The sequence below is a fragment of the Perna viridis genome, chromosome 15 (assembly GCF_037379345.1).
Source record: "Perna viridis isolate PV_CMFRI_1.1 ecotype Kerala chromosome 15, ASM3737934v1, whole genome shotgun sequence".
NCBI classification, from domain to species: Eukaryota; Metazoa; Mollusca; class Bivalvia; order Mytilida; family Mytilidae; genus Perna; species Perna viridis.
In genome coordinates this window covers 12950489-13021855 of record NC_142459.1, presented here as the reverse complement: position 1 = coordinate 13021855, position 71367 = coordinate 12950489, and the positions used below count along the sequence as shown (strand labels likewise).

The window sequence follows — 71367 nt, the reverse complement described above, 5'->3', positions numbered from 1 at the left end:
CAACTGTCTTTTCTTACTCTTGTACATATCCGGAAATTAACATGCAAACGAGATAACTTTGAAGCGGTTGGTCATTTCGCCCCATTTGAAAAAAAAAGATTTTCGTTGTCCTATTTTACTAGACTGGGTGTTAATCGGTGCAAAACGTGATCTATTTAAAATTTTCAAATGAAAGTGAAATATGAATACATGTATACTTATACTGGAAATCATGTTTGTAAAACTTCAATTTCTATTCTGATTTGCTTTATCTTTAAACGGACGACAGCAGTGAAGCTACCTGATTGGATATATACATTCCTGATATTTGAATTTGGTCCTAGCAATAGAATAAGATAAGTATTTTGCTTCTGTAAAGAATTTAAAGGATTGTAATCAGTCATGTTTGAGTTTAGTTTACCGACAGATACATGTAGCATACGAACATCGCCCATTACAAGTACATTAAACCCTTTAAACGCCATGATTAGTGATAATACAAAACAATAACTTGTACGGAATACCAACACAGGAAAATATGCTATCCCCCATTTTGGGATCATACATGTATACCTTATTTGAATTTTGATCCTACTGCCAGTACGGTAAATGGTTAGGCAAAAATTAATCGATTTTGCCATTTTTTAAATATTTTGCTAGGATGCCCGGCAATTATTTACCATTTTTTGGCAATTTTACACATGAAAATGAAAAACTTTCTGATAAAAAGGAGGAGTGCCAAAGTCCTGGCTCTGCACCCCCTAGATCTGCTGTGTGGGCAGTCAACTTCGTTAATAGCTCCATACAAGGTGTACATGTATGTTTAATTCATTTTCTGGTACTACAGCTCCAAAAAAGGAGCTTGAAATTTCATCAATTTTGTGTATATACAATAGAGTACTACATTTAAGTCTTTGAGGCTTTTCAGTTTTTATTAGAGCCCTTAGTATTCTTAAACTAAAATCTGGTAAAAACACTCCACAAATATTAACTTATATTTAAAAGCTGTATTTCTCCCTGATTCTTTGTGGATAAATGTTTCTCCTTAAAGAAATTTAATTAAACACAAATTTGGAAGAAACTTGGGTATTGATATTAAGAACCAGAAACAATCCAGAGGTGAGATGAGTTCACTCCAGGTTTTTCTTGTAAATTTATTTCCTGCTGTTTCTTAAAATGCTCATTAAACATTTTCAACAGAACATTATTTTTTTTTAGAATTTAATCTTCAGTACATTTGAAAACTAAAGGTACAAAATGTACAGGTAAATTTATACAAGCATTAAATAATCACTTACAACAAATTTGTGACATGTAACATTTTTTCTCTTCCATTTGTCTGGTAAAGTTTCACATTTAAAGTTATGTCACAAATGCTGAGAAAAATATTTTAAAACTTTTTTTTCTTTTTATATGCCCCTCTTTTAAGACCAGGTGTATTATGGTTTACAATGTACCAATGTCCATAATGCTGTCGTTCGCACTTCGATCACTAAGTAAACGATGCTTTCACCAATTTTTGTGGAGCAGCTGTTAATTCTTTTTTTTAGTTATGAGACTTTTTCATAAAAAGGGTGAGGGCAATTTACCATATCCCCCCCCAAAAAAAAATGAAAGGGCTTAAAGTTTGTTTTCTTGAAACATTGTTGAAAAGTTTACTTCTCAGGCTATTAGTGAAAGCTCAGTTTTGATTTTTACATGTTTTGGACTTTACATTTTGAATTATGGGACTGCAGTCACTGGATACATTCAAATATGGATCAGTTTCTTATTTAGGACTTTTTACTAAAAAAAAAAAAAAACATTCTTCATATGCCATGACATTGTGAATTGTTTGTTTCTTTTAATCTAGGTTTTCTTTTTATTTTACGTTCCCCATAGCCAAATGGAAGGGGTAATAAACCTGCTGGTGTACGCCGTGCATGCCTCTGTCCTAAACTGCTTATGACTTTTTTATTAAATTTATTGGGAGGTTGGTACATGTATTATATGTAGATGTACATGAAGGAGTATGAAATTTACTATTGCAGGACTCTAAAAGGGAGAAAATTCAACAAGTGCTTTACTTTTGTCATTTGATATGAAGGAAATTTGTTCACAGTATTTCTACTTTATAATGGTCTAATGTTCTTTAAATTCTAATTTTACAAAATTTGCTGACTATTTTAGTTGTACTAATAATAATGTTTGTGTCATATTTATAATGAACTGTATACCAGTAACCACTAAATATTTTTGTTTTTGCAGGCACTGAAACCGACATGTTTGTAATTGGCTGCAGTCGATTCTGGTAAATCATTTTGGGAAATTCATGGATTCTTTGCAAGCTATTTGCCTTTATGGTTATTACTAAGAAAGTCTGAAAGATTTCGCCGCTTTATCAAAATTTGGTAAAACAAAAGTGAATAAAACCAAGTTTAACTAAGTGTTTGAATCAACCAAGGAAGAACAGTCACAGATGAAGTCTCATCAAATTATTTTCCAAATAGATTCAACAGTGTAGTTTATATTCACCAGATATCTGTGATGTTAAGCTACAATACAAGAAGTTTACCATTTGTTTACAGCCTGTCTTGATTAGTACTTGTGAATCATAGAATATGAAGTTGGCTTTTGCCAGACAAGTATCAAATATTGTAAAATTAGAAATTACAAGTTCATTTCTATAAATGTAATACATGTATATATAGTGATTAACTGTTGTTCAATAGTGACAGACTGTCTGGGTACACATTATACATGTAAAGCAATCATGTTTGTTTGCTCAATTATTCTAAGAAGGATTTTATTTGTTAGGGATATAATGTCGGCTTTGTTTGAAAGAAAGTAATGTCTGTATGTCTGTTAATTGAAAAGTTTACCAATCAAGAAATTTTTGCACCATTTATCTTTGTTAATACTAGAACAGTTAACATAATGAATGTCTATTTTCATTTTTCTTTCATTCATAATATTTGAGACCTTGTTATATGTATCTTTTGATGTAGGCTTTTGATATTTTGCATGTTGGTAGATCACCTAAAGACGATGTGTCGCTTACCGTGGATATTGGCCTATGAACTTGAACTGGCAGAATGTGAGCGTGCTCACTGAGGTTCTTTGCCATGGCAGGTCTCATAGAGATGGAGTCCATTTCAATGATTCCTAGTTTCCATTAAAATTAGCATTAGAAAAGGGAGGTTACACTGTTTCTCTGTTTAATTGGCTTAAATAGCAATACAATTGGATACAAAACCATAACTGTGCCTTTACACATTTTGTATCTGATAGATAAAATGTGAGGAGAGTAGATTTTTAATGGTTTATGAAAGGATTATTTAAAAATAAGATTTTTCATATCTTCTGTCAAAGAACAACCTACATGTATAATTTAGTACCTTATTAGTGAACAATGTGTACTTATTAAACTAGCACCTTGCCCTTTTCAAATCGTAGCTAGAACAGTGTAACGGTAGTAAAGTTTCAATTTTGATGATAATACGATAAAATACTTTTAACAAATGATACATTGTAATTTGCATACAAATGAATATAAACATTACAGTGGTCAGGAAAGAATTTATTGAAATGGATCATTTTCAGCATTTATTACAAGTATTCAAATTGTAAATGGGCCATTTATAAGCATTCTAAGTACAATCCTTTGATGAGTCATTTTCAGCTTCAATGGGTATATGCCCATATCCCCCTGCCTTTCCCTACCATTAGATAAACAATAGCAATTCAAAAAAAGAATTCATTTACCCATATTATTTCACATGTTTTACATATCATGGACTCCATATTGTGTGAGATAGTCAATTAGACATAAATAGCTAAAAATAGCAATTGAGGGGGGAATCTTGACCAAAAAAAATATGGAGTTATCTCTCCTTTACAATGTATCTTAAAATGTATATTTTAAGTTTGCTTCAATTTAAAGTTTAGAACTTTTTTTCTGTGTTTATAAGGATCATTATGCTGTAGAATTGAATTCCAACATTTTTGGTTGTAATTTGTATAAGGTTACAATTTATTTTGACTGGACTTTATCATTGTTTATGTGAAAATGTATGGATATCCATATTACGTATTTTATGTGACTCCTTTGTATAAAAGATCCTGTTTTATACAATCCTACATTTTTGTTTGTATTGAGATTAAAGCTTTTTCGATTCTGTATGGGAAAGAAAACCTTTATTGTGCATAAATTTTAATTGAATGTTCATGTACATGCAATTTTGTATGTTAGGTAAGACAGGATTCATTATGATTGTTGGTAGTTAATGAGCTAATACATGTACATGTACCAATAATTTGTTATAAAATCTTGTTGCTATTCAAATATGTAAAATATTATTACACGATAGTGAAATTTAAAGAAGTTTCACTTTTATACTGAACGTACAAAGAATGTGTATGGTATCGTACTGGATGTGAATCTATTAATACATGTACATGTATATAGAATTGTATGTTTGTTTGTTGTTTGTTGGAGTTTATTTAGTTGTAAATTGAACAAAAATACTCAGATAGCAATTTACATTTTGGGCAATTAATAAAATTTGATTTTAATTCTAGTTTTGATATCGCATACAAATTCTTTTTTTTTTTTTTTTGGATGACACACATTTTTTTTTGTTCAGGAAAGATTTTGAAACCCAGGTAAGGACCCTTTCGTTTATCATTGGGTCTGCCATCAAGAACAGTATGTTTAAAAGGTTTTGATAGAAATCATCATCATATGTCTTGACCCTCAAAACTGCTTATTTCTCATTTGTAGAACGTGTGTTTATATACATGTATGGTTGATGTGCATCGTGATTTGACACATGTCAGTGGATAAGTTGCAGGCATTTGACATAAAACATATGTTCAAGGTTTGTTAAACTTACGTTAAACGCAAATCAAGTGCTATATGATTAAAGCGTCTTACGCAAAACATACGTTTACCATATGTCTGAGAGAGTAATCAAGGGAACCAAGGTTATAGCGGTCATCAAAAGAATATAATCTAGGGACAAAGACCAGACATGGAAAACAGACACATACAACAAAGAACATAAAGTAACCAAAATCATACATACATATTAACAAAAGTAAATGAGCAACTCGAACTACCAAAAACTGGGAGCATGGACCAGGTGCACCTGTAGGGTAAGCGGCCTCTGCTTTTCTAGAAACACCCGCCGAGTTGCTCATAAAAAGTCAAGTCCGGGGTAGACAAACGAGGAAAAGAAAACTATGACCCGTTGAATACATCAGTTTTCATGGTGCTGATGGATACACCATAACGATCCACGAGTTCATGATGACGACCATAAAACTTCTGTAGTGATGACTTCAATCTTGTAACAACATAACCCTGTTCCAGAAGCCTATTTGGTAGAGTTCTAGCGCGATACAAAAAGTCTGCATAGTTTCTGGCAAGCTCTGGCATAACGTATGAGTTGTGATGTGAACACTCTATACGCAGAAGCCGAAGGGATGTTGCCATAGATGAAAGGAAAATTAACAATTCTGAATGAAAAGTCATCACGTTCGTCGTAAAGTTCGGTTAATAGTTTTCCTTTACCATCGATTTCTAAATGTAGGTCAAGATATGAGGCTGACTTCACAGTGTCTGTAGTATCCTTTATCAAGTTCTTTTGGGTAGATGCAATGTATCACATCCCCGAAATTAGGATTGTTTAAAGATAATACGTCGTCTATATAGCGGAAACTGAGAATGAAGGATCTAGTCAAACGATATTCTTTCTTTCTGATCAGATCAGCTATAAAGTCAGCCTCATAAGAGTGAAGGAATAGGTCAGCAAGTAAAGGAGCACAATTTGTTCCCATTGGAATGCCGACCGTTTGTTGAAAAACATGTCCACCACACTGGACAAATATGTTGTCGATTAAAAATTCCAGCATTTTGTAAACATCTTCCTCTGTATATTTGGAAGATGATTTGGAATTATTTCTTTCAAAGTATGAGGAATCTCTACCAAGAACTATATATTTGTATCTAGGTGTACCATCTTTTTGGAAAAACAACGATGTATAATGTTTTTAAGTCCGGATTTTAACTGAGTATGGGGAATAGAAGTATAAAGTGTTGAAAAATCATAGGTTTTAATGCTATTATATTCAGATAATAGTCTTGAACTGATTGCCTCCAAAAGATCTTTCGAATTTGCCAGGATCCACATTGAATTAGTACCACTACGGGAGTAACAAGTGTTGTGGTAGGACTGCAGACGCTCTTTGACAGTTGTGAGTATAGACATACGTTTTACACGTGTCTGTAACTATATGGTATAGGCGTACAATGCAAGACATATGTTATTTGTATGTCTGACACATGTTAACCTTATGTTTTCTGACGCATGTCTGACATACGCGGTTAGAAACGGGAGTCAGACGTATGGCATTTTGGCTGTGTATGCCTTAAATATTGTAATTATTTTTTAGCAGGACAATCTTTATCAGTTTTGCTTTCATCGTATTAAAGAACTTTTTATAAATTCTTTTCCCAAGGTACATATACATGTATGCTATATAACCAGAGGTTTGATAGTACGCTTTATTCGCAGGAAAGTGGTTTATGAATAAGCGTAAAGTATCCTAAAGGTAGACAATATTTTGTGAATGATTTAAGGCGGTAGACCTAGAGAAATGGAAATAACTCCTGAAATCAGTGATATGTTTGTATTATATTAAATTTACCTAAACCTATCAAGCTTTCATGTAATGAACATTTACTTCAGTTTCCTATTCAGAAGGCTTTTTACAAATTGATATTAACCATAATTGATTTCAGGCTTAAACTAAGGCGTTGTATGTTATCATTCCCTCCCCTCAAACAACAACAACAAAAACATTGCCTTATGCTTCCAATCACAAAATATCGAAAACAAAGTATTCACCTTTTCGTTTCTTCTTGTAGATACTCATTCAATGAAATTGACGTTGCTTACGGCGGCAACGAACAATGTGACAGATTGTCAATTTTAATACTTGAAATAAACAAGGGTTATAGTTAACCATAAACGTTGGTTTAATTGTTCTGTAAATACGATGTCGAAAATGAATGGAATGAACCAAAATAGCCATTCCAAACTTTTGATTGTCTCTATATCTTATCAAAACGATAGCAGCCATTTCACTATAGTACAACATATACTTGTAATAGTACAACTGTAAATCTAACCGCAAAGGTTGTAGAAGGTTGGCAACCAATCTTAATACAGAAGAAAAAGACATATGCTAATTAGATAGAAATTATTACAGATTACAACTCAATTGAAGCTTTTTCACTAATTTATGTTTTATGTTTCGTTGGATTATGTTAACCAAATGAAACATGCTTTTAATTATGATAAATTGGTAAAAGAAATATCCAAATTTAATAGCCTAAAATTCTCATTTAGACAATTAAGATTATTAAAACTTAAAATCATTTGCCTAAACAAATTTAAAAATCGAGGATGTAATTGCAGTTTTATTTTTTCCACATTACTTTAACATTTTCGAATCAAGTGTCTTGATCGACTGACAAATTAACAAGACGTGGTAATTCCTATTTATCATATATTCAATATAAAAAATGTAAAATTGTATTCCTTGATTAGTCATAAAATGGAAATTGTATCCTATTGAATAGCCACAGTTGAAGAACTTAATAAAATCCTAGTAAGATCGTACGTATATGTGAAAAAGATGACGGTTCGCCCTACGAAACTACATCCGTTACGCCTTTCCAAAGCAGTGTTGGTAAACACTTATGTGAGAAGAGGGGCATTATTATCATGCTATTTTCGGAATTTCACCACTCATTTCCAATTTGAAGGAATTGAAGTCATTCGGATGGGAACAAAAACAAGGGAAATCAGACTCATTCACAGTACTTAAAATATTATTTCATATATGAAAAAGGACATCAACTTGTAGGTAAGAAAATATTGAATTAGCATTACATGTAGTACCTTCATAAAATAACGTTAATATGAAATATGAATACCACAACATTTTCACAGGATAGCCCAACACATTAACCAAATCAAACCAAACTGTATACCACAAAGCATTCATGTACATGTTTTTTTTTTTTGTTTTTTTGTTTTTTCGAATATATTTTTTTCTTTCATCATGACCAATAGTCATGTTTACTGTAACTTATTTATTTTCGCAGTTGCAAATTTTCGCGGCACCTGTCAAGCAAACATATTCGCGGTTATCAAATTTTGCGGTTCCAAAAATTGGACTTACGTTATTCAGGAATTAATGTCTGTATACTTATGACAAAGACCAGACATGGAAAACCGACATACACAACAAAAACATGAAGTAACTAAAATCATGCATACAAAGTAACAAAAGCAAATGAGCAACTCGGACTCCACTATTTATGATGTGTTATTGTATCGACGAAGTTTCAAAATTTCAAATAAAGCCTAAATAGAGAAAACATTAATGATCGCAAAGATTTCTACTTTTCTGGTTTCCCAAAACAGATATTACTTCATGTTTATTTCAGAACTGTGATCAATTAATATTTTTGCAAGACGGATAGACACATGTACACATTTTATTATTTAATGTTACTTGCATTGCAACAATATGCTATAAAAGCATACTGAAAAGTATCAGCTAGTATTCCACAATGAGGCAATTGTGGTGGTTAAACGTATTGGTTTTCACTTCATTTAGCAAGGCTATTGCTGAGGAGTATGAAATACCAGCCTTTTTAGATGAATGCTACTCAAAAGCTATGACAACTAATAATTTTACTGTGGAAACCAAAAGCAATTGCCTGCAAAAATACTTGGTAAATACTTTTGGTAAAATATTAAAAAAAAACTTGGAAGTTTTGGATGAAAAAGCATTGCATTGGATAGAATCACTTGGGAAATCGGCACATTCAAAACTGTCAAGAGGAAAACGAGACATTCCATTTATGCCCTCGCCACTCTCAGTGTGGCATAGAACTCATATGTTTTATAGACCGATACCTGGTAGAAGAATACGAAAAGAAATCAGGACTTTAAGTAGGAAGGAGAGAAAAGATTTTTTTGATGCAATCAACGCCTTAAAGAATGATAGGGTAAGAGTAACCCCATACATATATCTTTATAATAGCTTCTTAACTTAAATCATTACTATTAGCGAACATAAGATGTCATACTGTCTGTTATCAGCATCTTTTAATGGAAACTATATTTCACCAATCAAATATGTCATAATTTTTGCTAGGGGTATTTTTTTTTTATTAAATACCATTCGGAAGTTCTTTATTCTAAACTGCCTCCACATTGTGGGTACCCGGCAAATTGCGCCCGGCAAAAAACAGATTCACCTGTTCGCTTGTTTGCCGTTTGTTGTTTTTTTTTAAATATTATTTGTTATCCGTAACTGAATTGACCACACGCGTTTGCAAAATATTTCCGAATGAGTTAGAAAAATGCATTTAATTTACATTTTTGTAAGGACTCGTCATTCAAATGAAACAAATTAGTCTCAATAAAACTAAAAAATGCGACAGTGTTATATCTTGATTTATTTATTTATTCTTATTCTTATTATTATTTTTGTAATGTTTCTAAGTTTTAAAGTTTTATTACTCTGGACAAGACTATGAATAAGGCCGGCATAGAATTACCAGTTCATATAAATATCAGACACTAGCTATGGTAAGGTGATTCATGGTGTAGAAAAACCCATGGATCAAAGGTCTTCGTATGCTATATTTTCATGTGACAATAGTCCTTTCTGTATTAAGATCTGCACTTTTGAGAAAATTACACTTTAATCTCCCACTAAAATCAACTAAATCAAACCAAATCAAGAAGGATAACTCCAGCAAAGTGCTAATTTCATGTATAATCTATATAAACTTCATCTCAAAAGCGCAACACCCAAATGAAAGACTGGTTATATGATCTAAAATTATTTCTGAACAAGAAATAAAACTGAATTAGGTGGGCTTTTGACATGCATGAATCACCTTCTGCCTAATTTTAGGTGGGTTTTTGTCATGCATGAATCACCTTCTGTCTGAATTTAGGTGGGCTTTTGACATGCATGAATCACCTTCTGTCCGATTTTAGTTGGGTTTTTTGACGTGCATGAATCACCTTCTGTCTGATTTTAGGTCGGTTTTTGACATGCATGAATCACCTTCTGTCTGATTTTTAGAAAGACTGCTACTTAAGATTCAGATGTTTTATTACCGTTTGCTATTTGACTTCAATATTAAAATAAAATTATTCTAAAGACATTTAATATTCATTTTTAATTAGTTTTTTTTTTCACTTTTTGGCAGGGGCTTTAAAAGTAAAAATTATCAACCACCCTGTTGAACAAAGACAAACTTTATTTATATGACCGCGAAGGTTGACGCAGAGCGTATCCCAAATGTTTAATTAAAGCAATGTTATGTGTTTGTGCTTTGTTCTCAATTTTCCTTTCATCTGTGACAACATCCCTTCAGCACCTGCGTATGGAGTGTTTATATCACGACTCATACGTTAGTCAGAGCTTACCGAAACTACACAGACTTTTTGTATCGCACTAGAACTCTATAACAAATAGGCTTCTGGAACAGGGCTATGTTGCTACATGATTGAAGTCATCACTACAATAGTTTTATGGTGGTCATCATGAACTCGTGGATCGTTATGGTGTATCCATCTCCACCATGAACACTGATTTATTCAACGGGTCATAGTTTTCCTTTCCTCGTTTGTCTACCCCGGACTTGACTTTTTATGAGCAACTCGGCGGGTGTTCTAGACAAGCAGTGGACGCTAACACTACCGGTGCACCTAGTCCATGCTCCCAGTTTTAATGGAGTCCGAGTTGCTTATTTGCTTTTGTTACTTTATATATATTATTTTACTTACTTGTTCTATGTTCTTTGTTGTGTGTATCTATTTTCCATGTCTAGTATTTGTCCCTGGTTTACATTTTTTTGATTACCGCTGTAGCCTTGTTCCCTTGATTACTCTTTGTTTATTATTTATTTGTTTATTTCATGTGATTTGATCTTAATTTTTTAAAGTCTGTGAGCCCAAATCGATACGACGCTATCGCTCTTCTTCATATAGATGAAACAACCAACTCGGCTCACTTCGGACCAAATTTTGTCGGCTGGCACAGATATTACCTTTTTATGTAAGTACGTATATGTAAGCATAACAAGTCGAGTTCCGTACTCTTCCGGGCAGACACCGGGGAAGCTTCCCGACTAAAGCCGCATAGGCTATCGTGCTTCTGCAAGGGAGGGCTTCCCGACTTGAGTCCCGTCCGCTACCGGGCTATCATCGGGGAAATGTTTTACATACATAGTTATTCTTGTTTAGAATCGAAGGTATCAAATGCTTTGCTGATTGAGTAGATAATGCTCTTTAAATGTTGTGTGAGTAGATTCGGTCTTTCACTACTGCACAAATTAATGATTATTGGTGGTTTAAATTTTAAATGTAAGGAATCGCAGAGAAAAATATGGTTGTGCAAGATTTATTCGGATATTCATGCCTACTTTTTTGAATAATATTTGTTTGTCAAAACTTAAACGAAAGTGTCGACAAATATTTTTTTTCAGTTGAATTAATATTTTAAAACAACAACAATAAACATTACCTTTTCTATATCGTAGATGTATCTTTGATATATAAATGTCGTCGTAGAATTTGTAGAAAATGTTTCCTAATCAATGAATAATACTGTGGAAGTACTATTAGTAGTTGGGTACCAATTGTCGTGGTTTTCGTGAATGTGACAAACCCACAAAATTTGTTTCCTGACGAAAAAGTTGATTTTTTATAGTCGTGTATAGTGAAAACATCAAAACCACGAATTCAAGAATCCACGAACTTGTGTTTCTTCCCAAATCCACGAAAATTTGTAACCACCAATTAAAGTATTTTCACAGTAGATTTTGTATCATTTTTAGATTTGAAGAGGCTTTAAGATCTAAAAATCCGAATTGTGCGCTGCCATATTGGGATTCGAGGTTGGATTTTCGGATGAATAATCCAGTCGAGTCAGTGTTATTTTCTGACATGTTCTTGGGAAACCCGTCCGGAGTTGTCGTTTCCGGTCCATTTGCAAACTGGATCACCCCAGGTTATCCTCCAAACGTAAACGTTCCTTTGCGCCGTGGAGCTCCTGGGCCAAACAGTTCACTTATAAACCCTGAGCTATTGTTAAATGTCTGGAGACAAATGTTTAACTATCAAATTTTACAACCTGAGCCTGTCTCCAGAAATTCTGATATAGAGCATCATCATAATGGCGTCCATAATTGGGTTGGAGGGATGGATGGACACATGGCAGGATTAAACACCAGCCCACAAGATCCAATTTTCTTTCTCCTCCACTGTTTCATAGATTATATATGGGAGGTCTTTAGACGAGGACAGAGATTACATGGAATCGATCCTGAAACAGATTATCCAAATACTACTATTCCTGAACATTTGCCATATCGATTAATGGATAAGCTTACTCCTCCTCAAACAAATATATTTGGTTACAGTAACTTCTTTACCAAGTTTATTTACACGTACGCACCGGCGCCAAGATGTTCAAACAGATGCGGTGCTGCTTCCGGTTTGTATCTTTTTTGTAACATAAACACCTATAGCTGTCAATCCAGATCAAGACAGGAGTTTGGAGGCCTCGGCGGTTTTGAACGTGACTGGGTTTCAGGTTTTTCAGCCATTGTAAACACAGCAATTACAGCTTCCAGTCCTAGACCGAATATATTTCCACGATTTCCAACAGGTGCCGTCGATATAAGAACAATTTATAGACGTTTTTAAATGACAAGCTGTTTATACAAATAACTTCAGTTTTAAAGTAATTAACAAAACTTAAAACTGTCATCAGAACTCTCTATTTTTCTTGTACATTTTTAATGTTCAAAAATAAGAAATGTCAAGTTAATTTATAATGTATCCAAATTAAAATTGAAATAATTGCTGTTTCGTTTATTTTCCCTTTCGTAAAGCGAAATATTCAGGACATATGTTGATTTGGTTTTTCGAATAACCAAACATTATTATTTTAATGTGAATACCAACGTCATTGCTTTTCATCTTGGCATTTGAACGAAGACATTGTTTACTAAGACACTTTATGATATATTTTGACTAAACCCTGTTGGACGTTTTTCATTGCTATATTTGTTAAGGAAGTAGACCTAGGGTAAGGGACATAACCCTTGAAATCGGTGATATGTTTGTATCATGTTCAATTTCATCAAATCATATCAAGCTTCCATTTGGAACAGAATGAATTCAATCCTAGTTACTTTCGTGCTCACATGAGATTGATGCAAAATGCTGAATACAAACATTTCAATGATTTTAAAGTTGTGTCCCTTACCCTTGGTCTACCTCCTAAAGTATACAAGGTGTGTTTATCAGTTGCTTTTTGTTCTGACGAGTGCTCTTTCGAGGTTGATACAGCTTGTTGTCTTTTGTCCTATCTGTTAGAACGTTTGTATAATGTGTCGATCACGGGATATAGATCAAAATTCAATGGATGTTTGATGTATTATTTTGCTGTTTTATTTTTCCACCGCTATCTCAGGTTAGGGAAGGGTTGAGTGCTCACAATCATGTTTAACACCGCTACATACTTTATGTGCTTGTCCACAGCAAAGAACCTGTTGTTCATCTTTATTCCCTTTTTTAACTGTTTTTTTTTTCTAAAGATTAGGTCTATTTTCGTCATTTATGAATAGTTTCACGTTATTAATTTTGGAGCCTTTTACACCTAGCTCGCTCTGTGTCATGTATAAAAGAAGTCATGTGATTTGGGAAACTACTTGCTAATATATCACTCTATAGGCATACAGCATGCACGACTAGGATCAACATGTAATAATGATCCAATGATGCATTTACAAGTCAAATTAATATACATCCAAATTCAGTAATCGATGCTAGGCTGCAAGTTGCGCTGCAAATTAAGTTGCTCCCACAGTTAGAGTTGAACTCCTTTTTCTGCTCTGACATCTATGACTCACCTTCCGTAGTACATGTAAGTTCAACGCTAAAGACCATTCGGCCAACTAGGCTATATAAAATATAGCATTCATTTAACGAGTAATACTGTCTCATTGTTAAATCTATAGAATTAACATTGGCATAATCTTTGATTGAATAGTGATTTCCGATATTACAGCTTCTGGTGACATCGGGTAAAACTTAATAGGAGTCTGCAGTATACAAATACAGCCGCATCAAGTAATATACATATAAGAAGTCCTCATAGAAAGTTTACCATCTTACTGTTAGTACATTACTATATAAATTAATTTGAGATAAATACTGTAATCTGATTGGTTAAAATAATTTTGTTATATCTCCATGGATAGAAAAATATTGGCACAGCCCTATTCAGTTAAATTCACAGCTCCTTTTCTCGTGTTTAAAGATAAGAATATGTTTTAAAATTATTTATTAGAATTGGCTATGAAAAAATGCCTATTGAAAAATAATATAAATTTTCAACAGACAAAAGTTTTATCGTACAATTCTTAAATAGATATATAACATACATAGCGCGGATTTAGAATATATGCATTATTGTATAACATTTCTAAGAAAGTGTCTTATATGGAAGAATTAAAACATCTTGCATGAGAGTGAAACCAAAGTATCATTAACAAACGCCCACATTCGAGCACTTACAGCAAGACTTAGATATTATAGAAGCTGTCAGTACAAAAAATTACACTCACCATTTGTCTCGTCAATAAATCAACATGCTATAGGAATCTTGCTTTGTAGTACACAAATAATAACAGATATTCAGTTAAGAATTGGCAATAATAAAAATTTTGTCTATTGAAAAATAACTTAAATTGTCCATGTGCATATTGTTTATTGCACGAAGTGCAATAAACAAAATATGCACATTGAAAATTAATATTATTTTTCAATAGGCAATTTTTCGTCATAGCCAAGTCTTATAAATTAATTTTAAAACATATTCTTATCTTTTAACATGAGAAAAGTAGCTTTGAATTTAACTGAATAGGGGCGTGTCTATATCTTTTTTAATCCATTGTGATATAACAAAATTATTTTAACCAATCAGATTACAGTATTAATCTCAAATTAATTTATTAAAAAATAAAGTTGAATGGCAATAAACTAGCAACAGTCGAATAGATCATAGTTTTTGTCTCGTCTTTATTGTTTTATAAAATGCTTTATCTCGCGTCTAAATGTGAAATGGATTGTTAAAAAATATCGACATATCAAAACAGAAAACATAATTATGTACAAATTTCCTGATGAATGATGGTGACAAATCTAATTTGAAGTACTATTTGAGGTTTTTAATTGTCTTGAAAAACATACCTTAAATTCGCCTATTTTACCGACTAACTTTTTTATATACTGGATTTTCTACATTTATATAGTACCTGTATGGAAATATATCCCACTGAATGGGGTATGAGGCAATGGAGAATGGTATATTGGGTAGGGGGTGAGATGGTTATACGGAGTGGGTGAGTGAAAAGTAAACCCTACATCAGCACCGTAGTAGACGTATTATTATAACTTTCGATTTGTACTGTACTTTGCTCAATTTGTAAAACTACAGATTTAATCATTTCTATTAACAAACATTTTTTTTTATAATAATTCATCATTTTTTGTAATATGCAAATATATTAGTCATGGTGATAAAGACTACACAAAAATTGAAGGACTAAACAAAATTCATTAAAACATAGAATAACAGTGCACAGTTCACCATAACAAACAAACCATCACATAAAATGCATCAATACTACATGTAATACAACAGTAGGAGAATACTTTGTTTAATTCCTTTTTTGTAACATGTATAAAATATAGCAAAAAGTGCACAACATTTGCGTTTCAAAGGACTAGTTTTAACATTCAACAGGTACAGAGTTGAAATAAATCTGTTTCATGTAGACTTTTTAAATGTATTCTTACAGTGTTCTATGGTCGAAAAGATCCGTCTCGAATCGGTTGGTTATATCTGGTGGAGGATGGCTTAAAAGGTCTGAAAATGACACTGGTGCTCCATCAAATCTACCATCTGCAACACCTCTTGTTCTCGATTGACATGTGTTTGCCGTTGAATTACAAAATAGATATTCGTCCTTCGCATCGCCGCAGTTGTTAGCACAACTCGGAGACGGTGAGTATTTGTATATATACTTAGTGAAGAAATTGCTGTATCCAAAAATATTGGGTTTTAACGGTGTTAAATTATCCATTAGTCTGTACGGATTGTGCAGATCCCTTTGGTTTGGCCCCCAAGGGTAGTCAAGCTCAGGGTTAATACCTCGTCTTTTCTGTCGGTGTCGGAAAACTTCCCATAAATAATCAATGAAACAATGATGGAGAAAAAAAATTGGGTCCATAGGGCTGGTATTTAGTCCAGACATGTGGCCGTTTCTACCACCAATCCAAACATGCACAGCCCCGTGATTTCTTTCTAAATTTGCATTTCGGCTTATAGATGAAGTATATAATATTTGCCAGTTGTAGTTCTGTTTAAAAACGTCTTTTATAACCTCAGGGTTGATCAATGAGCTCCTTTTACCTGGTCCGTCACGGCGAAGAGTCGAATTTTTCCCATCGGGTGTTTTCCAGTACGCAAATGGACCCGTAGTCACAGGACCGCGTAAGTTTCCAAGGAACACGTGACTAAATATAATCGATTCTTCTGGAAATTTCATTCTGAAATCCAGTCTTGAATCCCAGTACGGGATTGTAACGTTGGGCCGTTTAGATCTGCATGCTTCCTCGAAGCTGAACAAATATAAGTTTGTACATCTTTTTAAATAAAAGTATTAAAAGGGAAAGACATACAAACTCACGCTTATATTCTATGTTTGACTTTTTTTCTGTCTTTAACCGACTTTTGGAAAATGATAACAAGATTTAAAGAAAAAGAATCTGTTATTTTACGAATCGTGATGTGTTTATTTATTTATTTTTTTTTTTTTATTTTGTTTATTTTTTTTTCCATTGAATATCACGTCGACCAATAACATTGCCTGAAATTTAACATGTTGAAGATTTAGGGTAAAACTGAATTTAGAATTTCTACGAAGTCAAGCCTTGGTCTTATTTTTAAATAGTTTCGCACAGTCAATAACCTGGCCTGGGCAAAATAGAACTTATAAATAAAGTAGTCTGAACATATGTATTGAATGTGACGACTTCATGTTCGAAAGGTTGAATATGGATGTTACGAATAAACTCAGAATGAAGTAATTGTGACGCTGAAATAAACCTGAAATACAGTGAAACCTGTCTAATCCAAACCCAGAATTGACCAAAAACCTGCCTACACCAAACACAAGTTTTGAAGTCCCATCGTGTCAGTTTAAATGTATTTTGAACCTGGAAAAAACGTACATATGTCCAAACCGACCTAATTCAACAGTCCGAAAAGGGTTCGGTTTAGAGAGATTTTACTGTAATATTGTGAAGGAAAACATAATTTAATGGTTGAATAATCAAAAGTATGTTTAGCATTTGAATATGGTAATGAGTGATAAAACAGTGAACCCTGTCTAAATTAAACTCCTTACGGACTGTTTATCGACAGTCAGGTTTCACGGTATTTCGGTCATTTACGAAGGTTTTTCTATGGTAAGGGACATGTATATAACTCTTGAAATCATTGATATGTTTGCATTATATTCAATTCCACCAAAGCCTATCAAGCTTTCATTTGGAACAGAATGAAATAAGTCCAAGGTACCTTGACGCTTAGATGAGATAGATGTAAAATAGTTAATAAAAAACGTTTAAATGATTTGTTAGAGTTGTGTCCCTTACCCTTGGTCAACCTCGTTAATGTTTCTGTTATGACTGAACAAATGTTTTGACATTCATTTATTGTTATTTTACAACCATTTTTTCATTCGTACTAACTGTGTTTTAATTTCCGAAACGTACATTTTGTAAATGACGTCGAATACTTTATACGTCACAATAGAACGTTTTTAGAGGTAAAGAGGTAAACGTTCGATAAATAATAAATATTTTGATGATAGAACTAGACAACTGGATAGAACGTTTGTCAGAATAAAACTAAGTAAAAATGTGAATGTGAACGAAACCAAAATATACTAATCAGCATACGAAACGATTTAAGTACCATTCTTTGTAAAAATCAGGTAATGGGTGGCACTTCATTTTTCCCAATTAAGTCATTTTTGCCTTAAAAATATTCATTACATCTAGAAAACAACTGAAAAGCTATTTAAATTTATCCCGAAGCATCTGTGATTTAGATATTGTGTTACTGCTTATATAAACAAAAAGTACGGGAAAACTGTCCCGCCATTTTCCCATAGTGCATTTTAACTAAATTTGACATATCAATATCAAGACCAGTTTTACAAACACTTTGATGGTTATTTGTGGAGGTTAACAGGTATAAATACTTGATTAATACAATAAAATCTCTGCGTTTTTCTCTTCATGTGCCACACCTTACACCCATTGTGCCTGATTCTTAGACGAAGAAGTACTTAATGTTTTGATCAATAACAATATTTTACATGTACCGATTTGCATAAATCAATGCACCTATTCGATGACATATCCAATTTTTAACGTTCCACGTGACACAGTAACTCAAAACTATGTCTAAGACAAGTCATGGATCAAATACGGACAAAACAAAAAACTATCCGGAATTTCAGTTTGCAGAACTAAATTGGAAAATTATTTCATCTTTCAGTTAGCCGTAAGTTTTGTTGTTGATGATGAGTATTAATCTTTGGATCGTATTTTTCGCATTCAATATGCAGTTGCGCAAGCCTAAAAGTTGTATCTTGATCCTGACGTCACGACGACTGAGTCATTATTTGCTTAAGGATTTGTAAATTGCAAAATATATAAATATTGACTAATTTAATTTTGTATCGTTTCTTTTGATGACTAGTATTTTTGACATAACCAGCCTCTGAAAATCAATTAAAATTTTTAACTTTCGAAACCACAGAAAGGCGATGATCAACTTGAATAGATAAGACCTTCTTACATATATAGGTAGTATCTCTGCCATCCGACAAAGTTAGGGCCATCATGGGCAGACTCTACAGCTAAATTCTGATGAAACAGAGCTATGGCGTCATATCGATTTGGTTTAACCGACTGAAAAATAAATTGTTGTGTTATCCTTCAGTGAAATGGTTTTTAATCCTAAATGGTACATTTTCTGTAAAATGAATTGTATAATTGTATATGTCTGTCAAATAAATTTTATAATTTGGTTTTCATGGTGCAAAAATATATGATTGCTCTATAAGGAATTATATCCACCAATTTCGACTCTGACCGATTCAGTAATTAAGGAGGAAGACCTAGATAAAGGGAAACAACTCTTGAAATCAGTGATATGCTTGTATCATATTCAGTAATTAAGTAGCAGTCTTTATAAAAATCAGACAGGATGTGATTCATGCATGTCGAAAATCTACTGAACTTAGTTTTATTTTTCGTTTAGAAACCATTATAGATTACATAACTAGTCTTAGTTTTTCATTTGGGGGTTGCTCATTTAAGACAAAATTTACATTGTTTGTACATGAAAAAAGCACCCTGTAAGAGTTACCGTTCTTAATTTGGTTTCATTGAGTTAATTTTAGCGAGAGGTTAAAATGCAGTTTTCTTAAGTCCAGATCTATATATAGACAGGAATATCATCACATTAGAATATTGCATAATATAGCATATGTAGACTTTAAAAGCATCATCTGATCCATGGTTTGTTTTTACACCATGAATCACCTAACCATAGGCAGTGTCTGAATTTTATATGGACTGGTACTTGAATTCAAGGCTTGACTATTTAAAGTGATGTGGGGAATACATGTGCGTTTTTTACGTAATTTTACAGAAGTGCTTCATTAACTTAACTGGCCAAAGGGAATTGAAAGTATGTTGATGTTACTGCATGTATTTATGATACCATTCCACCAAAATGATGAAACCTACATATACCTCGGTGGAATCCAGGATAGCAGAACTTCCACCATTCAACTTACATTTACACTGACGTCCATAACCAAATGGTCCAGCAGCTATAACCACATAAAATAATAACTACAATCTGATTTGTTTCTCTGACGTCAACCGAAACAAAACTCGTGTCACTTGGGGAAAAAAGTATGTAAATTGTAGTTAACATTTACTTCATCCGAATATTCGAAGGCTACTGCCAAAATATTAAAGGATTGTTTTTATTCTTGACCAAGGTATGCGGTATTACCAATTTGGGGGCAAATTACGCTTCGTTGGCGTCTCAGTGGTTTGTGAACAAGCGTAAGTTGTCCCTAAAAAGGTAATAAAGGGGAACATTGTATTTTCTTTAAATCCTTATAATTCAATATTGAATCAATTCTAGTCCAAAATAAGAACTGCAGACCAGTCGCACTACCAAATTGGTTTATACGAAATAACTAATTTTTTCCCAACGACAACCAACCAACCAGCGGGCTCTTTACAAATCAAATTCAATTATTGTGACTTACCGTATCACTTTTTAAAGCGTTGACGGCATCAAAAAAGTCTTTCCTCTCCTCAGTACTCATGGTTCTGATTTCTTTTCGTATCCTCCTTGTAGGTGGAACCGGAAATGGTTTCCCAGAGAAACGTTTTGGCCTAAAATGTCTGTTATGTGCTCTATGTGCTAAGGTCTCTATCCAGCTTAAGGCATCTTTCCCTAAGAAAGATATGTGCCTCTCTGTTTTTTCGTGAAATGATGTCAAATAACTTTGTAAGCAATCGGCTTGACTACTTCGAGAAAGTTTGTTGGTAGCATGTAACTTTGCATAGCAGTCGTTCAGGACAATAAAAATATTTTCCTTTTTAACCAAAGAAATCGTTCTCCAGGGTAAAAGTAACACTAAAGCCAAGGTATTGAGCATGTACCATCTCATCATTCAAAATACCGTGATGGTGAAGTAAAGGAAAATTATAAAGACGTTGTTATGTTTCTCCTTTTTTTCGTAAACAGTTATTTGTTCAGTACCAATTTTGTGATGGATCCATTGACCTTATGTATTCTATCTAGTCCACAATATCAAGACTGGTGTTATTACATACAAATCATTCTTAATTTGACGATATTTCATCCATTTTATACCGAATTTCAGCTGGTTAATTTACGAAAAACTCAATCAAAGTATTCTTACAAACGATTCTTTACTGTCATTCGTCACCTTTTGAGATTGATATTCATATTATATTTATGTGAATGTCAATGTTCTTTTTCACCTGGGTGGCAAAATATGATTTATTTTCTGATATTATTACCTGCATATTAATTTTCAGGATCTCTTCAGATGCATGTTGTGAGGTTTGTAAGTAAATCTTTTTTTTAGTACGAGTCTTTTTAAAAATCAGACAAAATGTGAAAATTTTGAAACACAAATGTCAAAAACCCACTGACCTGTCAATTAATGTACACCGAGAGAAAGTTTTCTCTATTTGAAATTACCGCTATTTGATATCTGTACATCTATATCCGATTTTTTGTAGAGCTAACTGACCCCTATCCTGGTTCCCGGGACTACGTTCCAGGTATTAGCTACTAGCAATACACTCTCACTGTAACATACTGAATATTGCGATCGGGAACCAGTCTAACTGACCCCGAAATGATCATTGACTGCAGTCCAGTGCTAATATAGTAAGTTTTACAAAAATCTTATGATTTTAATTTTTGATAGTACGAACAATCGAAAGAAGTGGGATTTTATTCTACGTTTTACATGTACCATGTACCCATTACCAATTTAATTAAAATAAGATCTATCAATTGTTCCATTCATTCACTGCAAGTAGGATCTTACAACACTCCATTCTACATTTCAGAATCTTCTGGATTTTCACTTCGAAAAATGCTGTTAAAACTTTGACACTTTGAAGTCTGATTGGCTGATCTGAAAGGTCACCAGAACAGAAAGTGGAATTGTGTAGTTAGATCCTTCATGTAGTGACTGAATGGAACAATTGATAGATCTTAGACTAATAATAATTAGATTGTATTAATCACCCGATTCTTATAAAGACTGACTGTGTTAACCTCTTGAAAAAGAAAAAAAAAACATCTATTATTTTTCTCATTTTATTATTATTTATATCATTACAGGCACTTAAGCATAATTCATCATCTCCACACAATTTAGTTTGACCTTGTAACTTATAAAAAATATTGTTTTTATTGTTCCTTTATGTCATTAACGTAATTCGGGGGAGAATATTATTATTATCTATGGTATTTCCGAATAATTCATCATCTTTACACATTTTAGTTTGACCTTGTAACTTAAAAATAAATATTGTTTTCATCTTCATATCATTAGCGTAATTCGAGGAAACAATAAAAAGTTCATGAAGCTAATTTAGAATAATTTGTCACCCTAAAACAAAATATTGTTTATTAATTTTAATATTTGTTGACTGTAATTTTAAATAATTCTAACTGAATAAAATACTTTTTTAAAACGTTAAATAATCCTCTCAAAATGTCTCATGAAAATTGTGTTAATTAGAAATAAGATGTTGCTCATTACGTCGTGCTCATAATACCCCTCCTCAATTGTTTCGGTCAAGTGAAGTAATTCGCGTGGTAAACTGGAAGCGGAAGTGAGGAACTGTGAAAGGGAAGACGCGGTACAAGTCATCATGCAGAAGCAATATACCACATATCTAAGCAATTCCAAGAAGCTAATGGCAGAAAAGTGTAACGGACAGACTGACGGGCGCACAAGAAGATTGCAATGTAAATAGGTACAATATATGTTTGTTTATTGATGATGTTAAGAAGTGAGGTGGGACTCAGAAAAGAAACACACCTGAACTACATTGTATTTTATCAAATCAACCATTTACAGTCATTGCATGTAGGATCTGACAACACTCAGGTGTTCTTTTAGTTCACATTACAATTTTGATGAGCCAATCATACATGTGTTTCAGCTTTCGTGATTGTGAAAACAGTATCTTGAGGAAAAAGGAGAATTTTTGGAACGATTGGTATTTTTTTGTCATTTAGAAGCACTGTCTTCTACATAATTATTCAGATAAAACATTGTATGATTTTGTTTTTGTCTTGTCTTTTTTTTATGTTCACGTACATCCATCAATAGTTATAAATACGACCTCTTAATTGTAATTATTTAAAATTAGACATGCGCTCTTGCTTCGTTTTCTTTACAATATCGACGTAAAAAGACACAAACTTCGATATGACTGTTTTATTATTTTCCATGCATAGGTCCAGAATATTGAAAAGCTGAAAAGAAAACAAAATCTTATTTGGTTACAGTTCAGTGAAAAGAAAGTAGACGTGAAATTTGTCCTATCAAGGATTTACGGTAGTATTTATTGTAATTGTAACTACTGTATGGAGTTCTGGGTGTAATTTCATTTGTTTTTATTGGATGTCAGATGGTCATGTATATATTTCTCTGCCTGACGTTTTACTGCCCAAATCAAAACTTGTAAAGGAATTTATAAAGATACAGAAATGTTGTATTTATGGAAGAATATGGACGATGGGTTTTGGAAAAAAATATGTAATCATAGAAATTATTCTTCTTTAACTTGTTGATGATGTACAAGTACTTGTATTGGATAAGTCGTTTCTCAAAAACGAAGGCGTAGAAGATGAGGATTTAATAAAACTTGTCGAAAATGCAAGCCTTTAGAGACCAAAGTTGCCATAGAACGTTCACCGACCGGATAAAGTATTCATTATCCGAAAACAAAGGTGCATACACGTGATGGAACAAATTCATTGTCCAATCTAAAAAAAAAAGACGGAACCAAATAATTTGATAAAATATAGAGTGAAATCTATCTTAACCGGATCCCTTTTAGACTTAAATAGTACTCCAGCTAAGAATCATGCAAATTCTGTAATATGTGATACACCAAAAAAAAAATGCTACACATTTTTATTTTCGTTTTTAAGTTGTTTCATGGGTCTGTATAATAAAATGCTTAATCATTCATTCCAATTCGTCTGCTCTTATGAAAACAATCCATGAAAAATCCAACAGAATATTTTAGTGTCATTTACAGAGTTATCTCCCTTAGTTTGGAAATCTACAACACGTTCTATACATTTTTTATCTCATTAGAACAAGAATTATATGAAAAGCCATACGTAACTTTCTGCATTACTTTGATCATTTTAAACAAAATATCAAAAATATGTAGGCTTTCCAGCCATGATTCTTATGTGGAGTGCTACTTAAAACTTGATTTCTGTTTAGACAAGTATCTCGTTTACATGTACATAGATTCAAATTGATTTGTAATAGAGTTTAATCAGTATCTGTTTTATTCAAGCTTACGGATTATTGAGGGTTCATATTGGACAGGTGTCACGGTATTATCTTACCTTGCGAACATTCACATCGTCGACAGTGCGGTTCGTCATACTTGATACATGACGGGTGACAATCATGGGGCATCGGGGGACAGTTTTCTAAGAGAAAAGACAAAGAAACAAAATTTTAAATTTCATTTACTTCTATTGATCAGAATATTAATACCAGTTACTTTCAATTTAGTTACTTCATTCACAATGGAATTAGTGTTGTTCCTGAAGCGGGTTTTATTACGCTTCCGTTCCGAATTTGTACAATTCATGTACAATGTACCTATATTTATATGACATATTTAATTTGATTAGAACTGACGATTTTTATTAAGTACTGTGCGTCTTTGCTGGATTGTGTCAATCCTTTATCGTTTTTGTGATCATAGGGTATCTAATTAACTGCTTCTGTCACGATATGCTTATTTCGTCACATTAACTATTACAAGACCATGATAGGTACAGTCACCGACATTCCATCCAAGGTAGACTTGTTAATATCAACATGTTGTATTTTAATACATATCACGAGAAAACTAAGTTAAGTGTCAGTCTTTGTAGGAATCAGACAGGGGGTGAAACATGGTATAAAAAAACATCGTTTAAATAGAGTAATTTGACTGCATGTGTATTTGCACCATCAGAATCAAGGAAAAAAGACAATATTTTCCATATCATGTTGGTGCATTGAGTTATTATAATTTCATTGAAATGCACTAAAAATTAACATTTCAAGCGCAGATAACTCTGTCAAAAACTCATTTTCTAACATTCTATTGAAAAAATTCTGAGCAAAGCCAGTGATACACAGATCAAATAATGGTCTTTTCAAATAGGGAAAGAATCCTTGAGTGATATTACATTGTCAGATCGGTGGGGTTTTAACATGCGTGTTTTCCCATTTTACCTGATTCTTAAAAACACTTACACTTAATTAGTCAAATACCTTTTTGAAGGTATAAACTAATTTTGTTCACTTTTAAAAAGAAATTTCAAGAGTTTACGAAAAAAGAAATCATATAAATAATAAATACACCAGATAAAGTTGCTGTTGGCTTTGGTCAAGGATACGGAATCGAGTACTACGGATCATGCAGAAATTGGTGGATAGTTAAATAAAAAGTTGGTAAATCATCCAGTGAAGGTGTTTTTCGGTGAAATTTCAATTTTGTTACAAGCTTCGTTTGACAACGAAGAAGATTTGTATCATTTATCATAGATTAGTCTTCGGTGTGATAACCAGCCATGATATTATCATCAATCAGAGGACGCTAGAATACCTTATCGGCAAAAGGTCAAATGAATGTTCGTAAATTTTAACAATTTCATTATTACTATTAGTTTAGTTATTACTTTCGTATTCTGTTTGTTTTTGTTTTTGTTTGTTTATGTTTTTTTTTATAGATTTGTTTTGTCAAAATTTTGTCCTTTGTTTTTCGGACATCGGTTGCTGATTTAACAGCAAAATATTTACCCGATCCAATGCCCATCATACGCCCACCGCTTGAATAACCTGTTCCTCCAAGGTACCCTCCTCCTCCTGCTTGATTCCCGCTTGATCCTCCATTTGTTAATAATTGTCCTACTATAACTATAAAGTACTAGTCCATATAAAATTCGGACAATGCCTATCAAGTGATTCATGGTGTAGAAAAAGCAATGGATCAGACGATGAATTTTTGGTCTAGATATGCTATATTTTTAGGTGACAATAGTTCTTTCTATATTGAGACCTATACTTTTGCGGAAGCTACACTTTAACTTCCTGCTAAAATCAACCTTATCAAACCAAATCAAGAACGATAACTCTCGCAAAGCGCTAATTTCATGTACAATCTACATAAACTTGATCTCAAAATCGCAACCCCAAAATGAAAAACTAAGAGTGGTTAAGTGATCTAAAACAGTTTCTGAACAAGTGGTTTTTGACATGCATGATGATCTATAACAGTTTTTTAATAAAAAACAAAACTGAGTTTGGTGGGCTTTTGACATGCATAAATCACCTCCTGCTTGATGTTTCTAGAGACTGCTACTTAAATCTACATGTATGAAATCAAATTCATTACTACCGTCAATCGTCGGTATAAAGCTAAAACAAACCATCAAGAACATCAAATAACAGTACGAAAATTCAGAGAAGCCGACATGACAAAGATACATGTATATAGTTTGCAGCCCTACAGTTGAAAGACTAAAAGAGATGGTTTAACGTATTTTACCTTGTTTTTGTTTTCGTTCTAATTTATTGTACATGTAATTGGAGAGCTATTTGTGAACGAACAAAAAACAAAAAAACAAAAAAACAAAACCAACAAGTCAATCAGTTATTTAGAAAAAAAATGCAAAATGAATATTAATGCGGATTCATTCCCATTAGATTAGACCCAGCATCACAATACTAGAATTGAGTACATGTAAATCTGAGTAAATGTTGTTTCTGGTATCATGAATTTGAAGGTTGCGATTGGATATATATCATGGAAGCTAAGTATTTTTCCAAGCAAATCTCTACCTATAAGAAAGTTACTGTAATAATGGATACATGTATTTTAAATATTTCGATCGTTCATGTACCTGTGCATTATTTGGAGCATATAAAAGCTGTGTCCAGATAATTTTGATACTGTCACTTAATAGAATACTACCAGCTCTATAGCTGTATGTCTGTTACACATCAGACTTGAGTTGTGACTTTTTAGAAACATTCTAGACATTTTCTAACTTAGTTCATACATAAATTAAATTCTAAAGGTTTATTCACAAGTGGCAAAACTGAAAAATTCCTACCTTTTTGAGGCTTCGCCTCCTCACAGTTATGGCAGGTTTGGGTCTGGGTCACATACACCCTCTGTGGCTGTGGTTTTGGTTTTGTTAAATAAACAACCTCAGGTCTTGGCTTGGTATAAACTATCTGAGGTTTCTGATTTTCACATCCGTTACAGGTTTGCGTCTGTGTCTGGGTTTGTACATAAACTACTCTTTGTGGTTTTGGCCGGGGCTTTTGAATGTAGACCACCTGTGGCTTTGGTTTTTGGTAGATAATATTTGGATGTGTTTCACAGTTCGTACATTCTGTTTGCTTTTGGACATATACAACTTGAGGTCTGTTAATTACCTTAGTTGTAAGAAAAACGGAATTAATATTACATTAATTTGATAAGAGGACAAGAATAACCTAGGTAAATCAGAAAGTCGATTTTGACTTCTGTACAGTGTCCATAACTGGTTAAGATATTTTAAAAATCGCTTGTTGTTTTGAATACTTTCTTATCAAGAAAAAAAAACACTAACTTTGTCAAATAAGGCATTTTTCTAAGGTTGAATTCAGTCTAATATATTACTTAAGCATACCCAATATTTCATATTTAAATAATTACGAGCAAGCTAATATCATGTATGAAAAGTCTAAACCACAATAACTCTGAGCAGAACCAAAGTTAGCATGTTTCGTCTGACGTTCACTGAATAATAAGGATAACGGTTTCACAGTTTAGCTTAATCAGTTTTACCTGTGGTTTCATGGTTTCACACCCATGACAGGTTTCGGTCTGTGGTCGAACTACGACATATTGTTTTGGTGGCCTGATATACTGGGGCGGTCGTACATACTGCGGTCGTTTGACATACTGAGTTTTAAATCTGTCAATATCGTCACAATCTACACATTCTAGAGAAGATTTGATAGATCACAAGTAGGTGATTTATCGGTATTTTAGAATTTATTTTATTAATGGAAGAGAAGAATGTTCTATTTGCATGTATATTGGTATTTACTGCCCCGTAGTATTCATTCGTGTGTGTTAAGTTTTAAAAGGGTCATTACCATACAGTATAATTGCTCATTTTAGATTCTTCAATGAAAAAAAATCATACATATGTCGACGACAAAATCAAGTGACTGCCCTTGAGCGGATCCAAGGAAATCCGTGATATATATTGGGAAAAGCGCTTCCACCTAAAAAAAGGGGGGAGCCCCTCAATTCCATGGGAACAGGATATTTGTTGCATTATCTCATTATTTTGCACAGTTCTTCCTTCAAAAATGGTCTTGCCTATCTTCGCTTTACGCCCTATCCCAAACTGTAATTCTGGATCCGCCCATGCGTCAGCACTCTACAATGAGTTAAACCGTTACCTGTATTAACGACTTGTGTCTGTACGGCAATCAAACATTCGCACGTTGGACAGCCGTCGGGTCCACATTTATACCCTAGCTGACAGCTGTTGGGACAAGAGAATGTGTTTAAACATTGAACTGATTGTGGTGAGATAACCTCTTTCACTTGTAAACCTACAACTAAATTTAGAACAATGGTGTTGTTATTCATTGGTTAGCTTTAATATTCGATAGAATCGTCTATATAATTTTTTAACTGATTTTTTTTTTATTATTTTATTTTATTTTTTTTTATTTTTCTTATCAACTCATATATATCACAGATTACTAGTATTTGATAATAACTAAAACAGTCCATGTATCACAACTATTTGTGATAAAAACAAATTTAGAAATAGTGTATAGCGTTTTCTATATTGGACCAGTCACGTGTCTGAATTCATTGTATCTTATCGTTGCAATTGCCCGGATGTAACGCCAATGCAAAGAAAAACAAGGCTTGTCTTTTATTAGTAGTGCCTTAAGATATTTTTTTACATCAAATATAACAATATTTATACAATGTAACGGTTACTTTTCGGAGGGATGAAATATACACTCCATCAGGAAACGCATGGTAATGAGATCTGCGAAATAGGTTGTTCCCAACAATAGAATACCTAGTCCTACCATTTTCATTCTAATTTTATTTTTTGAAAACTTTACAGATAGGGCAAGAGGAATTAAAGATGTTCTTGTTGTTCGCTATGATAATAACCAAAGCCCTTCGATAGTTTTCTTTTTTGTCTCCAAGAATACATTTACCTTGTGGATGAATACATTCACAGATAGGACAACCATCTGCTCCACATTTGTAACCAACGTTACAACCGTAATCGCACCTGAATGACGTAGTACAGGTAAAACTGTTGACAACAGGTTTGTATGTTTGTACGTGTGTTGTATACACATAGTGTTTCTTTGGCGGCTGGACAACTTGTACCTGGGGTTGAACTGCAAAAGAAGCATGTCTTTATACTTTAGTATTTTATTTCTAAAGTGTTACCAATGCAGTAAAAGAACTGCGTTTGTATCAAGACGCTTTAATGTATAAAGTTGATTCAGTAAACAAGAGCATTGCATTCGACAATTGTGAAAAGTAGATCACCCGCCTCACTCCTACAACATCTAATACGCATTATCAATTCTGTTCAAAATCGTCATTGGCTCGAACCGCTCTTTAATCATGATTTTTATTGGCTTTTTTATAATACGGAATTTCTACTCATAAAATTAATAAAACATAGTCTTTCCGTCTATCTCCGTCATGCTAAACTTGTATCGGTAGACGAGGTGAAAAAAACATCTACAACTCTTTCATTTTCTTTTCCACAGTACTTCATCGTTAAAAACTGTTTCCATTTTCAATGAAGAAACTTTTGATTTGTTTTTTGTTTGAATGGCGACATTATGAAATAATTGATTCAATGTAGTTTTTCATATGAAGCCGAATAGAGGACTTTGGTTCAGTGGTGTTTTAATTCAGGAAACCACATGTACCATAAACATATTGTTTCTTCGGAGGACATGTACATTCCTGGCAGCCATCAGTTTGGACTGCCCCCAACTGGTACCCTGTTTCACATGTCTGCATACACAAAGTTGTAGCTGTACACTCCTTTTGCTTCTGTACAACATACGTGATTTGATTTGTAGCCACTTGATTGGTCACGTGGTGTGTAACAGAACCACCCGTTGTACTGCCGGTAAAACCCCCAGCGGAAGTTACACTGCCAGTTACCGCGCCGCCGCCGTATCCATATCCTGGGAAATATTTTCAGGAGTTTATCAAATCTACAGGTAACACATAAATTATACCACAACACAATTGCTAAATTTTCAAAAATGCTACTCCTGAATGTAAGCCATTTTTTCCATTAAGTGTACATGTATTTTGTCGATGTTTAGAGAAAAGAGAACAGATATTCAAAATGGCCAAGCATATCGAAATGTACGTGTATGTTAGGATCAATAGATGCAATGATTGATAGACCTGCTTTACATTATTCATTTCAAAGACTCGGAGAAAAAAAAAACGAACATTTTTTTAAACTTGGCTAGTACATAAAGAAAATATTAACCTGGTCCAGATTTGCATGTACAGGATCTGCACCCATCACTCCCTACTGATCCTAGCGTGTATGAGTTCTTACAGGACGCCATACACATGAGTTGACCTAAACACTGACTTCCGCCGGAAGTGTTCTTCGTACTTGTCTGGTAGTTTCCGGTTGTAGATGACATGATCCCAGACATGAGATTGTTTTGTGGCAATGCCATACCAGCAGCTGTGGACAACACATTTTTGATACTTAGGCTTAGGAATTCCATGTTATTCTGTAAGCATGGTGCTAAATTGGGTCTCGACTCGCGCAATTGTAATACACGAAGCAAATTAGTACATGTACATATAGGATACACACAAAAATTAATTGAATATAGTAGTTTCGGTGTTATGTAAATTGACCTATGACCATTAATCACCAATTGCATAAATGTAATAACGTGTTTAAATTCTAGAATTTTCTGTGATACAAATGCATACTTAAGGGACTTTTTTTTGCATTTTTAAAATGTAAAATAATGAATAAATAAATTGTACAAACTTAAATATAAAATTTACCCACCTGGACCACAAGGACAAGAATGACACCCCATTTCATCGATGATTAAACACCACCGTGGACACACTATCTTTTCACGGACACATCCAAAACTGGACCCGCTAAACATTGATTTATGCCCAGGAGAATGTGGTCCAGCCATTGCAGGGTTCATGTTCTGTCCTCCTCCTGTCAATGGCCCCCGCATGGGTCCTCCTCCGCCCATCATTGGTCCCATTCCTGGACCTCCCATTGGACCATGATGAAATGGGCCGCCCATCGGACTTCCTCCCATATTGCGAGCTCCGCCGCCTGGACCACTAGGTAATCCCATTGGCATGTTAAAACGTTTACTTATTTTTGATCGAACGCGTTCGGAACGAAAACTGTGACCAGATTCGTCGGCAAAACACGCTACAATACAATATATTTTTTTTAATATATACAATGTATGTACATGTACATGTACATGTTAAACAATCACATTTACCGATACATGTCAAATATTCACTAATTAGCGCTGCTCTTGGCTATGAAAAATTATTGTAACGGACTTCTGAATAAAATATATTCAAATTAAATCGCGTCTGTTTGTAAAAAAATCTTTGCGTATGTATATGTAGTATAATTAATAGTTTTTGGGAGGCTTTTTTATTTATCTTTTTCGCATCCCTTGTGGTATGTTAAAATATAACTGTCTAATAAAAAATGCCTCACTAAAAGGAGTTGTGTACATGGATATGAAGACGGCTATATATCTAGCTACATGTACAGAATAATTTTATACGAGTCCGTGCACCTTACCTGAAGCTAGAAAAACAAATCCTACGTATTGTGAAGCGATCATACTTCTCAAATTGTTACTTTTCAAAACTACAAATATAAATTTTCAGCAAGTCCAGTCTGTGGTCACTACATATTTCCGTTATTTTCGTATTGATTTCTTTGGTCTTAAGATACACGATGATCCAGATAAGTCTGATGACCACCGTGTTGCCTTTCTCTGACTAGCAGTATCTTTCGATGAAAAAGAAACTGATAAATTCGGGGGGTATTAAAAGATATTGAAACCATCTGTTAAAGAAAGAAAAGCAGGTGTTTCAATAAATAAAATGTACATGTAAACTTAGATACAATGTACATGAACATGTAGCAATCAAGTTTTGATATCATACATTCAACAAAATACATCAACATTCTTAGATGTTCATTGGGCCTTTCACAGCTTGCTTTATGGTATGGGTTTTACCCTTCATTAAAGGCCGTGTCGTGTTGAAGTTTAACTGTTCGTCGCTTGTTGCTAGACTTTTCTAGCATAACTGTCTGATTGGCTATCATATATCAAATCTCCTATTTTGTATTGATAGTGTTATTTTGTCGCTACTGATTTGATTCATGATAATTATTCATTTACTTTAATTTCTCCATTTTCTTCTTTTTTAAAAAAGAGCTAAATGTATGAATTGGCTTACACAACTATATATTTTTGGTGTAGATGTATGTACGTAAACAGTGAAGTTTAGAGGTTTTTAAAAGTTAAAATTATTTTGTTTAAATTTGTTTAGGATACAATTTGATTTTTCCCAGTTTATTTTTTTTTTCTCATTTATAATCTGTCCTTGTTTTAGACTGTTGCTTGCTTCCAGAAAAGACACTCAAGAGTCTCTGAGTTTCACCAAAATAGAAAAAAAAGTCTTACTAACACTGAAATCAATTAGACACGTAAATATAATTATACAGACAATCATAACGTCTAGTAGAACTGTATACCCTTATCTTAATTATTTTCCCCCTTTCCGTGTTATTACCTTTCCTGCACGCATGCCATTGTACAAGACAATACATATAGATAATTAACCAAATAAACGTTTGCATTCACAAGCGCATTTAAGTTTTTTTTTTCATTGAGCTTCTTTATTTATTTTGTTGCGCGAAATTTGGATAGGATTCAAATTGATCATGTGATTAAACCCTAGATACTGCAGTGCATAATATGTCATTCAAACTTGTGGTAAATTAGTTTCTTTTTCTTTTCTTTTTGTAACTATTTTGGAATATTTAACAAGTGTTTTAACATTGTACAACGCAGAATCACACACCGTCGTTACGCAATGGATCGAAAATCTCAAAACCGTATTAAGAGAAATTTAGTATTCATCAAAGAAAATATAACTCAATTCGGTCGAGTGATGGACAAACTGATTGAGCAAGGTGCAATAAGTATGGACGAAAAGGCCGAAATTATGAGAGACAAGAGCATCGACAACCAATGCCACTCACTACTGGAAATATTAATAAAACGTGGTGGGTTTGGTGAATTCATTGAAGCTCTCAAAGTTTCGAGAAATGATCACGTTGCCACAAGGCTTTTGGAAACAGACGGAGGATACCAAGGTACATGTATGTCATATTGTCACTCATGTAAGTGATGCAACGGTGATCATACTGTATATTTTTTATCTTGATATGTGTAAGATACATGTAGGTACATTGTAGTACACAGTTCATTGTATGCACTTATCCGGAAACAGATGCAGGATTTTTTCAGATGTGAAGACATCAACTGATTCAGTGTCTTGCATGACAAAAACTAAACAACAATTTTATACACTCGCCTTTCGACAAATCTATAACACCCCTCATTTGTTTCCCCTGTCTATCTCAAAATATTTTTTAAAGATTTCAAAATTTAATTTTCATTATATTAGGAGGCTCCCTCGTGCCTATTTTTATCGCTTGTTTTTACATCAAGTTGAAATTAACAGATGCTGTTGTTCGCCCGAGCGATGCATAAGTCATTGCCGGGTATTTTGGCTTGAACACCCTGAAGAAATGTGAATAAGAAATGTCATTTGAATAAAATGATATTTCAATACATTTCAGGAACTCCGAAAACTGACGAAAAGAATTTTCAAGTGGATGTCGAAAAAGATCTGGCTCGAATTTCAAAACAAAATAAGGGTAAGTATTTGTTTAAAATATTCCAATACATCCTCCTTCTTCACATCTATATACATGTATTCAAAAGAAACATGTACAATGCACATGCATAAATAGTTCTAAATGTATCATATGCATCTAAATAATGGTAACAAGTTACCGAACAATAATCCGTACCATAATAAAGTCCAAAACAAATCTGGCAAAATAGAAACATGTATTACACAACTGGAGAAGCTTTCAATTTTTTTTTTCATACCATGTTTCATGTTTCATCCACTGCCTGATTCGTACAGAAACCAATATTTAAGTCTTCTTATGACCATTTTTGTGAATTTTGACAGTCACTTTTCTCTTCTTTCCGGTTCTCGGATATTTTTTGTAGAAATAATCAACAACCGAAAAACAATCAAAAACAAAAATGGACTACCTGGCCGCTGCAATAGTTCCTACAATGAAATTAGATAGAAAACCTGGAATTCCCAACTTAGTTGCTGTATTCTTTTCGAAAAGAAAACAACAAAAATGACAATTTGAACAATAACAGATCGTGGTTATTGTTGCAGCACCCAATCTGTCACCAGGACCATGTGTATTTGTCGTCTGTACATGTACATTGTACCCCATACATGTATCATATTGTCAATATTTTTTTTTTGTTTTAATTACAGAGGAATTTGAGGCTTTTTGCAGAGAAGATACTTGTCTTATGGTAATTTTTTTTCCGAACTCTTGACTTCTTCATCTATTTCTCTATATGAAATGAATCAGTGAGTTTATAGGATAATGAAGAAAAATATGACCAAGTCAATATGTACCGAGTCTGTCGTCAATTTCTCATTAAGAGATACCCATCCTTGCTTGTTATAGAAAGTCTCATGGATTTTAAAATGTGTATAAAAGTTGAGATACAGATGAGATCAGTCCTAACCTCTCAAGTTAACTGTCAGAAGAGCCGGCTCTGGGACATTTCTCAAGGTGTCTTAGAACAGTGCTAGAGCCGGCTCCTCTAACAGTTCTACGAGGACACTAGTAGAGCCGGCTCTTTTAGAACTGTCAGAAGAGCTGGCTCTGAAACTGTCCAACAGCAGTTCTAAATCTGTCATAGAACTGTTACACTGACAGTTCTATAACAGTTTTGTTAGAGGTTAGAACTGATCTCATCTGTATATACATGTATGTAATTGGCCATTTGAAATCCTTGTTACGTGTGTTTGTTACCTCGCTTGGTCTGCAGTACATTTGAATTTAATAGAAATAAAGAACATATAACTTACTCTTTATATTGTTTCAACAGAAAGTAAGGAAAATGTTAATGCGACCAATTTGGGTGGTACTGTATAATGGTGTGGTTCGTCATTATTCTTCAGAAATGCAAAGAGTTAACTTTATTGGAAATACTGTATTCATAACAATTATATTTGTGGGGGGTCCAGGGGTATGGCCACCACCACCCCGCCCCATTGTTTGCGACATTATAGTAAATTTGTTGAAAATCTTGAAAAAAAATTAGTTCAATGACAGCCTATGATACCTCTTTTAAACATCCTGGATCAGACCTCCATGATCCGGTATGAATTTATGGATCCTTCCCTGCTGTACGTGTGAACATACACGTTATCATATAATATTATTCCCGTTTTTTTTCTAAACTAGATCGATGATAACAAGGATGAAATCATACAGCTGATAAAAGACAGGGAAATTCTACGGATGAAGTACGATGAACTCGTGAAGAAGTACAAGAGACAGAAAGAAGAAAATGAAAGCAAGTCATGTGATATCAAGGCTTTGAATGATGAAATCGAGGCTTTGCAGCAAAAACTCGATAAAAAGGGACGTGAGAAGGGCGCCAAAAAGCAAAGCAATACTTTCTCTTCCGCACAAGTGCCAAAAGGGGCTTCAAAAGGTAATCTGACTAGTGCTGACGAAATCGACGGTCCGGTCGGAGTGCCCGGGAATGCTCCTTGTCTTAAGGGAGATGACGTAAACCTTGGCATGTTTTCACAACTAGACGAAACAAAAATAACAATTGAACAACTGAAAGGGGAAAACGAGCATTATAAAGATATGGTCACTACATTGGAGGATCAGATCGACGAATTAAAGGAGATTAATACCGAAAAAGATCAAACAATTATGAAAATGAGGAATGATATTGGGAAGTTGAAAATTTATATCGAGGCTGGTAAGCAGGAGCGAGAGAGATTGACTCAAGAGCTACACACAGAGATGGCGAAGAATCGACAGAGAAATGATGAGCGATTCGATGGTCTGGAAAACCAACTTGAGTTGGTATTGCAGTTCGTAAATAATGGAAAGATAACGAGAAATACAAACGAACAAGTCGGGGGATGGAAGGCATCGTCTCCTAGAAACAATAAAAAGACAAATAAAAAGTTTGGACGCTAAAGGGATTTTTAAACAACTCATTGTACATAAAGTTATATTCCAAACATTATTTTGAACTTTCAAGAACAGAGTTTAGTATATGTACCAGGTTTGTTATTTGGATGAATTCAATATTTTTTTGCTGTTGTCGTTGTTTTTGGTTTAATAGACAACAGAAGGAAGACTATGAGGTCCCGTTTGGCGCCAAATATCATCGAGAATCGAAGCCTTGACTCCTTCGTGATACGCCAGTAACACGGAATTAACCCTTTAACCGAATAGCTGTTTTCCTGGACATATGTATATACATTTATCATTAGCAATTCAAGTTTGAAATTGACTTCTAAGTAGTCTACTTTATGGAAATACTAGCCATGTGATCGGGGGCACCAAATGACGCAATGATATTGAAAATATAGTCTGTAATATTATATAAAACATTGTACACGTATATAATTTACTTACATGGTACATATGCTTACTACTTACTACGGTGGCATAATGCAGACATATGAAAGATGTTTCATGTCGTTCCCTCCAGAAACTTCAGTGTATGTTGTTCCCTCAAAATAATGTGTACAGTTGTTCCCACAAGATGTGATGTCGTTCCCATAAGTACATTAAGTAAAACTGATCTTATTCCCTCAATTCAAATTAAGTTGTTCCCTCGGGATATTTGTCGTTCCCCCAAGTTACTACATTTGTATATCGTTCACTCAAAATACTCTGTCTTTCCTCAAAACGTTATGTATTATTCACTATATATAATTATATGAAGTTGTTCCCTCAAGATATTATGTCGTTCCCCCAAGTTACATGTACTTCATTTGTATGTCGTTCACTCAGGACACTCTGTCGTTTCCTCAAAACATAATGTATATAATTCCCTGTACAGTGTATATACATTGTATATGAAGTTGTTTACTCAAGATATTATGTCGTTCCCCCAAGTTATTGCAATTGTAGTTCACTCAAGATACTCTGTCGTTCCCTCAAAACATAATTTAATATTCCCTATGAAGTTGTTGCCTCAAGATATTGTCTCGTTCTCTCAAGATGATAGAATTCATGTAATTCCCTCAAGATACTGTGTGGTTCCAACAAGATACGAATTCATTCCCACAAGCTAAGAAATCGATTTTGTTCCCTCAAGGTATTACCTAACTATATAACTATCTTGAGGGAACGATATGCTGTCGAATGAAGAACATAAGTTTCTTGAGGGAACGATATTAATATTTTGTGGGAATGATATATTATGTTGAGGAAACAAATTAACTGTGTGGGAACGATATAACTATCTTGAGGGAACGACATAACGTCTAGTGGGAACTACATAAAAACGTTTTTCACATGGCCTCATTCTACCAACGTGACATACTAACTTACTTGCTAAAAAAACAAATTTTTCATACATGTATTTTTCTTTACTTCGTTATTACATTTTAGTCTTTTTCGAACATATATGTACAATTCTATCTCCTAAAAATAATGTATTGCTTCCCCCCTCCCCCCCCCCAAAAAAAAAAAAGCGTTCTTCTTCCACTTGTTATAAACTCATATAAGTTTGTTCCAAGTTTGACAAAAGAAAATATTAAGGTAATTACTTGAGTACATATGCACATTACAGTTTTCATTTGGCAAGCAATATCATAGACTTAACAATGGCAAAAAAATTATCTACTAATTTATCTTCTGTATTTTCTAGAGATACAATACAAAATTGTCTTTTTTGAATTTCTAATTACCACACTATTATTTTCGACCTGAACAAAGAGAAACAAACAATTGGGATATCTAAAATAACAAATCAATTTAGTATTTATTAAAACCCAAAACACGTACAACCAACTAAATAAGTAAATATCGACATAACCAAAGAGCCACTTCATCCAAAATGGATCCGTGTCTTTCGAACAAAATCACGAAAAATTACGAATTTATCGAGACTAACTTGATACGTCTAACGAAAGTTATTGACAAGCTGATGGAGGATGGCCATGTGACCTTGACGGATAAGACGGAAATCCTTGGGGCACCATCAAGGGAAACCCAAATTAATGTGCTACTGGAAAAATTGATTACAGTCGGTGGAACTTCTTTTACAGCCCTAATTGAAGCGCTGAAAACAACAGGCAACGAGCGGATCGCCGACCAGATTTTGCAAACTGATTCTTCTGGTAAGAAATTACAATTATACAGTGCACGTAATACCCAGTCGCACGGACTGAAAGGTTCCTCATTTATAAAGGTAGTGTAGTATGAAATACATGCAGTGATTCGAATGTAAATATTAAATGACAGAAAATGAAACGTTTACATTTTCTGATGATCATTAGGAAGTGCATGTGTATGATACTTACATTTATTACTAACATGTACATGAAAACATTGATACTTGGTACTTCTTTTGCAAAATACTTAATGAACCTTTACTAATATTCGTATAACAAATTTTCAGTACAATATAATCAGTTTCACTTTTATTTATTTACATATAAGACGACACAGCAGTAAACAGCTATTCCAGTAAATCCCCCCGTGAAGAAACTCTCTTCAGTACTTCTGATAGTACCGTAAGTGTTGCTGTATACATTGTCGTAAACGGGACTGTACAAAAAAACTGTACAATATTGTGTCGCAAACTTGTTTACATTGTACAATACTGTTCGATGTTGTGTCCTAACTGTGTATAAAATACCCATTTTTTTATAAAATTGTATGAAATACAGTATAGTGTTGGTAGAGCGACACATTTTTTAAAGGGGACAGTTGTCAATTGGATTTTTTTTTACCATTTCGATATATGATCGAGCTTTTAAATTGTTTATATTTCAATTATACAATTATTTCCATATTTTTCCTCTTTTTATCTGTGTACAGTGTCAAGCACGATTTAAAAATAAAACAAAACTTTATGTGATGAAATGTAAAATCATTATAAAGTCTGATACCGATAAGAAGGATTTTTAATAGGAACACTATTATAAATGAATAGAAATACACTTCCCGTGCTTACATGTAAATTTTGAACATACAATGTGCATGTACATGAACAAAAAAAAACAACGGTGTTCAGCATATGTGAATATATTGGCTATTTTCAGACATGCGATTTCAGGGAGGATGAAATTCTCGGACTTTATAAGGAGAAACAGAAATACAAAGTCCAACTTGCAGACATGACAACTAAATATAAACAGCTTCAATCGGAACTCACCATCAAGGAACACAAAATAGAGACATTGAACAAAGAATTGAAGAAACTACACATTGATTTGGAAGAGACGAAGAGGAGCCTTGATAAGTTTGGTGGCAGTGATGATTTTGAGGGAGACATATTTAGACGGATGAATACTGGCACGAATACAAAAGAAATGATGAAAAAGGTAAGCATGGATTTAAAAGAAGGAAGGTTTCGGTGTACCAGCTCTTAACTTGGAAGCAAGAATTTTTTTGAATGAAACTTTGATTCTTCACAATAGATAACCCCAAATTTTGTCTGGCTGATTTTACGCGTACTTCGATAATTAGATAGAATAAAGGCAGGATCTAAACTGTCGTCCTAAAATAAATAAAATACAAGAAAGAAGTTCCATATCAAAGAATTAAAATTTGAGGATATCTTATAATCCGAAACAATTCTTGTATATATTACAAGTATAATTTCGGTTCGTATAGCAAAGGGGAAAAACAGGACTTATTTTTCTTTTAAATAACAAAAAAATATGTGATTGATGATAACGATATTATTTAAGAATGAATAAAATATAAAATGAGACACGTGGCGGATCCTAGGCGGTCGGGGGGCTGCCCACTCCCACCCCCCCCCCTTTAGAAAGAAATTGTTGAAAAATTGTGTGTTAAATCATGAAAAACAATGATCCTCACCGGTGATGCTGTGCTGTCAAGAATTGTTTTGCCCCCCTCCCCCCTCCTTACCTAACACTCTGGATCCGCCACTGGAGACCTGCAAAAACTTACATATTTTAATGATAGCGTTCAAAGGAATGCATAATTTACTCGTCCATCCATTCTACTGTATAGGGGGTACATTTGTTGTTTCGCCAGTCCATTCATTCTCCTGTATAGAGGGTACACTTTTCGTTTCGCCAGTCCATTCATTCTCCTGTGTAGAGAGTATATTTGTTGTTTCGCCAGTCCATTCATTTTCCTGTTTAGAGGGTACATTTGTTGTTTCGCCGTTGCACAGCTTTACTCCTCTGCCACACACTGTACTTTACACAAGTGTTTATAGTATGTAGTGTACGGATGTAGCTTTGCGTATTTTTAATGATCATGAGTAGCAGATAGTAACGCTTCCGCCTTATGAATTTTTTTCACAACCTGTACAGCAGGGCCATAAACCGGCGGAGTGATGCTGTATATATTGAATCAGAAAGCGGTTATAGATCTGCAAATGAGATTGTATTCCACTGTGCAGAAATCAATGTGTGCAAATTTGTTTTGTTTTGATCATATGAGGAGTATTCCAGGAATATATTCAGCGGTATCGTGTTTAGCAATTTTGACTTCTCTGCCAGTCATACTTATAAATTGTATATACTGTAGAAATAGTAAAATTTACAATAATACACTGTACGACTTAGTGATTACATGTATTCCCTATAATCGCTTTTGTTTTAGGTGAGAGATCTACAGCTCGCTCTGGATGCCAAAGAGGATGTTATCACAGGCTTACAAAAGGATCTAGACTACTATAAAGATCAACTGGACTTTGTTGAAAGGCAGCTAAGAAAACAAAAAGAAGAATGCACAGAGAAAGACGCTAGGATTATGATCCTCAGAAATCAGGTACAGTAAACTTCTCTTAACCGAATTTCTTTTAGACTATAGAATTCGGTCTGTTTGGACAGGTATACGATTTATCCAGATTCAAAATACATTTAAACTGACACAATGGGACTTCAAAATTTGTCTGGTTTAGGCAGGTTTTCGGTTAATTCTTGGTTCGGTTTAGACAGGTTTCACTGTATTAGTACTGGCGAGTGTTTTGGCAGTGCTGCCAATCTGTCTACCTACAAAAATGTAACCCCTGATGTACAATTCAAGTATTTCATGAACATTCCACTTTCTCACCCCTTCGAACAATGCCCCGCTCCGTTTGTAATGCCCTACTAGATATAAAGAGGGTATGTTGTTTTGATGTTCCCCTTCTATCCGGGCCTTCAAATTTCGTAATATTAGCATATAGAAGACAGATTTTTGTCGCATTTTTGCTGCATTTGTCACGGCAGGAAATTTTGTATTTGTCGCTTGGATTTCATTAAATAAAAGTTTCCGGTGCGGCTCTAACTTTCTGTTTGATAGTATATAAACTACACTGCGTGCAACCTCATTTTACAAATCGCAAACAAATAAGCTTGTGTTATTGCTTCGTACATTGCAGATAGGCAAGTTACAGAACTATCTTCAGGCAAGTAAACAAAGCCTTGCCAGACTTAACAACGACCAGAAAAAAATGCTAGACAACTGGGGTAAAGAGCAGCTGGAGAGATTCAAAGACATCGAAAAGAAAATGGAGGCGGGAAAAGTCGACCAATCAAAGCGCTTTAGCACTCTGGAAGATAAGATCGACATTCTTATCAAAATGATTTCCAGTAATGGAGTCCCGCCAGCGCTGATGAAGACAGTTGAGAAAGAGAAGAACAAACCAGTAACCAAGGCGAATACTAATGTTGGCAAGAAGGGAAAGTCGAATCGATACAAAAATTGAACTTTGAAGGTCAAACCTTGCTAAACAAAAGTTATTTTTATATTACTTGGGACACGTACGACAAAGTCATGACAGATGACTGCTTTGTTAGTTGTAGCTGTAAGGGAAGGAATTCGTTATTATCATAACTTCGTGGAATTCATTTGTTATGGTTTAATTTGGCTTATATGCAAAAATGACTTTACATGTAAATTGCAATGAAAAGTGTATTGTTTTGTGATCAGTACACAATTTTTTTTACTTATTAGTTGCATGGTTTGATCAAAATAAATATATTAGAACCAGTTCTTACACTCTTCTAGTTTTTTAATAAGAAATCCTGAAAACCCAAAAATCAGTGGCTGATTTATGATGTTCCCGACCCATCCCCCGGTCCCATTTTTGAAAATATACTTAAGTTCATACTTAAGTTCGGCAAAATTGGAACCACTTTTCAAAATATCAGACTGGATCTGCTTTGAGAATATTCCTATTGTTTTCTGTGTTTACTCGCACAGTATTCATAAAGGACCGATTTTCTGGGTGTCTCAGGGAAAATATACTCTGTTCTAGACTTACATTAATGTAACTTCATAATACATGAAATACTTAAGGCAAACGGAAAACAATGCTATTGAAAAGGTACATGTATTTTCTGGAAATGTACACTGAAACCTGTCTAAACCCAACCCTGAAGAATTGGAAACCTGTCTAAAGCAGACACTTTTAAAAGTCTTCATATTGATATACAAGTACTTTAACCTGAGTTAACAAAATACCTGTATAAACCGAACTAATTTTAAAGTCCAAAAGAGATTCAATTTAGGCAGATTTCACTTTAATGCAAGGGGCACAATATATTGCACATGTACAAAATGATGAAAATGAGACGACGTTTACGATCAATATACTGAAACTTACAAAATACACACAGAAAAATGAAAATAAAACAACTACATTTTTTTGTACTGTATAAATGTACCTAGCCCTAACTAGGCACGTAACATGGAGAGTACAGACAGGTTTGTCGGATGGGGTAAATGTACATGGTTATTTGCCATAAAAAAAATCTAAAACACACAATTTCTTTAATGATGGTTACTGCAATATTTTTGGTCTTTAGGCCGTATTTTTCTCCTTTTTTATTTGTAAGGGTGCATTTTAATTAATTAACCGACGCAACTTTAAAATAAAACTGTCTTTAAAATGTGTTTATATTACTCAATTAACACATAAATAAAAGGCTTTCAAAAGTAGAAATCCGGTTATCAAAACAATAAAAAAAAAATGTCACACTGATTTTAAATGATTCAATGAACCATAAGTCTCTTAATATCATATTTCTAATGTCACGTTTTTGTCTAATGATTGTATATATAGTGGTTTCACATGTAGTTGTTTAAAAAATGAATTCGTTTGAAGCCAAATGCATTACGAAAAATCTGCTCTACTTCAAAGAAAATGTTACACAACTAGAGAAAATACTTGATAGATTAATAGAGGATGATTGCTTGGCAATGGAAGAAAGGGAGAATATTCTGGCATCAAAAACGACGGACAAACAATGCCATAAACTCCTCGACATTTTGCTAAAAAGGGGAGGTAATGCGTACAATTGTTTGCTTGATGCTCTTGAGTGCTCCGGAAATCACCATATTGCGATGAAATTCAGACAAACTGAAACAGTCAGAGGTAAGTGGGCTATCATTTTGTTATTTAGGGATAGGACGGGATACATTTGTCGAATTTTCCTGTTTTATTATTTTTCTCTCGGCATAATTACGTTTCTGTATTTTTTTATGGAAAGTATGTTAATTTATGTTTTTGATTTATTGTTATAGAGAAAAAGGACTCGTTCTGCCTTCATATTACAAAGTGTAACCACCCACTACTCCAAACACAAAAATCCTATGAACGGTTCTCAAATTTCTTCAGCTTTAGCTTTAGGGTTTCCGCAACCGCCCCCCCCCTTCCCACCACACACACACACACACACACACACATCCCGAGAATCACGAATTGCCACTTTTAATTACGGGTATCCATTTAAAAAGGACATATTCGAAGATTGTTTATTTATAAAAAAAAAAAAAAAAACAATAACAAAAAAACAAAACAAAACAAAACAAAAATCAAATTATCAATTACTATCCTTCCTCTTTTAGTACAATTGACAGAAAATTATACTTTAATTTGGACTTAGCTTAACTAGTAAAAACTAACTTATTATTTTAATTAAGAACGTGAGTTGTCTGTTCTATTCTTATTCTATGTCAAATCCCTTTCCGCATATGCAGTTTTGAATTGTTTTTAAATGATAAGATCGCTTTATTGACATACAATGCTGGTAGTTTCATTTAAAGTCTCTTACACTTTATGTGATCTCCAGTTGTCCTTTCAAATAATTGGAAGCGTTCAAGAACTGTGTCAGTATAAATAAAATACTGGATTGGGTGAAGGCCCTGGGTGATTGTTTTTTTTTCGAATTCGATTTCCTAATAAATGGGTAACATTTTACATTTTTATGTCGAAGATACGTGTACACGTACGATGACCAAATTCTAAATCCCTCTTTGAAGGTACAGGTACACGTCCAGTTGTCCAATCTAAATCCTCCTTAGAATGTACATGACATTTACGTATCCATACACAAATGCATATTCATGCCACCTGAACTAAAAAATTCAGTATTGGAATGCTTGATATAAGACAAAAGCTTCTTATCTTCAAATTTAAGATAGAGGACATACATAATAATTTTTTGAAAACTTTTTGATGCACCTTCCCAACAAAGTTCAAGACTCTTATAACTCTTGGCTTGGATTTACATACATAATTTTTATTTTTAAATTCATTTATTTAATATACTGTTTTGACAACAAATTCTTCCGATTTTGAGTAGGGGTAATTTTATGATGCCCATTTGTGTTAAAATGTACAGGGAATGTTAAATCAGAACGGAAGTGGGATATTTAGCGCTATAAAACCTAGTTTAACCCATCTTGAAATGCCTGCACAGATACCAAGTTAGAGCGGTGGTTTCCAGCTTTCCGTTTTATACCCTGATATTGCAATTTGTTATACAGTTTTGTTTTGACTACTGCCTAGATTTTATCAGTTCGGTAATATTGTTATTGTCTTTCATTTAAGTACCATTCTGTGTAAGAATCAGGCAATGGGTGGCGCATCATAATTCTCAATTTGGTCTTTTTTGCCTTGAATATATTCAATACATCTAGAAAACAACTGAAAAGCTATCAAAATTTATCCTGAAGCATCTGTGACGGAGATATTTCTGGACTGCTTATATCAAAAAAGTGCGGGAAAAATTTACCCGCCACATTTCTATAGTGCATTTCGACTTAATATCCCCTATCAATATCTTAAAAAGGCAAATTTTACAAAAAAACATTTATGGTTATTTCTGAAGATTATCGGGAATAAATATTTGGTTAATGCAATAAAATCTGTTTATTTTTATTTCATGTGCCACACCTTATACACATTTTGCATAATTCTTAGACAGAGAAGTACTTAAAACATATTTAATTAATTCCAATTTGTTAACTGGAATACACGTATTTTTTTCTACATTAACAGAAGATCACCGTTTCTATCCAGAGTCAAGAGACGATACTTATACAGTAAATACCATGGTAATCTAAACCTACATATACGTGTACATGTATACATAGTATTACCATATGTATATTATTTTACATCTAAGAACCAAACACTCTTAAAGACCATGTATGTGTATTGTACAATGTACATGTAAATATTGCAAAATGTACCTTTTGAACAGCAACATTTGATATGAATTGAATTGCACATGTACCCACAATGCAATTTTACACAGCTGCAAAACTATACACGAAAGAAAGCAATGAAACGGGGCACATATTTCAATACAGGAGCTTTGAACTGAGATATCTATTCTAAAATTAGATCCCTTTAGAAGTTTGTCTTTGTGTATCTTGTCCTCAAGCTTACCATTCTTTCACCTTTTTCTGAGTCCCAAGCAAGGCATACTTGTATGTATTTATAAAGTGTGTTATGAAAATGCCAAACATTATGTGCACATACGTACATGTACAAAAATGTACATACGTCTTTATACTTTAAAACTTCGCTGGCTAATGTACATGCACATGTACAGCATTGTAGACGGTGATACACAGCCAAAGCATGATGCAAACAGAACAGTGAACACAAAAATAGAACGATCTAAGAGTACATGCTTAGAATTAAGTAAACAGCTATCAAAAATGTACAGGTAACAAGTCGCCAAAAAGAAAAAAAATCAAGAGCATGAACGAGGATTAGCGATAAAGCAAGCGTTCTGTACTGTCTGTAGGCTAACAATTATCACGTGGTTGGTACAGCTAGGGGGCACTATTAATGTCCTCTTAATAAAATAAATAAAAGCAATGAAAAAACAGACACACAGGAACATACTTATAGAAAATGGCTATCCAGTTAAGTTCCCTAATCTTCCCTGTACATCATTAAAATGTCGTCTCCTTTTAAGGTTGAGTTTGATGAGGACGAGATAATCCAACTTTGTGAAGAGAGAGAAATGTATCATGATCGGGTAAAAGAACTCGAAGTAAGCTGCAAGCTTCTACAGAACGAAAATGAACTGAAAAATCGTCAGATTGAAAAACTGAGGGATGAAGTTGGAGTATTAAAGAAGACCTTAGAAACCGGATATGATGCAGTTGATAATGCCGATACTAATTGTGCCGAACATTTGCGCATGGTGAAGGAAGTTGAGATGCAGTGCAAAGCTTATGAAGAAGAGAATAACCACTTACAAGTTGTTCAACGGAGTCTTCACGAAACAATCAGTGAAAAAGAAACTACAATTCAAAATCTAAACCAAGAGAAGACTTTCTACAAACAACAAATGGATCAGCTTAGGACCGAGATAAAACGGTTAAGACAAGAAAACGCTGCGAAAGATGCTAAAATAAAACTACTTTCTGAGCAGACGAGACAGCTAAAAACAGAACTTCAAAATACCCGCCGTGCATTGGAGAAAATGGGATCGGAATCAAAGGCTACCGTTGAACAGATGAGGGCAGATCATGCTAAACGGTTCAATCAACTCGACAATAAACTTGATTGTGTCATGAAAATGTTACAAGCCTCCAAAATGGCAGACAAAAATACGGGCCAAAACACAGAAACAGCAAAAACCGCGCGAAAACAAAGCGTATCCTCTGGTAAATCTGACAACCGACCAGACGGAACTTTAAAGGCGAAACCACCTCAAAATAAAGGAAAAAAAAATTAGAGACCTGTAATAATAAAAGTTGCGTGATGATTTTTATACATTTACTTTCGTACACTACTGTTGAAATGTTGGGTACTGATTTCGTTTTTGTTTTATGGTTGCATGTTATGTATTACAATTGCTGAATAAAGTGAAACATTTACAAGTACATGTACATGTACATGTATCATAAAAATGGAAAGCTGGTCATACAAGTACATGTACAGTTGTTTGTAGATTTGACAATAGATTTACAGTACATCAGTTTTTAATATTTCTTTCAGATTTATTTTTTGCTTTTTGTGTTAGCGCGGACTTTCGATGCACTCATTTGTACATTAAATGTACATTTTTAATTAGTCTATGATTTCAGATATCACAATGGATTACGATAATAGGTACATTGTAGAATTTACACGTGCATGTACACATGTTTCTGTCGCTCTTGATTCCATGAAACTTGTCTGATGACCGTCTGTTTGTCTGTTTGTCTGTATATAAACTATTCTACATTGTACATATACCATCGAATCTACAGTTGTTATACACCAGAATCCCATATGATAAATTATTTTCTCGTCTACTTTCAATTCATCAAATTTGATATCAGCTTAAAGCATTATTTCAAAATTTTAAAGGTAAATTAGTTTTAGTGTGAAGTAACTATGGTATTCAAAAATTAAACGGAATAGGACAAGACAAAAACGGCAAAAATATATATCTGGACATACCACTCTGAGTTAAAAATAATGTACATTCATGTGCAATGTATATCACTGTATTGTACATGCTCTGTTTCTGACGCAGTCGGTATAGTTTCGCTCTTTACCCTTTGACCTTTAAGACGCTCTTTTATGGAAACGCAAGTCACCTGATCGCAATTTGTTTCCCGATTGGCAAAATACTGATAACTTACTGGCGTTCGAAAAAAACTATCGAAAATGGTGGCATGTGTTATTTACTGAATGAAGTGTAGAAAACTACAAGTACAAGAACAAATTGTACTGCACCGGCTATCTTTTTTAAGATATTACTTGTTTATTAATTCATTGTTTTTTACGCACTTCCTAAATGGTGCATGTACACACATGTATATTCATGGGAATCGACATTAAAAAAAATTGAATTGGTTTCTTTCTTGAAATTTATATTCGTGGATTTGTGTAAAACTTCTACATGTAGGTGCACATAAATCTACTCTTCGATCGGAATTTCAACTTGTGGTTTGGCCTACATTGTAAACTGGAACATTACGAAAGCTGGTAACCGGAGAACACTTCTTCTGATATCTTTATTTAGTATGTAATATTTTCCGTACATCTCACTATCCAGTGGCAGACCACTTGCGTAATTTTGAGAACATGAATACATATCAGTAGCGAGCAGGTCATTGGCAAGCGCTGCTTATTTACCACTTACGTGATATATGAAAGATACATGTATTGCGTCAGATTGTCATTTCGAGCAAGCAACCCGATATCCTATTGTGTCCGAGTTATTAAATTCCTCCTGAATCTGTAAATTGCAGGCAAAATTTTGATAAAATGTTGTATGACAAGTTGGAGGTATGCACACTTGTTAATTACGTCTTAGTTATGATGAGCAGTTCATGGGGCGGGGGTGGGGGGGGAGGGGGCGTATGATCATTTATTTATTTCAATTTTTCAAACCATTTATTTATGTAATTATTTTTTGCAAATTTAAGTTCCATTGAAACAAATGTATATCTAATATGTTAGCTTTTTTTCCAAATCTAGACTTTATTTACTATTACACATTCGTATGAACAATTATATTGTTTTAAAATCATTGAATATTTTTTGTTTTGACTTTTTTACACTTAATTAACTCTTTCATTATAAATAAATAGATAAGGCTATACCAATATTAATACCTAATAAAACAGCTTTCTGGTTTGGAGGACAAATCGGATGTGCATTTTTTTCATATGTAAGACACATGGGTATAAACCTTCAGTGGGATTCTGTTTTCATAAAACAAATATCAGTAAGCGTGTCGTGAAAGTACTCAGCATGATCCATTTGGTCGCAATAGCCAAACCTATGTCCCAATTTATCTGAAACGACCGTCAGATAACTTTTGTCATATCTGAATATCTGACGTGTACTGATACCGTATACTGTAGTTGAAAACTGTGACAAGAACATTTTTTGCAAGTCAAATTATACTTTTGGAAAATGAAAAAAAAATGATGAGATGAAAGTTAAAGTTCATAGTCCAAATATTAACTCTAATGTCAGTTAAACCCACACCTTCAGACAGATAACGTTACTCTCGTACAGGAAGGATTAATGCTTTATCAATTTTAGTTGATAACATGTATAACCGCAAGTAAGAATCGGACAGGTAAAAAGGCTTTTTCGCAGAATTAACATTCTTACTAAAATACATTCAAAACACCTGAAAAGATGTAACTGAAAAAATAGAATGTTACATTTAGAAAAGTCGTTTGGTCCTGCAAAATAATGCAACAATACATGTAGTCGCATGCGCATTGCAACCAATTTAAAATTAATAATTTCAGACAATATAATTGTGAGGACTTTACATATACATGTACTTTCCTTTTTCTTTTCATTTTATTACCAACTTATAAGAGTGAAAATGGCGTAAAGGGTATGGATCAACATTTTTGTTTATTTGCAATGAAAAAAAAAATCGATCTCGATTCAACATTAATAAACGGATTAAATTATTTTATTGATAATACGTGTACAAGCAACTTAAAAAAATATACAATGAGTAAGCACTTTATTATACGTTTATTTCTGCACTGTATATATTTGTACTGTTTAATGTAAAGGATTTTTTTCATGTTAAGGAGGGGGGGGTGTAATTGATGACTGGTATTACCTCCGGCTTCTTGTGTGGATCTTTACTTATAGATATACTTGCACATGTATGTAAACATAAAGGTAAAGTAAATATAGATCAATTCTTCACATGAAATACCGATTGAGATAATGAATGGAAGTCCATTGTTTGGAATGTTAGGTATGGTGTTTTCTTTATTATTATTATTATTATATTAGTTTAATGCTCAGCAAATTTAAATGAGATTTGTCAGTGTAAATTAAATCACCACTTTTCACGCATAGACATTTGTATTACTGCATGGTGTTTTGACTCTTCAGGCACATGCAGGTTTTCTTCTTTGGGAGGATGTTCTTAAGTGCGTTTGTGTATTTTTTGTATTCGTTTTTTTTTGCGTCTTTATTTTTTCTTTATTTTTTTTGTTGAAATATAAAATCATTTTTTTTACAATGGCTGAGTTAAATGATTTGAATGATATAGTAATTAAACCAAGCCCATCCATCCACGCTAATAAATTGACTTTGTGCCTTTGGAAACCCGATGTGACTTTTGTAAAGTTTTATCCACAAACAAAAATGCATTTCAATGAACTTGTCTTTATTGTTCAGTTCATGAGTTAACGACATGGTCTTGGCTTAGAACCGAAGAAAAATAAGTTTTGAGAAACTTGTATGTGTAAGGAGAAATTCGTTGTCTCGTAGGTGTCAAGAAGTATCCATAAAGGGTGTAATATCACAATTATACGAATAACAAATCAGTAGAGTTGGAAGTAAAGGACAACTTCAATTAAAAAATATTTTGCTTATTTATTTTATGGGGATATTATTACGTAAAAATCACAAAGAACTAGAATGTTAAGAACACATACAATCAAGGATGAGAAATAATTTGTTTTGCAAGAAACATGTGAATATAAATGTCATACAAACTAGAACAGTTGCGATAACATACAGACACAACGAAAACAAATTTTGGGATGATTTTTAATCCAGATTGAAACTCTTTAATATCAAATAGTGACTGTTGCTCCCATTACTAGTTTATGTTTTTTTTTCTTAATCGTACAGCTTGATCGTTTTGTTTATGATCATCTATTAAAATTTAGCTGCACAAAAATGATCTGAGTTCTGTCCAATGATGTATTACCAAACAGCGTCACTTCTTGTTTTTCTTACACTGGGTGCTTCGACAGCACCGACGTCACCATCATCTTCGCCGACGATAGCTTGCAAGATAATACAAAAATTAAAGCCAAAAATAATATCTGCAGCTACAGAGAAAGATCTGTCATTGTCAACATATGACACAAATGTTGGAACGGAAGTCGATATCAGTTGCCTTAACGATGGATACGTTGTCAAGGGAGCTAATAAACTCACGTGTTTACCTACAGGAGAATGGAGTGCAGCAATACCAACATGCGGTGGTAGGATATTTCTAAACTTTGAATTAATGATTATTGATTAAGAATAAAATTAGAAAAATTCCGATATATCAGGGGGATTTAATTTGGATTTTCTCTAAGGGAAGTACCATTTAATTTTCAGGAGGTGGGGGAGTGGTCAAATTTGAAATAAAATGTCCGGATTAAAATTTTCAAGAAATGAAAAGCCAGGACATGCTATATAAATAAGAAACAATTAAAAGGCGTGATCTGTTCTTGTCCTAATATTAATTTATTTATATTCAAAAAGTTTTTTTCGACGCTTTGTGCTGAGTAAAATTCAGGCAGGACCTAAATTTACTGAAAATAAAAAGGCAAAAGCCCCCCTCCCCCCAAAATTTAAATGGTTGCTCCCAAAGCTGTCCCTTTAACATGTAACGCTGACTCTATAACTGTTCTTACATGGCCCTATAATATGACATTAGACCTATCTTTGATCGTTTTAAGCTACAATTGAATTGTTTCTTGATACTTATCATATCAAGGTTGTCATAAAATGATTTATAAAATTGCATTATCGCTAAGAGAAGTTTTTAACAAGGTTAAATGAAATCTACATTTCAAGGATATTCAGAGAACAAACCACCAAAGTAGTTTTATTCATACAATGTACCTGTCAGTGCATGTTTTATACAAATATGTATAAGTCTGTTAAAACTTGTTTAAATATTTGAATGATTATTTTGATACACCTGAGTTTGGTGCGTTTTTTGGGGGCTACATGATACAGGAGTCTGAATATTAATATCATTGAATTGTTCCAACGAAGTATCAATCGGAACACCTCATCATTTCTAGTTACACGAAAGAAAAACCTCGGAGGCACTAGGCGGATTGATCTGTCCGGAATTTAACCGGTCCGATTCTATAATTATAGTTATTTAACCATTCCTTTTTTTCGTAAATTTTTCAAGAAGAAATTCTCCTTTTTGCATCCGAGTTTATTTTTTAGTGTAGCGGAAATGGCCGAATACATGTAGATCAGTATGGCACTGCAACTATGAAACATAAACCGGAAGAATATTTACGTTAGGTTTATCCTAATACCAATTAAGCTGGACTCGTCGCAACTTCGGACAAGTCCGTACTCTCCTTGCGAACTCATCCGAACTTTGCTGATTTAATAAAGCCATACAACATATAACATATGGTTTGTCCTAGTAAGAGAAAGCACCCAATCGGAAATTATTAATATATTATGAATGAACTTAATTTCCCGTTATAATCAACGAACTAACATCACGTGGTTCTAAAAGCACATCTAAAGCTGCTTGTCCTTTTTTTCAGCACCAACAAAGAAAAAGCCAATCAATATGAAATTGATCGTCGGGTTGTCAGTAGGAGGAGGATGTACATTATTGATCGTCATCATAACTGGTGTTCTAATATTACATTATCGAAACAGGAGTAAAAGGTCAAAACAAAATTCAGACGACAGGTACATGTACATGTATAGTAGTTAAAAATAAAATGTACTTTGAAGGGCTAAAAATATATTTCTTCTTGAAGCGTTTCTACGTTTCTATTTTTTTTTTAAATCTATAAATTCTTTTGTTAAAACCTTGAATTAGAAAGTTTGCCAACTTTTCAATTACAGCAGTATTATTAATATTAGCCATCTGGGAGCTTCATCTTTAGTTTCCTTGTATCGACTTAAGTCTACATAAAGCTCTTGTACATGTACAAATGGGTAGTTTTAACGAATTATTGCATGTCGATTATACTCATTCATATGTTGTAACGTTTGAGTAAAAATGTGTCATTGTTAAACATCATTCAATTACACAAATGTTTAAAATATTCATTCTGTCAAATGCATTTCTCTTGCTAAAACGTTTGTTCATTACAAGATGGTTATGTTCCGGTATACATAAAACGAACATATCAAACAGCTGTTGCCATGTCAACAAAAAGGAAGCATTATTGTAAAAGAACAGAGATATGCCACAAAAAACATCAAATCATTTTTGTATCTCCTCTAAAGAAATTTGATGAATTAAGAAGGGGAGTTACATGTAGTACTAAATTTAAATGTGTAAAATTGTGTCATCTTTGAAATAGCTTATTGATTGATTGATTTTTAATTTATTTTTTTTAATTAAGGTTAAGAAAGGGGAGGGAAAATCCAAGCTACTCGTGCAGTGCAGAAATGACAAGATATAACGAACAAGACACAAGTTTGAGCCAACCACCGTATGTATATGTACATGTATTACATGCATGTGTACACAGTATATGTGCATAGTAAGACAAATTTAGATTTTTAATGCAACAATCTTTATTTTTTTTAATTCTTGAAATTAGACACGATCCCATCTCCATAAATAATGACTATCTATCTGCCAGTTTTTTATGAGGGTGAAACAGAACGAACAGATTGTTTTGGTCGATCCATCAATTTGTTTACAAGTTCAGACGGAGCATAGATCTAGAGACCATTCGCCTGCTAGAAGGAATAGACCCTTTTGTGCTAACTGTGGGTTAGTCGATAAACATACGCAGAGAATGTTCAGTATTCATTTTCGCGAGGAAAATTCTTTTGTTCTACCCAAACCTACCTCGCAGAAGTGTATATTGAGCATACTCATCAACTTACTGCGAAAGGGTTTATTGTGTTTTATCCGTGAATACGTACATGTACAATGTAATCATGCAATATTTTATCATGAGTTCTTTTTACAAGTACATTGTACATGTACTTTCTTACAGACAGCATACATTGTAAATGTACATATGCAGTTGTTATGGAACTGAATTATAGTCGGATATAAAGTGTGTCGTCTATAACTATAGAGTCGTCAAGTCAATATAATTTAATAGAGAAGCTAAAAAATAATGTAAACTAAATTTAGAAATAAAATTAAATTAAGATACAATATATCTTAACAAAAACAAACAAAAAAATGTTTTTTAGCATTTCGATGAATTCAAAATGATTTTGCAGGCATGTGTTTAAAGTATGGTCACATGACAGACGAGTCAAGAAATTTGTAGCCGCTTACAACTTTAAGGAGCTGATAGAAAAGGGTATGGTCAAAGTTTACTGCGACCAAAAATAAATACAAACATGGTAAAATGCATTTTTAGCGAAGACAGACAAAATATTTACTTTCTTTTTCGTCTATAAACAATAATTATGTGTTTCCTTGCTTCAGAACTTAGATATTGTTAAAACGCAATGAAGAGAAATGTGGCAGGCGTATCTTGGTGACTTTATCTTGTTTAACGTCACTTTTCTCTGTGACCACAATGTTTTTATGACCCTTGATCTCTGTCTTGTGTTACTGACTTACGAACAGTATGTCGTGTGCAAAAATAACTTCGGAATCCGTGTAACTTTAAAATGTGGATTGATTGATTGATTTTGTGGTTTTACGTTCTACGGCGGATATTACAAGGTTTTTTGGACAGAACGAGAACATTTAATCATGCATCTATCAGTAGATTCTAATTTTGACTACATGTAGTCCGACCCGCTGTTTGCTTGCTGGGAGAAGCCACATACCGCGTACTTGATGCATTAACGGTGACCTCTAATATAAAAGATTTTAACCGATACATGTTCGAATCGGGCCTTGATCGAACCTTCGACCTCCTGCACTAAAAGCGAGCACGCTGTCTCGAGACAATCGAGGTAGTGAAGTGGCCATTGGTTAAAATGACCATCAGAAGTAATTATCTTAATCATTATTTTTTTCTTTATATTAGGCAAGAAAACATTCAACGTCCTTGACCCAGTGATAGTTCTCGAAGAGGACGGGACTGAAATAGAAGACAACGCTGCTTTAAAGGCTTGCAAGGACAAGACACTTCAATGTATTTCACGTGGGAACATATGGTGTCGCCAGTCACGTGGATCCCTCGAAAGCGATGCTGGATACAAGAGTTCAAATATTTCAATAGAAAGTGATGGGGTCGTTGACCTTCGGGGCGATCATCCAAGTGAATTTGGAACACTACGTAGTTCCCATTTGTAATTTAATGGGGGAACACTTGTCAGAGACTACAGCGTTTTTGATAGTGTAACGATTAACCTGAAAAATATGCTTATACTTACACATACATGTATACACAGCGGCTGATCCAGAAAAGTGCACACAAGAGTGGTTCCGATTCAGAATTGAATTTATAGCGAGGCGTTTTTTTTGCCAAGAACGCACATACTTTCGAACAAAAAGGAGAAACCCGGAACCCGCTGGATATGCCACTGCGTACATGTACATTTTTTATTATTTAGAAATATGTTTTACATGTAGTTATTGGAAATGAGGTCATGCTTTCATGTACTTACTATTGTCAGTTACAAGTGAACATAGTGGTTCATTTTTAGATTTCATGTTATTTAGGTATATTTCTTACTCAGCTGGTTTGAAGTTACTTTTAAGTACAAAACATCAAAAAATAGATAAAATCTCACACGTGTAACATAAGTTTATCTTTAACACACACACACATATTCTGTAAGTTTGATTCGAAATTACTCAATGGTCGATCGGAGCGCTCGCGTGTTCAACAGTTTATTTGAGATATAGATATATATATACATATACATATATATATAATGGTCTGAAAAATTCCAACGATGTTAGAACTGTCAAATTTACGATGCGAACTTTTGGTCGTTCGCTCCGCATGACTCGAACTGCTTTGACACCTATGGCAACACCACCTACACAAAGTCCAGCGCTCTAGACCACTCGGCCAGCTAGGTTATATAAAAATATAGCTTTCGCTGACCGGGTCATACCTCCTCGTAGGATTAATCCAGGGCTCTAACTTAGTACACGATGTATTGTAGTACGGGACAGTTCATCTAGATGTTATTATGTAGGATAGAGGATCAAATTAATGATGCATATCACAACAAATCATTATTATATAAATATCTCAGAATGTGACGACTCTATACACTACACTCTATACACAATATAGGTACATTGTCGAAAATTATTGAAGATATGTGATGAGGCGACGGAACGGATAGGAATTTCGAGGCTCCGCCGAGCTAATCTCCCGTTCCAAGCCGAATACACATATCTAAAAACCCCACTAAAAACTGGAAGCATAACATATATTATATCCAGTGGATAATTTAAATCCACCGGATAAAACTTTTGAACAACCGATTCCTAGCGTTGCGGCAGTTCAATTGGGTGAAACGTGGTATGAAAAAAGAAACACCATTTTGAAAGTTTTATTTGACTTTCTGTTATTTGTACCATCAAAATTAAGGAAAACAGCAAACTATTTCCATATCATTTTGGTAAACTGAGTTATAAACTGAAAGTGGACATTTTAAGGGCAGATAACTCTGTCAAAAACATCATTTTTCTAACATTCTACTGAAAAAAATTCTGAACAAATCTAGAAAAGCAGAGATCAAATAATGGTCTTTTCAAAGAGAAAGCATGCTTGAGTGAAATTATATTGTCAGGTCAGTGGGTTTTTGACATACATGTTTCTGACTTTTCCCATTTTGCGTGATTCTTACAAAAACCTTCACTTAAATTCTGGAAGAGTACTTGTCTGGTCTAAGGCCCCTCGCCATTGAAATAATTACATTCAAGCTAGAATAATAAACATGTATAGATAATTCAACTAAGATTGGTCCCATAAAAAATTGTCCATGCTGGTGTACAAATGAACCTTTTATCCGAAACCAAGTCTCTGTTCTTGAACTGAATTACATTGTGTGGAGCAGTAGTCGTAGAATCCAAATTATGTGTCCAGGGTCAGGTTTTATGATCAATCTCAAAATGAGATGTTTACTCAAATCCTTCCACAACTCAATTTTTTACTATCAAATCACTTAGAATTAAAGACTTGAGGAAAAACTAAAGGATCTGAGAAAAATCTCAACTTGAGATTCTTATGAAACTGTGGTCAGGATTTGTGAAATTATTGACTAGTTTTTGTACGATTTCATGTTTTAATGTGTGGACAGCTGGTAATTCAAAAGCGTTTATTTTTGCTTTTGGAAACTATTTCCATAGTTTCAAATGGACTGGTGCACATGACAAATCCAAAACTCGAAAGCCTACATATAAAAATGTAGCAACAACCATAAATCCATAAAAAATACACAGAAATATCAGTTCTTCTTCTTTTCATGGTTATTAAACAGATAATACAATGTACATACGTCCATATATTTAGCAGTAGGTTACCTAGAGCGATGACAAAATTGAGGGCGTGACATGAATATGCCCCTCCCATATAATTTTTAAGTGTTCAAACATGTTCCTTGAATATAAACACCATTGAAAATTTGTCTTTTACTTCCCATTTGATATTTTCTGCGGTTTCATATATAATTCCACAGTTTTACAGTCAATGGTGTAGAGTTCAGGGGTTATGATGCCCAATTTCGGTTTGACCAATGAAAGGTTATGTTTACATCAGTTCGTCAATAATGAAGTTCACAGCCTCTGAGAAGTCTTGGGCTACTTTCATAGGCCTAGGATCTATTTTCTCCTCATCCCCTGCACGGTATTTGCCTACAATTTGTAAATATGTGTGTTTATTTTACATATAGTATTACATCATGTATATTTACAGGGGCAAAGTAAAATTTGACCTTATAAAGAATAAATCATACAGCTGTATTCAGACTTAAGGATGTTCGCTGCTTTTTTTAAGAATAACAAAGATTTCAAAAGGTTTGTGAAATCTTTTAAAATATTTCATGCTAGAACAATTTAAGAAGAAACAATTGATAGGCCATACTTTGAGATATAAGCATTTGTAATTAAAGTACCATCAGAAATAAGTGATCATGATGCCCCAATAATATTTCTAAAATGTGGAAGACACGTACAAAAATCATTCAAAAGAGAAATTTGGCAATATGATAACATTAATTTAGAACATTTTTCGTCACAACTTGATAATGTTGATTTGGATGAACTTTTGTCTAACACCGAAGATGTCGATGATATGTGTAAAACCTTTTCCCAAACGTTTATTGGTATTGCAAGGGAGAGTATCCCAACAAACTTAGTTCAGATACGCGATAATGATAAACAGTGGTTTGATAGTCAGCTTAGAAAGGAAATTCGAAAAAGGGACCGATTTCGTAAAAAGGCCCTAAAAACTAAAAGAGAAACTGGCATTAATAAATACAAAAAGCAAAGAAACAAAGTAAATAATCTTAAAATATACTTAAAAGGAAAATTCGAAAAGTTTGGATAATATTATACTCAATAATGCTGCTAACTCAAAAACTTATTGGAAAATAATGAAGACGCTTATAAAATCTCATAAGGGCTCTGGTGAAATACCCCCACTTAAAAATATCATTAATGACGAAAATATTGGTGATACCGCATACGGAGACGACGACAAATGTAACTTGCTTAATAAATAATTTCCTCTCTAGAGGACGAGAATTTTCCTCTTCCTGATTTTGAAGAAAAGACAAATATTTTCTTAACTGAACTTGAAATAAATGAATCTGAAATCTTAGACATAATAAAAACATTAGATCCCCATAAAGCATCTGGTCCTGACATGGGAAGTCATAGAATGTTGAAAATATGCCCCGAAAAAGTAGCAATTCCTTTAAGAATTATATTTAAGAAATCCCTAGAACAATGTAAGTTTCCCACCAGCTGGAAAATTGCAACTGTAATTGCGACCTTTTAAAAAAGGAAACAATTCTCTTCCATCTAATCATAGGCCAATATCCCTGAAAAGTTGTGATAGAAAAGTGATGGAACGCATTGCTTATAAACATGTGTTTAACCATTTACAAAGAAATAAAATTTATGAATATCAGTCTGGTTTTCTTCCAAAATGTTCAACAGTTCATCAAGTAATAGAAATTTATAATTGTATTTTAAATTCTTTAGAAAATAAAGAGGTAAGTTGTTTGGTGTTTTGCGATTTTTCAAAAGCTTTTGATAAAGTGTGGCATCGTGGGTTATTACACAAAATGAAGTCATATGGTATATGTGGAAATTTATTGAATTGGTTTCAGTTATTTAGACAATAGAAAACAAAGGGTAGTAATCAAACAATCGTCTTTGCAACCTTGCAACGTTACAGCTGGTGTGCCTCAAGGCTCAGTTTTAGGTCCTCTGTTATTTATAATATATATCAATGATATTGCTGAAAATCCTTTGTTCTTATGTAGACTATTTGCAGCCGACACGTCTCTGAGCTACTCTGACTGTGACTGATCACACATAGAGACAGTGACTGGTCATGACCTCAGAGAGCTAAGTGATTGGTCCAAAAAATGGCTCATGTCTTTTAATCCTGACAAAACGGAAATTATGTTGTTTTCTAATATTGAAACTCCCGAAATAAACTTTGTATTTAATGATGAAAATATACCAGTTACAGATATGCATAAACATTTAGGTGTAACATTTAGTAACGATGCAAAATGGAATAATCATGTTGAATGTATAATCAAAAATGTATCGAAACATTTAAATGTATTACAGAAACTTAAGTCTAGTTTAGGAAGAAAGAATCTTGAATCACTATATCTTACTTTTATTCGACCGTTATTTGAATATGCATGTGAAGTTTGGGACAATATGGGCGTGGGTTATTGCAATAAACCTGAACAATTGCAGCTAGAGGCTGCTCAAATAGTAACTGGACTTCCAATCTTTATTAGTACACGAATCGTTTATTGTGAAATCGGATTGTTCTATAGTATTTAACATAACAATGCTCCAGAATATTTATATAATTTGATCCCACCAACAATTCAGAATACAACAGTTTATCCCTTACGTAATGGAAATGACTTGATACATCCTTTTTGTCGACTGTCTTTGACACAAGACTCGTTTTTACCATCAACTATACGATTATGGAATATACTCAATTTGTCAACTCGTAACATTGAATCTATAGGTAAATTTAAAAATGAATTAACATGATTAAAGAGGAGTAAATCAAATCCAGCAAACAGGGTTCCTAAATATTTCGAGTTTGGAAATCGTAAATTAAACATTATTTTAACTCAAATACGATGTTCGGCCTCCTTTTTACATTATGATCTCTCGAGTTAATATTATAACTGGTCCATCCTGCCGATGTGGTGCTAGCATTGAAGATTAAAATCATTTTTCTTTGAATGTCCTCACTATTCTGATATTAGAAACAGACTCCTTATTAATCTACATTGGTTACCGGAAAATTGCCGAGTAAATTTAAGTATCTTGACGTGTGGTCATCCGGCTCTTACCGATGAGCAAAATACAATAATTTTTAGTCATGTATATAAGTATATAAAGGGATCTACGAGGTTCTTATTGTATAATCAGTATCATTGATACTGTAAGTATAGTTATAACAACCACATACATCATCACATCATCACAATATTTGCTAGTTATATCACGTCAATATTATGTTTATATATTTATTGTATGGTTTTTTGCATGCTTTCAATATGTATTGTTACACAGTGTATATGGGAGAAGACTTAATAAGTTTGTCTAACTTGTGTCTAATCCCTTTTGCATAATTACGCAAATAAAATATGTTTAAACTAAGCATTTGAAATTTTGGCGGGAAAATGATTCCTCTTGATTTTCAATACGTTTTGTTGTAGTAGGTTTTATCTCTTGAAAACACCGAAGAAATAACAAGTATTTCACATTAAAAAAACCTCTTAAATACCATTTTAAGGTGTGTTTAATGAAAATTATTTCATTATGAAAAGAAAAAAAGGGGGTCACGAGGCACAAAAATAATAATGCCGTAAAATGAAGAAAAAAAAAACAGAGGAGTCTGAAAATCTGACAACAAAGGCTGAACATGAGCATGGAACATCCTGGATAAAAAGATTTGATAATGTGGTAATGTTTCTATTACACAAAATGGTTTAACAAGAATGTCAAAGTTCATGGAAGCGAGTTCACAGATTAAATTATGTCGGATAGTCAGACGATACATGTAGGCGAATGGTGTTTATTATGTTAATGCATATCCCCTTACCTCAATGTTCAATGGAGTAAATAAAAACCATAAATAATAACATGAAGGTGTACACTTTAACATGCAAGAGGACAAAGTTTTATATATCGGCACTTTTTTTTGAAGATTTTTAATTTTGCCTTCGACAGTTTAACTAGGATTTATTCTTCTTTAAAACTTCCTAAAACTTTGAGATGTGCGTTACCTGTATAAATAATTTATATATAAACATCGATAGGAAACTATTAAGACAGGTTTTACTGGTTGCCGACCGGGGTTTTACTACACATACTGATTTTATCTATTTAGGTTACACACATCATGTACCAGTTTATTTCAACTTCCAGTCAGACTGTAATCATGCTCAAAGTGTTTCTAAGGTCAAAGTTTAAATTTGTATTGATTACCTGCAGTATGGAGAATTGACCCACCAGAAATGAAATTACAACTCGCATTTACCTGTCTTTACCAGAATCCCTTTCATTCCTGTTCTCTGAGCACCTCTAATGTCATCCCTAACGTCCTAAAAAGGCAAAGGCTACAGCTAAATTGAAATTTTATTTTTTTAACAATAAAATATACGAACAGGCTATCGTTTCATACTTTTCTTGTACTATGTAACAATAACCAACATATATTACTATATAAAAAAACTAAAAATAAGCTTTGGTTTGTTCATAAAAAAGTAACAAGGTTTCTTCTTCCTTCAAAGGTTCAATTAAAATTATTTGTATAAAAATCACCGAGATAAAACTTAAAAGCAATATGAAAAACATAAAATGTACAATGTACACTGTATCAGTTATTTCTGATTATGTACGGGTACAATGTAATTGTCATGGCTTCATCTAATAATTACAAATAATATTGATGAAATTAAGATATAATATCATAGTCTAGAATAGTATTAACATTTACAGACTCAATGTGGGACAGGCAGTGCGTAGGGTACAGCGGTTTTGAAAATTGAGTAAATTTTGTGCAGGGGACGCTGCCTCCCTTGTTTTCTGGAACCCTTTATTCAAAATCTGGAATCTCGCAATTATTGACAAGTGAACATGTTGTGGAGATTATCCGATTAATAAGTACAACAGACAGGGTATGGGACATTAAAATGGACCAAAATGTAGACAGATCATTTTCAATAAATGACATTAAGAAAATCAAGTGAAAATGACAGTAGATTAATCCTATATGTACAAATCTGAAACACAAATTCAATAATAGATGATCGCCTACATTATGTTTATTTTTTATTTGCATGTATAACTTAAATACTATTAATTTGTTATTTCAAAGCAATGGGATCTTTCCAAATGAAAAATTACATAGTAATTATGAATATTTACATCACCAATCATGACACATTCGTCTGGTTTACTGTTGAACTCCCGTACAGAGCTAAGGAAAAAGTTTCGTTCTGGTTTCCCTACAACTTCTGCCTTTTGTCCCGTGGCATACTCTAAAGCAGACACGAAGGGTCCTTCAAAAATAAAAAAACAGCCATATTCCGTTCTGTCTGTGAGTGAATGTGTGGGTAAAATCATAGAGTTGTAATTTTGTTGTTATATTTTTTTCAAATTGAATTAGAACTGCTCATCATATATAGCACCTGAGGTAACCCCAATCATTTATATGGATTCCTGCTGCTAGCACTACATTTATGAGTGTTTTTTTTCGCTTTTTGTTCCTTTTTCTCTTTGTCCTGCTTTGTTGATGACTCTCTCAAAATTATTTGTTTCTAAATCATCTAAACAATTAACCTGTCAGTATAATTTTAAAACAATGATTCTTTCTGCAGTAACTTGCATGTACTGTGTTTGCTGATACCAATATCAACAAGGTGTGGTCATCTCGATCGAACTTTACAGATTACTTGAACAGGTATCTCATGTAAATCAAAATAACAGATCATTTGCAACACACAATGCAAAATGTGAAATTGTTCCACCCACTATCAACTAATAAGAATTTTTCACAAACGATGTTCAGATATGGAAACTATTTTACCTGGACCAAGAGCCAATTCCTCTTTCTTCTTGTAATACCTGGCTTTATGAATAGCAATTAGTGGGCATCCTTCCAATACTAATCTAAAAGAAATTGTAGATAGAATACATGTAGAAAACATGTATGGAAAAGTCTTCTTTAAAGATAAATAGAAAACATTGATCACAAAAAAGGTAAACAAAGTGTTTAAAAAATAATTCAAACACATTTCAGTACATTATGGTGCATGATTGTGAAATTTTGATGAGGTCTGTTTTTCATCCTATTCGACTTAGCTAATCAGTACTTTGATTATCATATGCATTTCTTATTTGAATAGTTGTGCCTTTTAAATTATATTGGGGTCAATTTACACAGAACAGGTATATTTAATAAAGGTCAAAATTCAAGGGAAAATAGGAATGGGTAATAGAGAAAATCGGTATTTAAGAAAAATATGTCAAACTGTAACCTTTTAAGCAATTGGGCAAATGCATCAAATGTCAACCCCATGTAGTTTCCATGGAAACATAAAATAATGTTTTTCTTACCTGAATGCTTCATTCATAGCATCATAATTAAACTTGTCAGGAGCAAGTCCTACAACTACTGCATTTGGTTTCTCTGTTTGTATACCTGTTCACAATATAGCAGAATCAGTGAAGGGCTACAACCTGTCAAAATTCAGTATAACCGTTGTTAAGCAGCGCAGACTGGAAATAGTCAGACATTGTAACCCATGCACGATGAAGTGAATAAACCAAAGATCGAATAGATAGTTAATTCCAAGCATTCGATTCGGTTATTTGATTGATATTAGTTAGTGTAAACCGCGAAATTTCGCTATTTATTTTTTTGCTATTTTCGCGGTAAGACGTGTAACGCGAAAATTGACCTGTCGTGAATGTTTTCTTTGTGGAACATTATAATACAATCTGATGAACGATCGGAAATATATGACTGCGCAAAAGCAGATTGGTGGCATGAACCTCGAAAAATAGACAGCACAAAAATTTCCCGGCTTACAATATGACGTACACTGTACTGTACATGTACAAAAAATGTATCTATCATATTCGATCTATCGATGGTTCAATTTATTGTGAGGCCCTTTACATAAGTATGTTTCCTGTCCGTGCAGCTCACTTCACAAAACAATGCGAAGTCATACTGAATTTCAACAGGTTGTAATTAACTAAATGTTATTACAAGATTTACAAGACCTTTTGTTGGTAGTATGCATAAAAACGGTAGAAGAGAATGTGTACAGAGAAACCTGTCTACATTTTACACCCCATAATCAGAAACATGTCAAAATCTCGTATCCTCTGAAATCCCGTGATATTTTGTTTCCATGCATTTGGAACCCCTTTAAACCTAACAACTGCTTAACCCAACAAAATATTCAGTCCAAAAGTGGTTAAGTTTACATAAGTTTAATTTAAAAGAGTGGCACACAATTAATGAAGTAGGCGACTAAAAAGGCACAGGTTGTTATTCATTAATTGGCTATTCCTACTTTGGTATAATCATGTGCTCTTATTGCAGGTTTCCAATTAGCCAAAAAAGTGGCAATGTCCAAGGCAAATAAAATTACAGTATACAATGACAGATCCTGTAGGGAGATGGTCCAGAAATTTTAACCTACCCCCTCTTTCAATGGGAATTTTGTAGTTTTGTTTGAAAACTTTTGGCGAAATTGAGGGCATAATAACCTATTGCCCCTTTTTTTCTTGAACTTCTCCTTTTCAAAATCTCTCGATCTGCCCCTGATATATAGCCCGTGAAAGTTGCAGTTATATTTCAATATACAAATAAATTAAATAAATACCTTCAAAATCTTCTAAAGCTCTATCATCAACCATCATAAAGGGACGTAACTCCTTTTTCTCTATCACAAGCCTGGCTGCAGTAAGTGAGGTAAATATTTCTTGAGACTGAATGTCAAATCCTATTTTAGTGAGCCTTTTTAGTAGACAGTTCTTTGATTCTTTAGTGGTGTTTGTCACAAACTTCACATTAAAATTGCATTGTCTTAATCTGTAATTTCAGATACACGTAACAGGACTATATAACTACAGACAGTCATACATGTACATGTTCATGTATTTCAAAAACTTGTAGTTGAAAACAAATACATGTAAAATACCTGAATGAATTCATGCTTCCCTATGCCTCTTAAATATAAAACCAGAAGCAGTTTCGTCAGTATTGGTATAGAGATTTTTGTCTTCCTGGAGAAATGTGTAAATTTGTTTTTTATGGGACAGTGGAGCATAAATTGATCTCACAGATGTACCAACTGGGCTTGCTCAGAAAATAAGCATGAAAGAGTACACTAGAGGTTCACTAAATAGGCATTTCAGTTCAAATTGATAGGGACTTGTATCAAATCTCTATCTAGTACATGTAGTTAGTAAAATACTCATATACTGTACTTTTATGGGGAACATAGTGGTATTAGTCTGATTGCATTTTAGTAGTTGGTTCAATGTAAGTCAATTTTAATATTGGATCAGATCTAGATGGTACAAATTTTCGTCTTAATTGGATCGAGGCTGGTGGTAAATACACGTTTCATAAAACAACTCTAAGAAAAGGGTCCGCTTATGGAATAAAACTGTCTTTCAGTTATACAAGATAATTATATTTTGAAACACCGGTTAGTCCATTCAAGGGATTATTATTTAGAGCTTGAATGTTACTTTGTTTATCAGAAAATTATACCAATATAAGTTATTTTGTTAATCAGTATATATTATACTAAAAAATATAATATTTACTAATTTGCTCACTTCGATCTAAAGAAAATGGAGTGTCGTTTTGAGGAATTATATACACATGCAAATGCGAGTTTGTGCACGAATCATCACAATATTCTATAAAATGATAAACAATAGTCCAATTAATTATGCCGTTTTGGGAGGCTAATTTTTATTTTGCAAGATCACATCCCTTCGAGGCATTAGTAATTATACTACTGTAACGTCAGATATATAAAAAAAAAATGCCTCAGCTAATGTCATGATTGCTTGGACCAGGTAAACAAACCTTTTCAAAGCCGCATTTGAACCAGATATTTCATCGTCATCAATATGAATTGTTCCACTCAAATCTACCAGAACTGTCCTAATTCTGCTTGTTTCCATGGCGGTAACATGAGATCTGTATACTGCTCTGAGAGAGCTAAGCCTTACATATTTGCATTTCATGCATGTGCTATTATTAAATCGAAAGTGAAAGTATGCACACTAATTGTAGACATAAAACGGGGATAACCTTATTCAATATCCGGATTTACTACCATTTTTTCTTGATGAACTGCACGCTTGTTAAAAAATGTTAAGATGTCAAGATGTCTTGTTTACGACAAATACTTGATAATCTATTTGCCAAAATTTTCTTGAGGACATTCATACATGTATAAAATCAAAGGTATTAGAAATTTTGCTCACCACGAGGGTGTGCGGGGGTGGGGGTCGGAAAACATTTGGACAGTGCATTTTGGAAAAGTGTGTATTAATTTTCAGGAAAATAAAAAAAAACGATAATCAAATGAGTAAAGGATAGCTTGAACGCCTCCCTTTTTCACAAATTCTTGGATTTGCGACTTAATTGAGTCATAACTTACATGTAATTAATTACTATCTTCCTGACATGTTTATATACATAGACAATATTGAATAATTTTAGACCCTCATGGAAATTAAAAGTGTGTGCACTCATACATTTTGCAAGAATATGACATTTTTAAAGAATTTTGACGCAAAATAACATGTTGCAGCCACCACATGATAGTTATATTTAAAAAAAATAGCATTTTAGTCGTTAATTTTAGACCCTCATGTAAATAAAAATGGCTCACACTCATACATTTTGCAAGAATATGACATTTTTGAAGAATTTTGACACAAATTAATGTTACAGCCGCCACATGATAGTTATATTGAAAAAAAAAATAGCATCTTAGTCCTTAAATTTAGAGCCTCGTGGAAATCAGAAGTGCTAGCACCCATACATTTTGCAAGAACGTGACATTTTTTCCCTCATGGAAAAAAAAGTGCATGTACTCATGCATTTTGCAAGAATATGACATTTTCAAAAGAATTTTGACTCAAATTAATGTGTCATAGCCACTATATGATAGTTATAATGAAAAAAAAAAGCAATTTAGTCATTGATTTTAGACCCTCATAGAAATTAAAAGTGTGTGCACTCATACATTTTGCAAGAATATGACATTTTTAAAGAATTTTGACGCAAAATAACATGTTGCAGCCACCACATGATAGTTATATTTAAAAAAAAAATAGCATTTTAGTCGTTAATTTTAGACCCTCATGTAAATAAAAATGGCTCACACTCATACATTTTGCAAGAATATGACATTTTTGGAGAATTTTGACACAAATTAATGTTACAGCCGCCACATGATAGTTATATTGAAAAAAAAAATAGCATCTTAGTCCTTAAATTTAGAGCCTCATGGAAATCAGAAGTGCTAGCACCCATACATTTTGCAAGAACGTGACATTTTTTCCCTCATGGAAAAAAAAAGTGCATGTACTCATGCATTTTGCAAGAATATGACATTTTCAAAAGAATTTTGACTCAAATTAATGTGTCATAGCCACTATATGATAGTTATAATGAAAAAAAAAGCAATTTAGTCATTGATTTTAGACCCTCATAGAAATTAAATGTGTGAGCACTCATACATGTGCTGGAATATGACATTTTTGAAGAATTTTGACAGATTTATATATGTCAGAGTCACCCACATGATAGTTGTATTGAAAAAAAATAATCATTTTAGTCAATAGTTTTAGACCCTTATGAAAAATAAAACTGCTTGCACTCATACATTTTGCAGAAGTTTTACTGAAATAATGGTGTCACAGTCACTAATGTGAAACTAACATTTTTAATTTCTACATTTTCTACATGAAAGATCATGTATGGAAATAGGAAGTGTCCACACTCATATTCGTTTGCTAAAAGTGGCATTTTGAAGAATTTCGACCGAAATATTTAGATACAAGTCACCCATTTAATGCTAAAATTGTCAATTTTAACATTTTTTAGAATTATTTGTGACCCATATGTTATTAAAAGTAGTTTTCACTCAAAAAGTACTTTGTTATTCTTGAACTTCGTGAGAATTACTAAACATCTAAAGGCATGTAAACAATGATTATTTTTGAACGATGATTCATAATCGGGTTAGCTAATTTACTTTAGTCACATAGTTTCATTTATTAATCGCGAACTTCCTGTTCTACATGTACATTACGTCACGCAGAATAGAAAGATTTAGTGTCAGGAACTGTCCAGGGGTATGACAGTTTACAACACTTTTCGTATTTTCTTTGTCAAGACCCAGGACAGTTTCTGTCAGGATCTGTCATGGAATAGGGCAAAATGTGTCCTGACTCAGGACAGCCTCTGTCAGACCCTGTCAGGATCTGTCAGGATTTCTGATCTATCTACTGTCGTAGAACATAAATCCTGACAGATTCTGATCATGACAGAATTTAAGAGAGGTTAGAAGTGATCGCAACTGTATAATTCAATGTGATCATGTTCAACACATGTATAGAAAAGAGGGCAATCGTCTATACCACAGAATATCAATAAAGCAGCAAAGAAATTGAGACAATTGTTAAAAACTCGTGTCCGTTAATTAAAAACCTTTAAACTGCGTCGTTATATTAATTTCAAATAAAAATGAATATTTCAGCTTCAATAAATATCCAGCTATAAATCTTTGAAATAATTTCAAAAAGTGCTTTTTTCAATATTGTATTCAAAACCTCAAGAAGGTAGACTTGGGGTAAGTGACATAACTCTTGAAATCAGTGATATGTTAGTATCATATTCAATTTTACCAAATCCTATCAAGCTTTCATTGGAAGCAGAATGAAATCAATCCAACTTACTTTGATGCTTACATGAGATTGATGTCAAATGTTGAATACAAACGTTCTATTGATTTGTAAGAGTTGTGTCCCTTACCCGAGGTCTATCAACTTAAGTTGAACAAGATTCACTGGTTTAAGAAATTTGTGTCTTGTGTAGTAAGTAAACAGTCTTAAACGTTCGAACTTCTTATAAAAAAACATTATCTTGGTAGCAATGATCACTTTCTTTCATAATTTGTCAATAGTTGATTGTCTAATCATACAACGAACTTAAGATCAGGAGTTCTTTCTTTACTGACGATAGCGAATTGCTTCTATAAGCATTGAGTCGGTCTACTGAGCACGACGATCTTGGCTATCATAGACTTGTCCGTTGTAAACTCTATTTATCTCATATCAAGCACAATTTAGGTGTGTTCATTCGGGGAAAGGTGGTCATATGCCTGTAGTTTTTTTTTCTCAACAAATCGATATCGTGACATTGAAGTATGATCGGACATGATCTGCTGAAATCTTGCCCGTATGTGACGTTTGAGTAAATGTATTACTTAGTACATATATGAATCAAGATGTGACATTTTTTTCAGCTTTTAATTCTCTTGTTATTTATTTGACCTACTGCGTTTAAAATAAACTTTCCATTTACTTTAAATTTGAAATAAATACAAATCAACAAATGTTTAAATCATACATCCTTTTTTATTGCGCTTCTGACAATTACGTTTGCCACCTACAATAAAAAAATAATGCTCACCAAAATTAATTTGATGTAACTATACATGTTCTAGAGAAAAAAATCAAACCATTTTTAAAATCGAATAGAAACCGTTTTGTGTGAGCGCAATTATCTAAATGTACAAATATTAACGTATCGCAGATTATTGCAAACTCTACATTATCCTTTTACAACCACCATTTTTAACATCCAAGGGTCGATATACATGTATTAGTACATGTAGATAGGCTCTAATTTCTTGTCACAAAGATGGATGTTCGCGTCATCATCCATAGGCCATCCATCTCCTTTTCGCACGAGAGATGTAATGAATTGCAAACATACAGGTTTTGACATACATGTAGTAAAAGTTGTAAAAACATGAAGACGAAGGACAATACAAAAGGCATGATAAAAATAGTGATCACGTGGCACAAGGAATCTCGGGAAAACTTCGTTGTTAGCATTTGAAGGTATACATGCGCTTTTCACAAATTCAAATATATATATAAAAAAAATAAGGTGTTCATGATTTTTCGGTCAAGATAGATCAAGGTTGATAATGTTTTTTTATGAGATGACACGCTGAACCGGATTTTTTATTTTTGATGTGCTACATGTACCTGTGGCTCTAGATTGTATCAGAAGCAACAGCCCATGCCACATGTCCCACTTGTACATATGTACGTGTACATAAACCCACGATTGACGGAGAAGCATTGCATGTCTTCCGACCGGCACATCATTGTATGACTCGGCCAGCGGTCAATTCGTCGACCTCTCATAATTTTATTAAGCTTAGTTCCACGACAATCCATACATAATGTGAAAATCAAAGACAGGGGATCTTGTATATTGCTTGTCACTTTTCCATGACCATACCCTCAACTAGGGCAAATTTAGAATTTCATGAAGATGATCCAGGCTAACATTTGTTCCTTTTGCCAAAATTTGGCGACAATGGTGGAATCCAACCCCTAGATTCCCCTTTATATCTGCAAATGACCTCGTTGTAATTGATAGCGGAAAAAGAATATCTAACAAAACACCTCATACATGTTTACATATAAGACCTTATTT

At 33.5% G+C, this 71367-nt stretch overlaps 8 protein-coding genes across 11 annotated transcripts; 5 read left to right on the top strand and 3 right to left on the bottom strand.

The window, feature by feature from the left end:
* The first annotated feature begins 8605 nt into the window (after window positions 1-8605).
* On the top strand, window positions 8606-12925 carry LOC148596991 (tyrosinase-like protein). The gene is made up of 3 exons (XM_088564353.1): window positions 8606-9046; window positions 11003-11115; window positions 11897-12925. The coding sequence occupies exons 1-3, from the start codon at window positions 8606-8608 to the stop codon at window positions 12765-12767; spliced, it is 1425 nt and encodes a 474-aa protein (XP_088420479.1). The 3' UTR covers window positions 12768-12925.
* A 3000-nt stretch (window positions 12926-15925) lies between these two features.
* Window positions 15926-21756, bottom strand: LOC148596990 (tyrosinase-like protein). The gene is made up of 4 exons (XM_088564352.1): window positions 21753-21756; window positions 20498-20688; window positions 19006-19118; window positions 15926-16754 (listed from the first exon to the last, which is right to left on the bottom strand). The coding sequence occupies exons 1-4, from the start codon at window positions 21754-21756 to the stop codon at window positions 15926-15928; spliced, it is 1137 nt and encodes a 378-aa protein (XP_088420478.1).
* A 1463-nt stretch (window positions 21757-23219) lies between these two features.
* Window positions 23220-32397, bottom strand: LOC148596989 (uncharacterized). Of its 2 annotated transcripts, XM_088563393.1 has the most exons (11): window positions 31924-32397; window positions 31144-31533; window positions 30598-30804; window positions 30017-30280; window positions 29282-29470; window positions 28496-28657; window positions 27870-28027; window positions 27148-27475; window positions 25832-25948; window positions 24379-24465; window positions 23220-23265 (listed from the first exon to the last, which is right to left on the bottom strand). In XM_088563393.1, the coding sequence occupies exons 1-11, from the start codon at window positions 31964-31966 to the stop codon at window positions 23231-23233; spliced, it is 1980 nt and encodes a 659-aa protein (XP_088419519.1). In that variant the 5' UTR covers window positions 31967-32397; the 3' UTR covers window positions 23220-23230. The 2 variants fall into 2 exon arrangements, with proteins under 2 accessions (XP_088419519.1, XP_088419520.1); XM_088563394.1 differs by lacking the exon at window positions 30017-30280.
* Window positions 32398-33100: 703 nt separating this feature from the next.
* LOC148596988 (uncharacterized) lies at window positions 33101-37965 on the top strand. The gene is made up of 4 exons (XM_088563767.1): window positions 33101-33513; window positions 34003-34080; window positions 34731-34771; window positions 35716-37965. Exons 1-4 carry the CDS (start codon window positions 33231-33233, stop codon window positions 36469-36471), a joined length of 1158 nt encoding a protein of 385 aa, XP_088419893.1. The 5' UTR covers window positions 33101-33230; the 3' UTR covers window positions 36472-37965.
* Window positions 37966-38099: 134 nt separating this feature from the next.
* Window positions 38100-42474, top strand: LOC148596987 (uncharacterized). The gene is made up of 5 exons (XM_088563768.1): window positions 38100-38630; window positions 38953-39026; window positions 39558-39839; window positions 41098-41265; window positions 41861-42474. The coding sequence occupies exons 1-5, from the start codon at window positions 38348-38350 to the stop codon at window positions 42185-42187; spliced, it is 1134 nt and encodes a 377-aa protein (XP_088419894.1). The 5' UTR covers window positions 38100-38347; the 3' UTR covers window positions 42188-42474.
* A 1050-nt stretch (window positions 42475-43524) lies between these two features.
* On the top strand, window positions 43525-47646 carry LOC148596986 (uncharacterized). The gene is made up of 3 exons (XM_088564033.1): window positions 43525-43858; window positions 45767-45822; window positions 46698-47646. The coding sequence occupies exons 1-3, from the start codon at window positions 43573-43575 to the stop codon at window positions 47463-47465; spliced, it is 1110 nt and encodes a 369-aa protein (XP_088420159.1). The 5' UTR covers window positions 43525-43572; the 3' UTR covers window positions 47466-47646.
* Window positions 47647-50351: 2705 nt separating this feature from the next.
* LOC148596985 (uncharacterized) lies at window positions 50352-56086 on the top strand. 3 transcript variants are annotated; one of them, XM_088564464.1, is made up of 6 exons: window positions 50352-50459; window positions 51385-51705; window positions 53011-53161; window positions 53827-53916; window positions 54668-54750; window positions 55432-56086. In XM_088564464.1, the coding sequence occupies exons 2-6, from the start codon at window positions 51414-51416 to the stop codon at window positions 55698-55700; spliced, it is 885 nt and encodes a 294-aa protein (XP_088420590.1). In that variant the 5' UTR covers window positions 50352-50459; window positions 51385-51413; the 3' UTR covers window positions 55701-56086. The 3 variants fall into 3 exon arrangements, with proteins under 3 accessions (XP_088420590.1, XP_088420591.1, XP_088420592.1); XM_088564465.1 differs by having other exon boundaries at window positions 50359-50459; window positions 51550-51705; XM_088564466.1 differs by lacking the exon at window positions 51385-51705 and having other exon boundaries at window positions 50396-50459.
* Window positions 56087-56903: 817 nt separating this feature from the next.
* Window positions 56904-66883, bottom strand: LOC148596984 (haloacid dehalogenase-like hydrolase domain-containing protein 2). Its single transcript, XM_088564467.1, has 7 exons — window positions 66703-66883; window positions 65483-65691; window positions 64203-64287; window positions 63673-63755; window positions 63012-63145; window positions 62122-62185; window positions 56904-58220 (listed from the first exon to the last, which is right to left on the bottom strand). The coding sequence occupies exons 1-7, from the start codon at window positions 66861-66863 to the stop codon at window positions 58117-58119; spliced, it is 840 nt and encodes a 279-aa protein (XP_088420593.1). The 5' UTR covers window positions 66864-66883; the 3' UTR covers window positions 56904-58116.
* Window positions 66884-71367: the final 4484 nt, after the last annotated feature.

Excerpts from the sequence above, each read along its gene's own strand:
- LOC148596991 (XM_088564353.1), top strand. The coding sequence starts at position 8,606 with ATGAGGCAATTGTGGTGGTTAAACGTATTGGTTTTCACTTCATTTAGC. Across the intron at positions 9,047-11,002 it reads ACGCCTTAAAGAATGATAGG|TCTGTGAGCCCAAATCGATA; the intron begins GTAAGAGTAACC and ends AATTTTTTAAAG. Across the intron at positions 11,116-11,896 it reads CACAGATATTACCTTTTTAT|ATTTGAAGAGGCTTTAAGAT; the intron begins GTAAGTACGTAT and ends TATCATTTTTAG.
- LOC148596990 (XM_088564352.1), bottom strand. Across the intron at positions 19,119-20,497 it reads ACGCTTTAAAAAGTGATACG|TCGGTTAAACCAAATCGATA; the intron begins GTAAGTCACAAT and ends TTTATTTTTCAG. Across the intron at positions 16,755-19,005 it reads CAGAGATACTACCTATATAT|CTTCGAGGAAGCATGCAGAT; the intron begins GTAAGAAGGTCT and ends ATATTTGTTCAG.
- LOC148596989 (XM_088563393.1), bottom strand. The coding sequence starts at position 31,966 with ATGATCGCTTCACAATACGTAGGATTTGTTTTTCTAGCTTCAG. Across the intron at positions 30,805-31,143 it reads TTCTTGTCCTTGTGGTCCAG|CTGCTGGTATGGCATTGCCA; the intron begins GTGGGTAAATTT and ends TGTTGTCCACAG. Across the intron at positions 28,658-29,281 it reads TGAATGTATTCATCCACAAG|TTGTAGGTTTACAAGTGAAA; the intron begins GTAAATGTATTC and ends TTCTAAATTTAG.
- LOC148596988 (XM_088563767.1), top strand. The coding sequence starts at position 33,231 with ATGGATCGAAAATCTCAAAACCGTATTAAGAGAAATTTAGTATTCATC. Across the intron at positions 33,514-34,002 it reads AACAGACGGAGGATACCAAG|GAACTCCGAAAACTGACGAA; the intron begins GTACATGTATGT and ends AATACATTTCAG. Across the intron at positions 34,772-35,715 it reads GAGAAGATACTTGTCTTATG|ATCGATGATAACAAGGATGA; the intron begins GTAATTTTTTTT and ends TTTCTAAACTAG.
- LOC148596987 (XM_088563768.1), top strand. The coding sequence starts at position 38,348 with ATGGATCCGTGTCTTTCGAACAAAATCACGAAAAATTACGAATTTATC. Across the intron at positions 39,027-39,557 it reads TCAGTACTTCTGATAGTACC|ACATGCGATTTCAGGGAGGA; the intron begins GTAAGTGTTGCT and ends GGCTATTTTCAG. Across the intron at positions 41,266-41,860 it reads TTATGATCCTCAGAAATCAG|ATAGGCAAGTTACAGAACTA; the intron begins GTACAGTAAACT and ends CGTACATTGCAG.
- LOC148596986 (XM_088564033.1), top strand. The coding sequence starts at position 43,573 with ATGAATTCGTTTGAAGCCAAATGCATTACGAAAAATCTGCTCTACTTC. Across the intron at positions 43,859-45,766 it reads ACAAACTGAAACAGTCAGAG|AAGATCACCGTTTCTATCCA; the intron begins GTAAGTGGGCTA and ends CTACATTAACAG. Across the intron at positions 45,823-46,697 it reads CTTATACAGTAAATACCATG|GTTGAGTTTGATGAGGACGA; the intron begins GTAATCTAAACC and ends TCTCCTTTTAAG.
- LOC148596985 (XM_088564464.1), top strand. The coding sequence starts at position 51,414 with ATGATGTATTACCAAACAGCGTCACTTCTTGTTTTTCTTACACTGGGT. Across the intron at positions 51,706-53,010 it reads AGCAATACCAACATGCGGTG|CACCAACAAAGAAAAAGCCA; the intron begins GTAGGATATTTC and ends CCTTTTTTTCAG. Across the intron at positions 53,917-54,667 it reads ACAAGTTTGAGCCAACCACC|GCATGTGTTTAAAGTATGGT; the intron begins GTATGTATATGT and ends ATGATTTTGCAG.
- LOC148596984 (XM_088564467.1), bottom strand. The coding sequence starts at position 66,863 with ATGAAATGCAAATATGTAAGGCTTAGCTCTCTCAGAGCAGTATACAGA. Across the intron at positions 64,288-65,482 it reads AGCTTTAGAAGATTTTGAAG|GTATACAAACAGAGAAACCA; the intron begins GTATTTATTTAA and ends TATTGTGAACAG. Across the intron at positions 63,756-64,202 it reads GCTATGAATGAAGCATTCAG|ATTAGTATTGGAAGGATGCC; the intron begins GTAAGAAAAACA and ends AATTTCTTTTAG.